This window comes from Callithrix jacchus, chromosome 11 (assembly GCF_049354715.1).
Source record: "Callithrix jacchus isolate 240 chromosome 11, calJac240_pri, whole genome shotgun sequence".
Taxonomy (NCBI): domain Eukaryota; kingdom Metazoa; phylum Chordata; class Mammalia; order Primates; family Cebidae; genus Callithrix; species Callithrix jacchus.
This window is the reverse complement of record NC_133512.1, coordinates 46,251,504-46,323,592: the sequence shown is the minus strand read 5'-3', so window position 1 is coordinate 46,323,592 and position 72,089 is coordinate 46,251,504. Positions and strand designations below refer to the sequence as shown.

At 35.9% G+C, this 72,089-nt stretch overlaps 1 protein-coding gene across 1 annotated transcript; it reads left to right on the top strand.

The window, feature by feature from the left end:
• Positions 1-44,053: 44,053 nt before the first annotated feature.
• TMEM106B (transmembrane protein 106B) lies at positions 44,054-68,904 on the top strand. Its single transcript, XM_003733582.6, has 8 exons — positions 44,054-44,206; positions 47,616-47,834; positions 51,206-51,269; positions 57,043-57,202; positions 61,173-61,313; positions 61,867-61,916; positions 62,744-62,797; positions 63,523-68,904. The coding sequence occupies exons 2-8, from the start codon at positions 47,618-47,620 to the stop codon at positions 63,659-63,661; spliced, it is 825 nt and encodes a 274-aa protein (XP_003733630.1). The 5' UTR covers positions 44,054-44,206; positions 47,616-47,617; the 3' UTR covers positions 63,662-68,904.
• Positions 68,905-72,089: the final 3,185 nt, after the last annotated feature.

The following is a 72,089-nucleotide window of genomic DNA, read 5'->3' as shown; positions in this document are numbered from 1 at the left end:
TGAGAAACTTATTTATTTTTATGATACTTTAAGTTCTCGGATACATGTGCAGAATGTGCAGGTTTGTTGCATAGGTATACACATGCCATGGTGGTTTGCTACACCCATCAACCCATCATCTACATTAGATATTTCTCCTAAAGATGTCCCTGCCCTAGCCCTCCATCTGACAGGCCATGGTATGTGATGTTCCCTTCCTTGTGTCCATGTGTTCTCATTGTTCAACTCCCACTTATGAGTGAGAACATGTGGTGTTTGGTTTTCTGTTCCTATGTTAGTTTGCCGAGAATGATGGTTTCTGGCTTTATCCATGACCCTGCAAAGGACATGATCTCATCCTTTTTCATGGCTGAATAGCATTCCATGTTGTATATGTGCCACAGTTTCTTTTTCCAGTCTATCACTGATGGACATTTGAGCTGGTTCCAACTCTTTGCCATTGTGAAGAGTGCCACAATAAACATACATGTGCATTCATCTTTATAGAATGATTTATAATCCTTTCAATATATACCCAGTAATGGGATTGCTGGGTCAAATGGTATTCCTAGTTCTAGATCCTTGAGGGATCACCACATTGTCTTCCAAAATGGTTGAAGTATTCTACACTCCCACCAACAGTTTAAAAGCATTCCTATTTCTCCACATCCTCTCCAGCATCTGTTATTTCCTGACTCTTTAATGACTGCCATTCTAACTGGTGTGAGATGGTATCTCATTGTGTTTTTTTCCATAAGTAGTGCTTCCTTCAAGAGCTCTTGTAAGGCAGGCCTGGTGTTGACAAAATCCCTCCACATTTGCTTGTCTGAAAGGATTTAATTTTCCTTTGCTTATGAAGGTTTGGCTGTATATGAAATTCTGGGTTGAAAATTCTTTAAGTGTTGAATATTGGCCCCACTCTCTTCTGGCACTGTAGGGCTTCTGCAGAGAGATCTGCTGTTAGCCTGAGGGCGCTCCTGTTTGTAGGTAACCCGATCTTTCTCTCTGGCTGCCCTTAACATTATTTCCTTCATTTCAGCCTTGGTGAACCTGTCACTTATATGCCTGGGTGTTGCTCTTCTTGAGGAGTCTTTGTGGTGTTCTCTGTATTTCCTGAATTAGGATGTTGGCCTGCCTTTGCCTTGCTAGGTTGGGGAAGTTCTCCTGGAAAATATCCTGAAGAGTGTCTTCCAAGTGGTTCCATTCTCCTCGTCACTTTCAGGTATACCAAACAAATGTAGGTCTGGTCTTTTCACATAGTCAAATATTTCTTGGAGGCTTTGTTCATTCCTTTTCATTCTTTTCTCCTCTAATCTTATCTTCATTCTTTATTTTGTTATGGTGATCTTCAATCGCTGATATCCTTTCTCCTGCTTGATTGATTCAGCTGTTGATACTTGTGTATGCTTCACGAAGTTTTCATGGTATGTTTTTCAGCTCTATCAGGTCACTTACATTCTTCTCTAAATTGGTTGTTCGAGTTAGCAATTCCTGTAAACTTTTTCAAGGTTCTTAGCTTTCTTGCATTAGGTTAGAACATGCTCCTTTAACACAGAAGAGTCTGTTATTACCCACCTTTTGAAGCCTACTTCTGTCAATTTGTCAAACTCATTACCCATCCAGTTTTGTTCCCTTGCTGGGGAGGAGTTTGGATATTTTGCAGAATAGGCGTTCCAGTTCATGGAATTTTCAGGCTTTTTGCACTGTTTTTTTCTCATCTTCATGGATTTATCTATCTTTGGTCTTTGATGCTGGTGACCTTCGCATAGGGTTTCTGTATGAACGTCATCTTTGTTGATGTTGATGCTATCCCTTTCCTTTTGTTAATTTTCCTTTTCAGGCCCCTCTGCTGCAGGTCCACTTAAGACCCTGTTTCCCTGGGTATCACCAGTGGAGGCTGTAGAACAGCAAAAATCGCTGCCTGTTCCTTTTCTTAGAAGCTTTGTCCCAGAGGGGCAGCCGCCAGGTCCCAGCCAGAGATCTCCTGTATGAGTTGTCTGTCGACCCCTGCTGGGAGGTGTCTCCCAATGAGGAGGCACTGGGGTCAGCAACCCACTTGAGGAGGCAGTCTGTGCCTTATCAGAGCTCTAGTGCTGTGCTAGGAGATCTACTGCTTTCTTCAGAGCCAGCAGGTAGAAATGTTTAAGTCTGCTGAAGCTGTGCCCGGAGCCATCCCTTTCCCCAGGTGCTCTGTCACAGGGAGATGGGAGTTTAACATATAAGCCCCTTACTGGGGCTGCTGCCTTTCTTTCAGAGATGCCCTGCCCAGAAAGGAGGAACCTGGAGAGACAGTCTGGCTACAGAGGTTTTGCAGAGCTGCAGTGGCTTCCTCCTGGTTCAAAGTTCCCAGTGAGTTTGTTTACTCTGAGGGAAAAACCACCTACTCAAGTCTCAGTAATGGCAGACAACCCTCCTGCCACCAAGCTCAAGCATCCCAGGTCAACTTCAGACTGCTGTGATGGCAGTGGGAATCTCAAGCTAGTGGATCTTACCTTGCTGGGCTCCATGGGGGTGGGATCCACTGAGCTAGACCACTTGGTCCCCAGACTTCAGCCACCTTTCCAAGGGAGTGAACAGTTTTGTCTCATTGGCATTCCAGACACCATTGGGATTTGAAAAACACTCCTGCAGCTAGCCCAGTGTCTGCCCAAATGGCCACCCAGTTTTGTGCCTGAAACCCAGGGCCCTGGTGGTGTATGCACCCCAAGGGAATCTCCTGGTCTGCAGGTTGCAAAGCCCATGGGAAAAGCATAGTGTCTGGGACGGAATGCACTGTTTCTCATGGCACAGTCCCTCATTTCTTCCCAAGGCTAGGAGAGGGAGTTCCCCAACCCCTTGCACTTCCTGGATGAGGCAATGCCCCACCATGCTTTGGTTCGGCCTCCAATGACTACACTCACTGTCTAACCAGTCCTGATGAGATGAGCTGGGTATGGTAGTTGGAAATGCAGAAATCACCTGCTTTCTGAATTGATCTCCCTGGGAGCTGCAGACCAGAGCTGTTCCTATTCAGCCATCTTACCAGCCACTGATGTTATGATATTTTTAAGCTAATGTAATAATAAACTTAAAAGTAAACTTATAGGAGGATGTATTCTGAAGATGTTTCAAGGCAAGGGAAATTATATATTTTGTTCCACTGACACAAAAGATATCCAGTGGGCGAGTTAGTCACAAGTAAGGTACACTTATTGGGGCCCTCATAGCTTTTAAAAGCTATTAAAAGGTATGTAACAGAAGAAAAACATATTTTCACAGATAATTGAAAATACATGCTCTTCATAAATAGCCTTCTTTTTTTTCAGTGAGTCCCTGTACTGACTATCATGGTTAAGTTTATCATTAGAGGTATTCAAAAATATTATATTTATGCTTCCTCACGCAAATTAGTGTAACAGCTTTCTGCCCCCTATTAAAGCTAGGTGTCTATGTGTAACTTTATTCTAATAAAATGTGAGTAGAAATGACACATGTTTGTTGTCCTGCTGCTGCCACAATCATGGAAGCAAGAATCAAGCTCGTACAGGCCCCACCTACTGTCTTTCACTGGACCTGAATCATGAGCAAGAACTATTTACTTTATATTAAGTGCTTGATATTTAGGGGCTATTCATTATCAGGAAATAATCTAGCCTATCTTGACTGATTCACAGACATAACATCAATAGCAAAATTTGTTTCTGAGGATGCAATAATAGAGAAATCTGAGAAGAACTAAAATAGAAAAAAATCAGAAAAGGAAAGGTAAAACCAAGTGTAGAAGAATTACAAGATTTATATGCAGCGAACTACTTGAATTATTAGATAGGAGGAGAAATGGAGAGATCTTTGTGATCAGGCAACTAGAAAAGAGACATGGGAACAGATTTCTCCGGAAGGCTTTTAGAGAACAAAAAATGTTGTGTGGTATACAATAAATGACCCATGCCCCCTTTAAAGCTTCCTCTTTAAAGGAATTAAAGCAAAATTAAAGGAAAGGTAATTCTTTGGTAATTTTTGTTTGTTTGTTTTTGCTGACTGTTTCTCTCTGGACTATTTTCCTTTAGGGAACTGGGAAAAAATGTTTCAAGGTTACCACAGGGAAAAAACAAAATTGCCAATGGGGGAAAAATTATCACAATTTCTTCCACAGCAATTAAACCAAAGGTATATTTTACATGGCTAGAAAATCCTGAGCATTGGTTTTGAATAATATTTATATATTCACAAACACTGCCAACACTAAATAATGATTTAACAAACAGTTGTATGAGTATGGGAACTATAGTAAGAGGGAAAGTATGTTTGTCCCAAGGTGTGAGAGCCAAAGAGAAGAAATAAAATCTTAGCCTATCTTCCAAGAAATTAAATAGATAATATCTGTAAATGAAAATTTTAAAATATTCGTGTGTTTGTGTGTGTGTGTGTTATTTAGAAATGTGGACTAAAGTACTAGGAAAAGCAGTTAAGTGAATTAAAAGCTGTTGTTTCTGGGCAACAGAACTTGGGAATGGGAATCAATGTTTCAAAAAAGCATATTTAGTATTTGACAACAACCAAAGGTGTAAGTAAAATTAAGGAAACAAAAATATGTCACTTTCTCATTTTTATCATCTAAATATCTGTTTTGATGTCTTTATTTTTAAATGTTGAATATTATTGTGATCAAAGAAAATATGCATTTATACTATAATCCTTAGAAAATATGGAAAATAATAATTTTAATTGGCCACACTTCTCTAGCCAATGACCAGAGTTGTTGTATCTCGCCCAGAAAATGACACTATCAAATGAAGTCAAGAATCACTCAACCGACTGAGGGGACTCAAGATGGCGCTGTGAGAACAACCCAGGATTGGAGCCCGCGTTGAATTCGCAAACGGTGAGTCAGTGCTGCATTTCCAGACTGATCTTTGTTGCCCACAGAACGGGGAAACTCCCAAGTATAAAAAGACACAGGACGCCAGGCAGTAGGTCTGCCTGGCGAAGCCGGCAGCCGGGGCGGCGGCGGCCGGCCCTACCCAGCAATCCCCACAGGGCGCGCTTGTCCGGGTGCCTTGTTGAACCGGCAACCTGAGACTTGAGAGGGCTGGACTTGAGACTGAACGAGACTTGCACAGTAGCCCAGCCCAGGGGATTGCAGGGACAGATCGCTTGGGATACCCAGTGGGACGAACAAAACCGCGATTTCAAACTATCCCGGGCAGACGGTCCGAGACGCTCTGTGGGGGAGGGGCGTCCTCCACTATGGAGGCAACTGATATACACGCCCACTGCTGAGGCAGGCAGCCAGCCGTTGCCGAGGCAACCCGCCCCAACTGAGATACACGCCCACTGCTGACGCAACCAGCCGTTGCCGAGGCAACCCGTCCCTACTGAGATACACGCCCACTGCTGACGCAGCCTGCCGTTGCTGAGGCAACACGCTACAACGAAGAGACTCCGCCGCAGGGTGTGGCGGAGACCACAGCAGAGCCGGCAGGAACAGCGTGAATCACACAACAGCAGGGCGGAGCCTCCGCAGCCAAACAGTGGCTAGTCTGCCTTTGAGCTGGGCAGGACACCTGATCGGACATCCAAAAATAAAGCCCAAACCCCTCAACACAGAGCATTTGAGAAAAAAAAAAGGGTTGTTTAATGAGCTGTGTTGCAGCAGAATCAAACATAGCAGCCTAACAGCCCTGAATGAACAACAGAGTGCACAGCTCAGCAATTAAACCCCTATAAAGTACAAACTCTCTCCTCAAGCAGCTCCCTGACCCCTCTATATCCAAAAGACTGTCATTAGGCAGGCATCATCCTGGGACAAAGAGAGCAGAAAAAGAAACTGGTAGCATCCCTCGCTGTGCCACGGCTACTAGAGGTGCACCCCAGACAAGCAGGGTCTGGAGCAGACCTCAACAGTCGTACAGCGAAGGGGCTAGACTGGTAGAAGGAAAACCAAGCAACAGAAATACTTCATCATCAACATTCTGGGTGTCCACTCAGAGACCCAAACGAAAAGTCAGCAACTACGCAGACGACCAGCGGACAAATCCACAAAGATGGGAAGAAACCAGCGCAAAAAGGAGGAAAACACCCGAAACCAGAACACATCGCCTCCTAGAAAGGACCAAAACTCCTCACCAGCAAGGGAACAAAGCTGGACGGAGAATGACTGTGACGAAATGACGGAATTAGACTTCAGAAGATGGATAATGAGAAACTTTTGTGAGCTAAAAGATCATGTATTAAATCAATGCAAAGAAACTAAGAACCTTGAAAAAAGATTTGAAAAAAGATTCGAGGAAATGATAACAAGAATGGATACCTTAGAGAGGAATATGAATGAATTAAAGGAGCTGAAAAACACAATACGAGAACTTCGCGAAGCAAACGCAAGTTTCAATAGCCGAATTGACCAAGCAGAAGAAAGAATATCTGAAGTCGAAGACCAACTCAATGAAATAAAACGAGAAACCAAGATCAGAGAAAAAAGCGCAAAAAGGAATGAACAAAGTCTCCAAGAAATGTGGGACTATGTGAAAAGACCTAACCTACGTTTGATAGGTGTACCAGAATGTGACGAAGAGAATGAATCCCAGCTGGAAAATACTCTTCAGGACATCATCCAGGAAAATTTCCCCCACCTAGCAAGACAAGCCAACACTCAATTGCAGGAAATACAGAGAACACCACAAAGATATTCCGCAAGAAGAGCAACCCCAAGGCACATAATCGTCAGATTCAACAGGGTTGAAATAAAGGAGAGAATACTAAGGGCAGCCAGAGAGAAAGGTCGGGTCACCCACAAAGGGAAGCCCATCAGACTCACAGCAGATCTCTCGGCAGAAACACTACAAGCCAGAAGAGAGTGGGGGCCAATATTCAACATTCTTAAAGAAAAGAACTTTCAACCCAGAATTTCATATCCAGCCAAACTGAGCTTCAGAAGTGAAGGAAGAATAAAATCCTTTGCGAACAAGCAAGTACTCAGAGATTTTGTCACCACCAGGCCTGCTTTACAAGAGCTCCTAAAAGAGGCACTACACATAGAAAGGATCAATCAGTACCAGCCATTCCAAAATCACACTGAATGCTAAAGAGCTTCAACATAATGAAGAATCTACAACAACTAACAGGCAAAACAGCCACTTAGAATCAAAATGGCAGTATCAAATTCACACATAACAATATTAACCCTAAATGTAAATGGACTAAATGCACCAATCAAAAGACACAGACTGGCAAATTGGATAAAAATCCAAAACCCATCAGTGTGCTGTATCCAGGAAACCCATCTCACATGCAAGGACACACAAAGGCTCAAAATAAAGGGATGGAGGAAGATTTACCAAGCTAATGGAAAGCAAAAAAAAGCAGGAGTTGCAATTCTCATCTCTGATAAAATAGACTTTAAAGCAACAAAGATCAAAAGAGACAAAGAAGGCCATTACATAATGGTAAAAGGATCGATACAACAAGAAGAGCTAACGATCCTAAACATATATGGACACAATACAGGAGCACCCAGATACATAAGGCAAGTTCTTAATGACCTACAAAAGGACTTAGACTCCCACACAATAATAGTGGGAGACTTTAACACTCCACTGTCAATACTAGACAGATCAACCAGACAGAAAATCAACAAGGATACCCAGGGCTTGAACTCAGACCTGGAGCAAGCAAACCTGGTGGACATTTACAGAACTCTCCACCCCAAATCCACAGAATACACATTCTTCTCAGCACCACATCACACCTACTCTAAAATTGACCACATAATTGGAAGTAAAGCACTGCTCAACAAATGCAAAACAACTGAAATCATAACAAACAGCCTCTCAGACCATAGTGCAATCAAGTTAGAACTCAGAATTCAGAAACCGACCCAGAACCGCACAGCTTCATGGAAACTGAACAACTGGCTCTTGAATGTTGACTGGGTAAACAACGAAATGAAGGCAGAAATAAAGAAGTTCTTCGAAACCAATGAGAATGAAGACACAACGTGCCAGAACCTCTGGGACACATTTAAAGCAGTCTCTAGAGGAAAATATATAGCAATAAGTGCCCATATGAGGAGAATGGAGAGATCCAAAATTGACACCCTATCGTCAAAATTGAAAGAGCTAGAGGAGCAAGATCAAAAAAACTCAAAACCCAGCAGAAGACAAGAAATTACTAAGATCAGAGCTGAGCTGAAGGAGATTGAGACTCGAAAAACCCTTCAAAAAATCAATAAATCCAAGAGCTGGTTTTTTGAAAAGATCAACAAAATAGACAGACCACTAGCCAGATTGATTAAAAATAAAAGAGAGAACAATCAAATAGATGCAATAAAAAATGATAAAGGGGAAATCACCACAGATTCCACAGAAATTCAAACCATCATCAGAGAATATTACAAACAACTCTATGCACATAAACTAGTAAACCTGGAAGAAATGGATAAATTCCTGGACTCCTGTGTCCTCCCAAGCTTAAACCAGGAGGAAGCTGAAACTATGAATAGACCAATAACAAGGTCTGAAGTTGAGGCAGCAATTAAGAGCCTACCTCACAAAAAAAGCCCAGGTCCAGATGGGTTCACAGCCGAATTCTACCAGACACACAAGGAGGAGCTGGTACCATTCCTTCTAAAACTATTTCAAACAATCCAAAAAGAGGGAATCCTTCCCAAATCATTTTATGAGACCAACATCATCCTGATACCAAAACCCGGCAGAGACCCAACGAGAAAAGAAAACTTCAGGCCAATATCCATGATGAACATAGATGCAAAAATCTTCAATAAAATATTGGCAAGCCGATTGCAACAGCAAATCAAAAAACTTATTCATCATGATCAAGTAGGATTCATCCCAGGGATGCAAGGCTGGTTCAACATACGCAAGTCTATCAACGTAATTCACCACATAAACAGAACCAAAAACAAAAACCACATGATTATCTCAATTGACGCAGAGAAGGCATTTGACAAAATTCAACAGCCCTTTATGCTAAAAACCCTCAATAAACTCGGTATCGATGGAACGTATCTCAAAGTAATAAAAGCTATTTATGACAAACCAACAGCCAATATCATACTGAATGGGCAAAAACTTGAAGCATTCCCTTTGAAATCTGGTACTAGACAAGGATGCCCTCTCTCACCACTCCTATTCAATATAGTACTGGAAGTTCTAGCCAGAGCAATCAGGCAAGAAAAAGAAATAAAGGGTATTCAAATAGGAAAGGTGGAAGCCAAATTGTCTCTATTTGCAGACGACATGATAGTATACCTAGAAGACCCCATCGCCTCAGCCCAAAAACTCCTGAAACTGATAAACAACTTCAGCAAAGTCTCAGCATATAAAATCAATGTGCAAAAATCACAAGCATTCGTCTACAGCAATAACAGACTTAAAGAAAGCCAAATCAAGAGCGAACTGCCATTCGCAATTGCTACAAAAAGAATAAAATACCTTGGAATACAACTCACAAGGAACGTAAGGGACCTCTTCAAGGAGAACTACAAACCACTGCTCAACGAAATCAGAGAGGACACAAACAGATGGAGAAACATTCCATGTTCATGGTTAGGAAGAATTAATATCGTGAAAATGGCTATACTGCCCAAAGTAATTTACAGAATCAACGCTATCCCCATCAAGCTACCATTGACTTTCTTCACAGAACTGGAAAAAACCACCATGAACTTCATATGGAACCAAAAGAGAGCCCGCATAGCCAAGTCAATTCTAAGCAAAAAGAACACAGCGGGGGGCATCACACTACCGGATTTCAAACTATACTACAAGGCTACAGTAATCAAAACAGCATGGTACTGGTACCAAAACAGAGATATAGACCAATGGAACAAAACAGAGGCACCGGAGGCAACACAACATACATACAACTATACAATCTTTGATAAACCTGACAAAAACAAGCAATGGGGCAAGGATTCCATGTTTAACAAATGGTGTTGGGAAAACTGGCTAGCCATGTGCAGAAAGCAGAAACTGGACCCCTTCCTGACACCTTACACTAAAATTAACTCCAGATGGATTAAAGACTTAAACATAAGACCTGGCACCATAAAAACCCTAGAAGGAAATCTAGGCAAAACTATCCAGGACATAGGAGTAGGCAAGGACTTCATGAACAAAACACCAAGAGCATTGGCAACAAAAGCCAAAATAGACAAGTGGGACCTAATGAAACTCCACAGCTTCTGCACGGCAAAAGAAACAGTCACTAGAGTGGATCGGCAACCAACAGAATGGGAAAAAATTTTCGCAGTCTACCCATCTGACAAAGGGCTGATATCCAGAATTTACAAACAACTCAAGCAGATTTACAGGAAAAAAACAAACAAGCCCATTCAAAAGTGGGCAAAGGATATGAACAGACACTTTACGAAAGAAGACATATATGAGGCCAACAATCATATGAAAAAATGCTCATCGTCACTGGTCATCAGAGAGATGCAAATCAAAACCACATTGAGATACCATCTCACGCCAGTTAGAATGGCGATCATTAAAAAATCTGGAGACAACAGATGCTGGAGAGGATGTGGAGAAAAAGGAACACTTTTACACTGTTGGTGGGAGTGTAAATTAGTTCAACCATTGTGGAAGACAGTGTGGCGATTCCTCAAGGCCTTAGAAATAGAAATTCCATTTGACCCAGCAATCCCATTACTGGGTATATATCCAAAAGACTATAAATCGTTCTACTATAAGGACACATGTACACGAATGTTCATTGCAGCACTGTTTACAATAGCAAAGACCTGGAATCAACCCAAATGCCCATTGATAATAGACTGGATTGGAAAAATGTGGCACATATACACCATGGAATATTATGCAGCAATCAGAAATGATGAGTTCGTGTCGTTTGTAGGGACATGGATGAATCTGGAAAACATCATCCTCAGCAAACTGACACAAGAACAGAAAATGAAACACCGCATATTCTCACTCATAGGTGGGTGATGAAAAATGAGAACACATGGACACAGAAAGGGGAGTACTAAACACTGGGGTCTATTGGGGGGAAAAGGGGAGGGCCAGTGGGAGGGGGAGGTGGGGAGGGATAGCCTGGGGAGAAATGCCAAATGTGGGTGAAGGGGAGAAGAAAAGCAAAGCACACTGCCATGTGTGTACCTACGCAACTGTCTTGCATGCTCTGCTCATGTAACCCAAAACCTATAATCCAATAAAAAATTAAAAAAAAAAAAAAGAATCACTCAACCAGTCATCAGTGTTTTACTTGAGTACTGAGCCTATATTCCATCTCAGATCCATAGGTAGTAACAAAATACCAGCTCAATAAATAATTATGGATTGAACATATCAGGCTGATAGACGAACGTAAGAAGAAAATCAGTGCACATTGTCAGAGCACACAGCAATGTGTAATATTCAGAAAACACTTAAAGTGATCAAGAAAATCATTACTTGTGATGACTTACGAAGTTATATTGTTATGAGAAACACAAGAATGTTCAACTAATCTATTTCCTTCAAGGCTTTTCAATCAATTAGTCTAGTAAAGAAATAATCAAGGAGGAAATTAGTAGTAAAACTTTCTTTTTTCTCTTATTCTTTCCCTCCTTTCCTCCCTCCTTCTCTTCCTTCATTCCTTTCTTCTTTTTCTATAAAAAAGAATGTGAAAGAAAGGTAATTCTTTGTAAGTAAAAATGTTTCTCCTCTGCAAACAGTTGTTTCAGGCTTAGGATTCAGCATGAATCAATCTTAGCTGAGGAGCAAAAGGAGGAAAACAGGATTTCCCAGCCACGTTTTTGATGGTTGTGACCCCCAGGGCTTACGATTCCTGTTGATCTTGTTTTTCGACTTGTAGTTTTCTAATGTTTCTCACTAAATGGATTATTGCCTTTAGAAGTAATTTCATGGCTTTTGGAGTACTATAGCTTTATCTTTCTAACCTTCATGGTGCTGTGAAAGATTGGTCTCATTTCCTGTTAATTCTGATTCTTCTTCAAGGTTATTCTCTCTCTCTCTCCAAGGGAATTATCAGGTACAGTGTTTATTAGTCTTACACATCATGCCACCTCCAGAGAATTTATATGGACTAATTCATCTTTCCTGACAACTGCTGAAATAAATGGTGGCCTGAACAGTGGTGTTATTTCTGGGAACTTATGTTATTGTGTGCCGCTATTCATAGCAGTAGGCAGTCATAAAGACCAAACAGACAAAGATTTCCTATTTCCAATATTATATCTAATGATCAGGTTTAAATTATTTTAATTGCAAAACTATTTAAAGAATAGTTTAACCCTATTTTTAAATCTGAAATATTCACTTCTTCCTACACGTGGTAGCAAACGGTAATGGAAGAAATGATTCACTAGTATTATAGAGTCTTGTCCCAGCTGTACATATGACCTTGCACAATTTATTTAAGTTCTCCAACCCTCAGTTTTATTATATATAAAATGTAAGAGCCAACTTCCAAAGTTAGCTCAAATTTTAGGAGACTGTGTTTTCAATAAGAAACAGTATCTTCCAACTGTCAAATATTCAAATACCAGTAAGTTTACCCAAGAATATATTTTACCTTTCACTCATTAAAATATATTCAGAAAATAATGCTCAAATATCTCTCAATTTTTAAAAGATATATCTTATGAAGTGTTCTTTTACATATATTCAATTAACATTAGACTAATAGATGCTAAAATCACAAAAGTTTGGAACAAGATCTTACAGCAAGTTAGTAGAGTGGTAGGTGCTTCTGACATTTTCTCTAAAATGCAGCTCTTAGAGCCTGAAATATTTACTATCTGGCCCTTATCAGAAAAAAAAAATCAGTCCCTGAAATTAAATAAACAGAGGAGGAATGACAAACATTCCTTATAGAATAATTCCAAATATTAAATACAGAAGTGGGAAAAATACAAAATCAGCACTAGAACCCACTAATAAATTCATCAGGAGACAAGACTCATGATGAATGTTAAAATTAGTGGAAAAAACTTTAAGGAGAAACAGTATACTTGCATGCCCCAAGTTGTTCACCCTCCAAATATGTATTATTTATTATGATGATTTTGACATATGTGAACAAAATTTATAAAATCCCCCCTTCCAGAAGGTAGAGCTCAATTCTCCTTCTCTTGGATGTGACTTGGATGTAATTGCTAGTTACAAAGAATACAATGTGTACAGGGAAAAACTGACTTAGTGGAGAAAACTGGCAGACACAACCTTACACAAATGATTAAGGTTCAGCTCACCAGTGACAGTGCGTTTGGTATCATGTACCTCTAATTGATTGTCACGAGACGGGCATTTCATCTCTGTGGTATTTTTCCCCAGGAAGACCCATAAATCCAATATTATCATAAGAAAACATCAGATATGTCCAAATTGAGAGACATTCTACAAAACACTTGACCCATAGTCTTTATAACTCTCAAAGTCATGTGAAGCAAGAAACTACTCAGAAAATGTCATAAGCTAGAGGAAACTAAGGAGATACGATGTCTAAACTCACTGTGGTATTATGGATTGGATCCTAAAGCAGAAAAAGACACTGGTTTAAAAAAATTGTGTGGCTGATGAACGGCTGTTTTACAGAATATGTAGAGAATACTCACAGTTATACAACAGAAAGTCAAATGATCCCATAAAAAATGATTAGAACATTGTGGCAGGGCACAGTGGCTCATGCCTATAGTCCTCCCTTTGGGGGGGCTGAAGCAGGTGGATCACTTGAGGTCACGAGTTCCAGTCCAACCTGACCAACATGGTAGAACCCTGTCTCTACTAAAAATACAAAAATTAGCTGGGAATGCTGGCATACACCTGTAATCTGAGCTACTTGGGAGGCTGAAATAGGAGAATTGCTTGAACCCGGGAGGCAGAGGTTGCAGTGAGCAGAGATGGCACCACTGAACTCCAGCCTGGGTAATAAGAGCAAAACTCAGTATCAAAACAAAACAAAAGGATTAAAACATTGGAACACATATTTCACCAAAGGAAAAAACTATGAACAGCAAATAAGCATGGGAAAGTTGCTCAACATTATTAGTCAATAGAGAAACGCGAATTTTAACTATTATATAGCCTTGTACAACAACCAAAATGACTAATATTAAAAAGATTTGCAGTACCAACTACTGATGTGTGTAGCAAGTGGAATTCCTGAATACAGCCACTGGAAATATAAAATGATATTACCACTCTGGAAAAAGTATGGCAATTTCATATGTAAACACATGCTTACAATATGACCCACTAATCACATTACTAGGTAGTTACAGAAAAGAAATTAAAACTTATATTTATAAAAATAACATTCAAATATTAATCACAGCCTATTTAGTTCTAGCCAAAAATTGAAAACAACTCAAATGTTCATCAACTGGTAAATGGATAAACAAATTTTTGCATATTTATACAACATAATACATTGCAATTAAAAAAGACAATCACAGATAATGCAAAAGCATAGATGAGTTTCAAAAGCATTCTGCTAAATGAGGGAGGTCAAGAAGACTACACACTGTATTGTTCAATTTCTATTAAATGTCTAGAAAATGCAAGACTATAGTGAGAGAAAGGAGATCAGTAACTGCTAGCTAGGATTTGTAAGAGGATTGTTAAGAAGCTGATTGGTGCAAAGAAAAAGTTTTATGTCATAAATATTGTCACATTTATTAAATTGTACTCTTGTTAGTGAATTTTATCATATGTAACTTCTACCTCAAAAAAGCTGGTTAAATGCCGGGCACGGTGGCTCAAGTCTGTAATCCCAGCACTTTGGGAGGCTGAGGTGGGCGGATCACGAGGTCAAGAAGTCGAGGCTATCCTGGCCAACATGATGAAACCCCGTCTCTACTAAAAATATTAAAAAAAAAAAAAAAAATTAGCTGGGGTTGTGGCGTGTGCCTGTAGTCCCAGCTACCCAGGAGGGTAAGGCAGGAGAATTGCTTGAACCAGAGAGGCGGAGGTTGCAATGAGCCAAGATCACCACTGCACTCCAGCCTGGTGCCTGGTGACAGAGCAAGATTCTGTCTCAAAAAGAAAAAAAAAATGTTGAAGGTGGATCTCAGATAGGTTCCAAACACTTGATGGAATAAGAGTAGTATCCTTGGAACACCTGCCTAATTTATTGGGGCAATTCAAACATGTTTCCTGCAAGGCATCCACAGTGCACTTTAGACATTCATTGGCATATCATTGCTTGTGAAAATGGAAGAACTTATTTACTGGTTGAAGAGCACAGACATCTGTTTATGGCTTGATTATATTACAGGATTATGGAGGGGCTAGATTAATATGTGAGCCTGAGTTTAACATCATATGCAAAAGCTTTGAGACAAGTTTCAGGGTGCCCTTTGGGTAGCATACTATTGGCAAGGGGTAGTGCATGTATCAGACACCACAGCACCATTGAGAGGAGGAGGAAGGAACAATACTCCACATACACGTTCTGATGAAAATTAACCATTTGTTAAATGAGTAAACAGGAAGTTTTGAATAATATCCTGCTTTTCCCTGTCCCCTCTGCCTCTTGTTCCAGGGATCTCTGCAAAGGGCTAATCATAATACTAATCCTAATATGTAAACATGGATTCTTTTAATATTAAACACACAACAGTGGATGAAATCACCACAAGAACGGCTCTAAAAAATATTTAATCTTAACCAAAGATCTGTTGTACAAAAATGATAATGTATGATTAATATATATTAATATTTAAAAATATAGATGAGTGTTCCTTTTAAAATATAGCATAATTATGAGAATTTTTCAGATTTATAGAGGTATAATTAAAAAATAACGTTGGATACATTTAAAATGTACAACATGATGATTTCATATATTATACATTATGAAATTATTACCACAATCAAATTAATTAGTATATCTGGCACCTTATATAGTTACCTTTCTATATTTTGGTGAGAATGCTTGAGATCTACTCTCTCAGAAATTTTGAGTATGCAATACACTTTTATTAACAATAGTCACTCTGTGGTACATAAGGCCCTCAATATTTACTCATTTTCTAACTGAAAGTTCATAGTTTTTGACCAATCTCTCCCCATTTTTTCCACTCCCCAGATGTTTGCTACAAACACCACTATACCTCGTTATGGATATCAAAAGGGGGAAAAAAGCACACACTGAATTGAATTCCACATTATAAAGAAGAGAGAGTTATAAATATTAAAACTTCATTTCTAATTTTGCTGCTTTTTCTTTGAAAAACATATAAGAAAATGAATCTATGAATGAAATGTTGTATAATAAGCAGTTCTTATATGATAGTAATTCTTGATAATGTGCCCAAATGCTTAAAATCCTGTAAAGTTAAAAATAATCTAGAAATTTATGTTTCATTATAATTGCCTTTTACTGGTAAAATAATTTTTCAACTGTAGAATGAGAAGAGAGGTCCCTTACCTCTTTTAGTTCTGTTTTGAAAGAAAAGGAGCAATAAACACTTCTAAAACATTTGGATTTGCATTAATTTCTCATTACATTTCAGTTATACAAAAACAAAGGATACTTTATGCTCTGGAAAAGAAAAATTTTATATTGCAAATTGATATTGTAACAGATAAATGAAGCCTCTCTTTAGTAGGGCAAATTACGTCTATTTTAGGAAGTTAACTTCCAAAAGTACCTTCTTGAAAATCTTTAATGACCAGCTGACTACTCTCACCCCAGCATGCCTACTTTGTTTGTGGGATTAAATGTTTGTTAATAGTAACACTGACATTCAGTCAGAACCTGGCCCCAGACTAACTTGATATTCAAAATCACTCTGTGCTTCAAACACTGCTAACTGCTGCTCATCCTACATTGTGACCTTCCTGAAAACAGATAATTGAGTATAGAATCCCTCTTCTGCCAATATCTAGCATAATGCTGGGCTCATTTTTAATACTCAGCAGTAGGTTGCTAAGTATACTTGTATACTGTGTTTTTGTCTGCTCTTACATGCTACCATTATGCCTAAGTAAACTTCCTTCACTGTCCAAAATTATACTCAGTTTTCAAGACCAAAATGCATGCTGTACCATAGGAATTACAGATTTTAAAAGTTCAGATAGATCCAGTGCATATCCATTCTTTTAGAAATCACAGCTCCAGCTTCCAAAAAATAAAAATGCTAGTAAAAAACCTAGAAGTAAACTCTGCTGACACCAAAATGACAGAACAGATGAAAGACTGTTCTGCAAACATGAAAAGCCAAAAGTAGAACAGGTCAGAGACACAGCAAATAGCTGAGAAAGGATGTGCCGAGCTGTGTATCTCCGACACTGGTGGTAAAAGACATTTATCCAAGCACATGTCTCATTTTGAAGCACAACCCCAAAAATTTCTTGCCTACAATAAAAGATAAAGAGTAAGTGGGCAGGTTGTGACAATCTTCCTATAAGTCATTTTGTAGAAAGTCTAAAGAAATTGGAAAGGCAAACATGAATGAAGAAACATGGTTAAGTCATTTTTGAAAGGGAAAGCTTATTGGTGAGATGGTGAAAAAAATAAAGGACTATCTTCAAGGCAGTCCAGTTGTGCCACATTTCAGTACTTAAAGTACTCACTACAAGAAGAGTGTGCTAGTGCAATAGAGAACACAGCGATTAACAAAAATGGTTAATCCATTCTTGGATTAGTCCAAAAGAAAGAAGAAAGGAGGGAAGAGGATTCATAGAATAGGCAGGACAAACAAAAAGCAAATACTAAAATAGCAGATTTAAAACCAAAGATATTAGTAATAACATTCATTATAAATGGATTAAGTACTCAAATTAACTGATAATGATTGTCAGGCAAGATTCAAATTTTGCAAGCTACATCTAAAGTAAAAATATAGAAAAGAAATTGTTAACAAAAGTTTATCTCATTAGCAACAAATTAAATCTAAAGAAATTAGAAGAAGGGAAATAAACATAAAAGCATAAATTACGGAAATGGAAAGCAAATGTACACAAGAAAGAATGTATAAAGTCCAAAATTACTGTTTAAAACACTAATAAAATGTGTAAACTTCTCTCTGACCAGACTGAGCAAGGAAAAAATAGAGAAAGTACCAATATTAACAGTAAAAAAAGAGGAAAAGTATGGACCTATGTACTTTATAGTAATTAAAAGACCATGAAGATCTTTACAACTAGTATTATAAGGAAAGTGAAATGAAATCAACAAATTTCTAGGAAAAAATTAGAAGACTGAACAAAGTAAGAATACAAATTTTCAATTAAAGTATCAATTAAAGAACTACAAAGAATATCAAAAATAAATTTTAAAAAGGGGAAAACCTATCAAAAAGCATAATTAATGGTAAAATATTAAGATGTTTATCTCTAAGATTGGCAATAAACTATGAAAAAAAGTTTCAGAAAAGGTAACACAGATATAGAAGAATATCCAAGAAAATGAAATTATATGAAACTATCTTGCTAAATACAATTTAATGAAGGTGAGAATGTGAATAAAATGAATGATTATCTAGAAAAATATAGACTACCAAGGCAAACCCCAGAAGACAGAGAAAGGCTAACTAGAACAATGGCCCAAGAAGTAGTAAAGATGTTGAAGAATAATTTCCTCCCTCTGCCCCTCCAAATAAAGCACCGTATTCATATTCAGATTGTTTGTAAGAGGAATTCCAAAAAGTCTTTAAGAAACAGGTAAATCTAATGCTATTCTCTCCAACTATGCCCCTGCTTTATCAGCTAAGTTTATGTAATATTCTATGTTCTTTGTCATTTCATCAATATTTATAGCATCTTCACCAGGAATAGATTGCCTATAAAGAAACCACCTTCTTTGCTCATCCTTAAGAAGCAGCTACTCATCCATCATGGGATCACAGCAATTCAGTCACATCTTCAGGCCCATTTCTAATTCTAGATCTCTTGCAATTTCCCCTACAGTGTAGGTACCTCCTCTACTACCAATTTGAAGTCTTGAGCCTCTCAAAATCATCCATGAGGGCCAGAACCAACTTCTTCCAAACCCCTGTTAATGTAAATATTACTTTCCATAAATCACAAATGTTCTTAATGGCATCTAGAATAGTAAATTATTTTCAGAAGGTTTTCAATTTACATTGCCCAGATCTTTCAGGGAAATCTCTATCCAGGGCAGCCATAGGTTTACAAAATGTATTTCTTAAATAGCAAGACTTGAAAGTCAAAATTATTCCTTGATCTTTGGACTACCGAACGGATGTTGTGTCGGCAGGCATGAACACAGTATTAATCTCCTTACACATCTTCATCAGAGTTATCGGGTAAGCAGGTTCATTGTCAGTGAACACTAATATTTTGACAGAAATCTTTTTTCTTTTCTGAGTAAAAGGTCTCAACAGTAGACTTAGAATATTCAGTAAGCCATGCTTTAAACAGATGTGCTGTCATCCAGGCTTTGTTGCTCAATTTATAGAGCACAGGCAAAGTAGACTTAATAAATTCTTAAGGGACTTAGGACTTCTGGAATGGTAAAGGAGTCTTGGCTTCAACTTAGTTACCAGCTGCATCAGCCTCTAATGAGAGAGTCAGCCTATCCTTTGAAACTTTGAAGCAAGGTATTATCTTCTCCTTTCTAAGTATGAAAGCCCTAGGTGGCGTCTTCTTTCAATAGAAGACTACTTAGTCTACATTGAAAATCTGTTGTTTACTGTAGCCTCCTTCATCAATGATCTTAGCTAGATCTTCCAGACAACCTGCTGCAGCTTCCACATCAACACTTCCTGCTTTGCCTTGCACTTTTACGGAGATGGTTTCTTTTATTCAACCTCATGAACCAACCTCTGCTAACTTAAAACTTTTTGTCTGAGCTTTCTCACCTCTCTCTTTTTTTTTTTTTTTAATTTTTTATTGGATTTTAGGTTTTGGGGTACATGAGCAGAGCATGCAAGACAGTTGCGTAGGTACACTCATGGCAGTGTGCTTTGCTTTCCTTCTCCCCTTCACCCACATTTGGCATTTCTCCCCAGGCTATCCCTCCCCACCTCCCCCTCCCACTGGCCCTCCCCTCTCTTAGCCTTCACAGAACTGAATAGAGTTAGGGCCTTGCTCTGGACTAGGCTTTGGTTTAAGGAAATGTTGTGGCTGGTTTAGTCTTCTATCCAGACCATTTCAACATTCCTCATGTCAGTAATAAGACTGTTTATATGGCTGTTTCACTCTCTTATTCATGTGTTCACTGGAGTAATGCTTTTAATTCAATTGAAGAACATTTCCTTTGCATTCACAACCTCACTAACTAGTGCAAGACACCTAGTTTTCAGTCTACTTTGACTTTGAAATGCCTTCTCACTAAACTTTATCATTTCTAGCTTTTCACTGAAAGTGAGAGACTTATGTATCTTCCTTTCACTCAAACACATACAGACCACCGTATGATTATTAGTTGGGCTAATTTCAATACTGTTTTGTGTCAGGGATTAGGCAGGACTGAGGAGAGAGAGAGGGGGATGGGGCAACAGCATGTTGCACATATACAACATTTATCCATTAAGTTTGCCACCTTCCATGGGTGCACTTCATGGCATTGCAACACAATCACAATAGTGACATTGAAATCACAGATCACCGTAACAGATGTGATAACAATGCAAAAGTTTAAAATATTGGAAGAATTATCAAATTGTGACACCAAGACACAAAGTAAGCAGATGCACTTAGAAAAATGGTGCTGATAGACTTGCTTGATGCAAAGTTGTCAAAAATCTTTAATTTGAAAATTAACACAACTTTCTGTGAAAGGCAGTAAAGCAAAGTGCAATGAAAGAAAATACGCCTGTATTTACCTCAGCATCTCAGCATTGTTAGTAACAGGAAAAAAAATCTGGGATAAACTAAATGTTTACCAAAGGTATCTGGTTAACAACTTTTTATTTGGGAAAAGAAAGTGGTGATGAGAGTAACAAGAGAAAAAAGGAAAATATTTTTTCAATGATAACTCCTCTGTGTGTTTTTCATTTGTAACAATATGCAGGAATTTACTAAGAAAGTTAAAAAATACATATATAAGTGCTGTAGCCTTTCTAACACTTCTTAATCCCCAAGAAAATGTGAATTAGGCTTCATTGAACATTGGCTTATTGTTTGGTCTTTTTATGATATATCATCATCGTCATCATTATTTGGACTTTCAGCTCAGCTCATCTCTGAGACTGTACTGATCACCTGGCTTATTTTGTACCTGCTTTTAAGCATAGGAAGTGCTCAGCACATATTTGTATAAATAAGAGTTCCTAAACTTCAGCACTACTAATATTTAATCCAGATACTTTTTTGTTGTGGGGGACTGTCCTGTGCACTACACGATGTTTAGAAGCATTTTGGACCTCTTCCTACTAGATGCAAGTAGCACATTCTAAGTTATGACAAACAAAAATATCTTCAGATATTGACAAAAGTCCCCTGGATGGGAAGAATCATCCCCAAGTGAGAACCATTGGTTTAAAGTCTTGACACAGCTAATCTTGCAGAATTTTATATTAGATTTTTAAAAAAAGATTAAGTATACATTTTTTTCTACTGGAATATAATACTTTATATACATCTACTATAGACTATAAACTAAACAAAGACTAACCTTTAATACTTTCTTCATTATTCAATTATTCTTAATTGTTTTTGTTATTTTATATAGAGTTGACCTTGTGTAGAATGGTGAAGATGTTAGAAGTCCTTCTTTAGTGACACTGTATGATTTGCAAAATGATGAATGACGGCCTATATGTGAGATACATCATTTTCTTTCTTTTCTTCTAGATAACATTAATGATAGTAAAAGTTGATGATCAGAATGTCAGCAGTATGATTTAAAGTTAATATTCTATCTTTGATGCAGATAACCTCATCAAATAAGGATTCGACTATATAAACATTAATTATAGTAGCCAAAGGGTTAGTTCTAGATGATTTCTTTTAATTGATAACCAATGGTTTACAAACTTGACTGTTTATAAGCAATAAGAAGGTTTTATAGGATCATCCCATCAAGGTAGGCATAGGCTGCTTAGAGTTTACGGAGAATCCACAATTCAGTCATTTGCATGACTGGACATTCATCAGGCTTTAGAGACAAAATAATCAAGAAGAAATATGTTTTCTATGTTTTCATGTAAAACTATCACATCTTCTTTGTAAGATAAATGTTCCTTCACAGTAAATAAAGTCCACAACATGATTAACCTGATATAAATTGATCAGAGAATCTTGATGAAGCTAAACATAAGTTTACATTGATGAAGCGAAATCTAAAGTTTGTCTCGTAATTCCAATTTATCTTTTCTCCAAAAAAAAATTGCATATAGGATCATGCTTTGGAGGCTCAAATTTAAATACTCTAATTATCATAAACATCCATTTTCCACTGTAATTTCTTTCAAATTAATTTGAGCCAAATGTAACACATTGCAGTTTTATATGATTTTGCAGAAATTGCGGTTTTACATGCTTCAGCCTACTTGTATCATCAGAAACACTAAGGTACAAAGAAAATGTAAAGAAGAATGCTGGCTTTTTAAAGATAGACAAGCCTCTTTAATTGTGTTATAAGCAAATTATTTGAAACAGATATAGGAAAATCACAAAAAGTATTAACATCCAAATGGCTTTTACTTTGAAAAACTTATATAAAGCATTATGAGGCTGAAATAACCAATGGACATGCGACATGTAAATTTATACTTTAACTTGGTATTATAATCAGTGAGCTAATGAATGAGAGATTAATAAATTAAGACATTTCACTCTACACTGAATAGTTAAGCATGATTCATGCATAATTCTGGCTATAATTTAGAGATTAACAATGCTTTTGTAAAAGAAGAGCTCCTTTATTTTATTCAAAATTTGACAATGGAAGAGATTTGTTACCGTCTCATGACTTAACAAACATATTGTGATACTAATGAATAACCTGTGACAGCCGACACCTGATACTGCTGTAGCCGAAAACCTAGGAAGCAATCTGGCATAAATTTATTAAGAATGTGAATGTCTCTAATTAATTCTAATTCTGAACTAACTGCAAAATTGATACATTTTGGAGGTTATAAAGGTCAATTATCTATGGTGATTTAGGATATTGATACTGACCGGAGAGAAAACAAATGATGAATATACCACTAATTTCAATCAGTTTGTTATCTTATAACATTGACAAAATATTCAAACCAAATGAAATCAGACAATTTGAGAAATATTGTCTAGGGAAAGATAGTAACAGTACAGAACTTTAAAATACTCAAAATTTTCAGTGTAAGGTTGCTATAATTTGGATGTCCCCTTAAACCTCATGTTGAAAGCTGATCACCAACACTGGGAGATGGGCCCTAATGGGGAGAATCTGGGTCATGAGGCAGATTCCTCCCTCACAAAGCCTGTGGTGCTGTCCTTGTGGTAATGAGTGAGTTCTCACTCTATTAGTTCCTGGAAAAGCTGGTTGTTAAAAGAACCTAGTCCCTCCTGCTCTGTTTCTTGTTTCCTCTCTTGCCATGTGATCCCCTTTGCCGTCCACCATGAGTGGAGGCAGCCTCAAACCCTCACCAAGAGCAGATGCTGGTGCCATGCTTCATGCCCAGCCTGCAGAACTATCAGCCAAATAGACTCCCTTTTTTTAATAAATTGCCCAGTCTGGGATATTCCTTTATAGCAATGCTAAATGAACTGCACCAAAAATCGATACCTAGGAGTTGAGGGGTTGTCATTATAAAGGTATCTGAATATTTGAAAGAAGCTTTGAAACCAGGTAATAGATATAAGTTGGAAGAGTCTGGAGGGCTCAGAAGAAGAGAGGAAGATGAGGAAAAGTTTGGAACCTCTTAGAGATTGGTTAAATGGTTATGACCAAAATACTAATGGAAATACGGACAGTGACGCTCAGGCTGACGAGGCCATAGCGAAGAACTTGGCTGCACTGTTTCCGTGCTCTAGGTCTTTTGTGAAGGCCAAACTTAAGAGCAATGATATAGGTTATCCAGCATAAGAAATCTGTAAGCTGCAAAGCACTCAAGAATCGGCATGCCTACTTCTAGGAGCTTAGAATCAGACATGGAAGCAAACAACTTCAAGTTGGAATTTATAACTAAAAGGGAAGCAGAACAGAAAAATCTAGGTATGTTGCAGCTTGGTGATTTGATGGAGAAGAAAAGAGCATTCTTAGGACAGGAATCCCAGGCTGTTGCAAAACAACCACTTACTAGAGAGATTAGTACAGGTAAAAGAGAACTAGATGTTGATAACCACAACAATGGGAAATAAACTCCAAAAACATTTCATAATCTTTGAGTCCATCTTTCCCGTCACAGGTTCACAGGCCTAAAATAACAGAATGGTTTCAGGAGACAGGCCTGGGTCATGGCTACACTGTACCACCCTGGGATGCTACTCCTTACGTTTTGACCACTTCAACCCTAGCCATGGCTCAAAGAGCCCTAGGTATGACCTGGGCTGCTGCTCTGGAAGTTGTAAGCCATAAACCTTGGTGGCATTCACATGGTGCTAACTCTGTTGGTGCCCAGAATGCAAGTGCCATGGAGGCTTTCCAATTTCCACCTAGATTTCAGAGGATACATTGGAAAGCCTGGATGCCCAGGCAGAAGCCCGTCACAGGGGTAGAGCCACTAAGAGAGCCTCTCCTTGGGCAGTGCCTCATACAGCTGTGAAAATAAGAGCACTGCTCTCAGACCACAGAATTATAGAGCCACTGGTACCATATACTTTGTATTAATCCATTTCACACTGCTGATAAAGACAGTCCAGAGACTGAGCAATTTACAAAAGAAAGAAGTTTAATAGACTTAGTTCCATGTGACTGGGGAGGCCTCACAGTCATGGCAGAAGGTAAAAGGCCAGTCTCACATGGCAGCAGACAAGAGAATCGAGCCTGCGCAGGAAAACTCCCTTTATAAAACCATCAGATCTCATGAGAATTTACTATCACCAGAACAGCACAGAAAAGAGCTGCCCCTATGATTCAATAACCTCCCACCAGGTCCCTCCCACAACATGTGGAAATTCAAGATGATATTTGGATGGGGACCCACCCAAACCATATCATTCTGCCCCAGCCCCTTCCAAATCTCATGTCCTCATATTTCAGAACCAATCATGCCTTTCCAACAGTCCCCAAAAGTCTTAGCTCATTTCAGCATTAACTCAAAAGTCCACAGTCCAAAGTCTCATCCAAAACAAGGCAAGTCCTTTCCACCTATGAGCCTGTAAAATCAAAAGCAAGTTAGCTACTTCCTAGGTACAGGCATTGGGTCAATACAGCCATTTCTAATGGGAGAAATTGGCCAAAACAAAGGGGCTATAGACCCCATCCAAGTCCAAAATCCAACAGGGCAGTCAAATCTTAAAGCTCCAAAATGATTTCCTTTGACTCCAAGTCTCACATGCAGGTCATGCTGATACAAGAGTTGAATTCCCATGGCCTTTGGCAGCTCAGCCCCTGTGGCTTTGCAGGGAATAGCTACCTTTGGCTGCTTTCATGAGCTGGCATTAAGTTTCTGGCTTTTCCAGGTGCATGGTGCAAGCCGTTGGAGGATCTACCATTCTGGGGTCTGGAGGATGGTGGCCTTCTCCCCACAGCTCCAGTAATCAGTACCCCAACAGGGACTCTGTGGGGGCTCCAACTTCACACTTCCCTTGTGCACTGCTCTAGCAGATGTTCTCCATGAGGGCTCTTGCCACTAGAGCAAACTTCTGCCTGGGCTTCCAGGTGTTTCCATACATCCTCTGAAATCTAGGCAGAGGTTCCCAAACCTTGATTCTTGACTTCTGTGCACCCACAGGCTCAACACCACATGGAAACTGCCAAGGCTTCAGGCTTGTACCCTCTGAAGTAATGGCCCAAGCTGTACGTTGGCTCCTTTTAGTCATGGCTGGAGTGCCCGGGACAGGCACCAAGCCGCTAGGTGGCACACAGCACAGGGACCCTGGGCCTGGCCCACAAAAGCATTTTTTACTCCTCCTAAACCTCTGGGCTGTGATGAAAGGGGCTGCTGCAAAGGTCTCTGACATGCCCTGGAGACATTTTCTCCATTGTCTTGCTGATTAACACTTAGCTCATTACTTATGAAAATTTCTTCAGCCGGCTTGAATTTCTCCTCAGAAAATGGGATTATATTTTCTATCATGTTGTCGGGCTGCAAATTTTCTAAACTTTAATGTTCTGTTTTCCTTTTAAAATTGAATGCCTTTAACAGCACTCAAGTTACCTTTTGAATGCTTTGCAGCTTAGAAATTTCTGCCAGATACCCTAAATCATCTCTTTCAAGTTCAAAGTTCCACAAATCTCTAGGACAGGGGAAAAATGCCACCAGTCTCTTTGCTAAAACTTGTTATGAGTCACCTTTGCTCCAGTTCCCAACAAGTTCGTCTTCTCCATCTGAGACCACCTCAGCCTGGAATTGATTGTCCATATCATTATCAGCACTTTAATCAAAGCCATTCAACAAGTCTCTAGGGAGTTCCAAACTTTCCCACATTTTCCTGTGTTCTTCTGAGCCCTCCACTCTGTCCCATCCCCTGCCTGTTACCCATTTCCAAAGTCACTTACACATTTTCGGGTATCTTTTCAGCAGTGACCCACACTACTGGTACCGTTTTACTGTATTAGTCCATTTTCATGCTGCTGATAAAGATCTATCTGAGACTGGGCAACTTAAAAAAGAAAGAGGTTTAATGGACTTACCGATCCATGTGGCTGGAGAGGCTTCACAATCATGGTGGAAAGTGAAAGGCTTGTCTCACATGGTGGCGGAAAAAGGAAGAGAGCTTGTGCAGGGAAACTTCCCTGTATAAAACCATCAGATCTCATGAGACTTATTCACTATGCCAAGAACAGCACGGGAAAGACCTGTCCCCATGATTCAGTTACCTCTCCTTGGGTCCCTCCCACACCATGTGGGAATTCAAGATGAGATTTGAGTGGGGACACAGCCAAATCATATCACACCTTCAGCCTGAAAAAGCCATTGATGTTTCCTTCTAACCCATGAGAGCAGCTACATGGAGTACAGCTGGCAAAGCCACTGGGGTAGTGCTGCCTGAGGCCTTGAAACCCAGCCTTTGAACTAGTCCACAGAATGCAGGACATGAAGTCAAGAATGATTTGGGAGCTTTAAAATTTAGTGTTATCCATCCTAGGTTTTGGACTTTTGTGAGGCCTGTTACTCTTTTCTCTTGGCTGATTTCTGCTTTTTGGAATAGGAATCTTGTACCCAGTGCCTGTACAACCATGGTATCTCAGAAATAAGTAGCTTCTTTTTTGATTTTATAAGAACATAGCTGGAAAAGACTTGTCTCAGATGAAACTTTGGACTTTGCACTTTTGCTGGAACAAGTTAAGATTTGGGGGGATAGAAAAGGAATTATTCTATTTTGCAGTGTGAGGAGGACATTAGTTTTGGGGACAATGCTATAGTTTGCATATTTGTTCCCTCAAACCTCATGCTGAAATTTGATGTCCAATGTTGGAGATGGGTCTTAATGGGAGGCTTTGAAGTCACAGAGGTGGATCCTTCATGAATAGATTAATGCCCGCCCTGAGGCAAGAGGCAGAGATGTAAGTGAACTGCAGTGAGAACTAGTTGTTAAAAATAACTTGGCACTTCGCTCCCTTCTCTCTTGCTCTCTCCCTCACCATGCAAAAAGAGAATTTCTGTACATTCTGGCTGCCCTTAGTCTTTTGCCATGAGTGGAAGCAGCCTGAAGCTTTCATCAGATGCCCAATCTTTCAGCCAGCAGAGTGGTGAGACAAATAAACCTTTTTTCTTTATAAATTACTCAGCCTCGGGTATTCTTCACAGCAACACAAATGGACTAAGACAAAGGTTAAAGGCATTTTTAAAATTTAAAAACCACTGACAACTTTTTTTTTAATTTGAAACTAAATTTGAAGTATTTCTCTAGAGGGCAGAATTACCTGGTAATTATGGCTGAGGGAATGATTCAGTGCCTTCTTGCTTAGTCCAATACTATCACATTTTAGTTGCCACTGTTGATACCATGAGACAATAAAAAACAGAATGTGGAGAAATACTTTCTTAAAACTCCATCTTAAATTTCTTTCTCTAAAAGACACACTGAGGTCATCAATGACTCTTGTATTTCAATATTACCATCCAGCATCTAGAACATTAAATATATCACAACTTCTATCTAAAATAATAATTCTTGTATTTCAGGCAATATGGCTTAGAAGATAAGGAAGTGCATTAGATTTCAAAGTTATAATAATGTACAAGATATAGGTTCATACTACTAAAGTTATATCCTACAATGTAATTCATTATTTAGAACCACATAACATTTACTGTGAAATTTCCAAATTCTGTAATCATCAATTTATAAGATATTATCAGTGTTATTGCATTATAGTAGGTTATAAGCCTTAACTTTTATATTCCTAGAGAGCTGGCTATGTTGAGTTCATTATAAAGACACTGTTCCAACTCATACAAAGAAGAAATAGAGAAGACAAATCAACACACCACCCTCATATTTTGGAACATTTGATTCTTGGTCTATTCAATACAGTTGAGGTTCTGTATCCTCCATTTTCTCTTTACATTATTAGTATTTTCCATATTTCTTTAGAGTCCTTTTGGCAAGATTTTAATAGAACTATTAATACTAATGTAATTAGCTACTTCCTTATTTTTAAATTTAATTTTGTTAACTTTAACAGCAAAGATGAAAAATATTCAGAATACCTCAAACCGTTGGTTACTACATATTTCTGGTCATAAGACTTTTTTTCATAAAAAACGCCTGAAAGAAGATTACCCAAACATGGGTACACACACACACACACACACACACACAGAGAGAGAGAGAGAGAAAGAACTCCTCCACTGACCATTATACAGAGATCAAATTTATAACCTGTGCCTCTGAATTCTTATTTATCTTTTCAGAAAGAAACAATGTATAAACTACCCTTTCCTCTAGGAATGCTTCGACATTCTTGACCAGATTTCTATGACTTATCGCTTCAGTATACTGATCCAATTTTTGTGGTCATTAGTAAGTCATACTGTTATTATTTATAAGATAAATTTTATTAACATGATAAAAATTTAGTCTAAAGTGAGAATTAAAAATGAATAAAAGAAAAAAAGGATTAGGTAACAAATACTACTTAATTCAACATGAATATTCATATTCCATAAAATATGCTAAAATATTTGTGTTAAATAAAATATGCTAATATATTTATATTAAATCAAATATGCTAAAATGAGGTCAATTCAAAGACAGTAAAACAAATTGGCCTCCTGGAGTCATTCCAGACTGATGAGGAGAAGCTCACAGATCATTCACCATCCTTTGGTCAATGGTGTCTTTCATTGAAAGTGTAAGCTATCACCTTTGTATTTTATCTTATTTAAATCTAAAGTAATACATCATAATATATTTCTATGTTAGCCACTTAGTGTAAGGAAAATAATATAACACTTACGTTAGAGACTAAAAATTTATTATAACATTCCCCTAATAGTTATACAATCCTTAAAGTGTGGTATCAACCTTACAAAGGGGAAGGGTGATTACTTGAATACACACACTCAACAAACATACATACATCCCCAAATTTGGATTCAGACTCTTGTCTGAATTTTCAGCCTTGTGCTTTCCAGTCATTCTGTTTCTTCTCTATATGAGAAGGCATACGCATGAAAATAACCATTCTTCTTTTTTTGTTTTTGTTTGTAAACTCTTCTGCATCTAACCGGCAAAAACAGATTCTTTTAAAATTTTCCTGATTTATAATAGTAATAACCAAGGTATGTACCCATGTAAGAAACTTCAGAATAGTCTGAGGTAAACTTACAGTAACAACACCCATAAGCTAATGTGTTCTGTGACAACGTAGAAAGAAATTCTTTTTCTGTGTGACATTTCCTATAAACATGGTCCTTTAATCCAAGTTTTATAATTTACTGACAATTCAACAGATTTTTAAATAAATAGACCCTTTAATAACCATATTACAATATGAATAATATCTAGAACATAAAAATATTCTGACTTTGGAGTTCAAGACTATCCTGGCCAATATGATAAAACCCCATCTCTACTAAAAATACAAAAATTAGCTGGGCGTGGTGGTGGGCGCCTATGGTCTCAGCTACTTGGGAAGCTGTGGCAGGAGAATCATGTGAACCCGGGAGGTGGAGGTTCCAGTGAGCCAAGATCATGCCACTGCATTCCAGCCTGGGGACAGAGCAAGACTCCATCTCAAAAATACATATACATGTACACACACACATGTATATATATATGTATATATATATACGTGTGTGTATATATTCTGACTTTGAAATTTAATATTTTAGGTTTTTGAATAATGCAGGAAAGTATTTAGAGTATAGATGATGAATTAACTATTTGATAAGAGCAGCATACTAATTAGATTTTGGTTCCATTATACATCAGCTAGTTTTGCATATCTTTTGCATATCTCAAAAATATTCCCTTAAATCTTAAGACTGTGTCTTGGATTTGTATGTGTAATGTGTGTGTATGTCAGCATGAGAGAGGAGTAAGCACACTGATATTAGGGTAAATGATCCTTATATCAAGAGCTACGAATACATGTGTTCCCTTTCACTGGATTGATAGTACAGTTCATTTGAAAATGACACTTAACCATATGGCTTGTTAATGAAATTACAACATCTTTTAAATCTGAAGTCTACTATGGTCTCCATTATATCATATACAATTGTATAATTGATCAAATAACTTTGGTGAGTCTTTTTAGCAAATTTACCAGTGCTGATTCCAGGAATTAAACCTACCGCTTCAATTATTCTTAGTTGTCCTGCAGTCTCAAAAAGAAAAAAAAAAAAAACCAACAGTCATTAAATTGCAATACATCTAACTAACCTGATATAATAAAAGCATCATATGTGTATAATAGAGCAGCTTTAGTGAAACAAAACACTCTCTTCCCTTTTGGAGAGTCTTAGGAAGCCAAATTTGATAAGTAGAGTGAATCCACGGGGAAAGCTCAGATAGAACAGTAAAACAATATAGTTAGTGCTGCTCTGTAGAATTATGATCCTGTTAAGGGAAGTTTCTTTGCAGATTATTGCATAGCTATCATCAATGATTGCTACACTGTTCACATTACAATAACTACATTGTGTGGCAAATGGAGAATATATCTGTTTTGAGCATGCAATATCTTATTAAAAGACTGATACTTGGCCATTACTCAGGTATCTCATTTCTCTCCTCAAAGTTAAACGTGTCATATTATTAGTATTTCATGATTATACCACTTTGCACTTTCCTAATAAAATTATTTGGCATTGACTGTCTAATTTTTATTTACCACTGACACAAAATTTTATGTTGATGTTAATGTGATTGATCAAATACTATTTTGCTATGCCATCATTACTATTGATACCTGTATTTGCAAATGTCTAAGGTAAGTAATTGCAAGAGGCCATTTTCAGACATTTCTATTCTATTGAGATGGTGGTGGGTTTTTGCTAACATAAATTTTTAATTTGATACTCTAAATTAAAATGTTTTAAGAGAACACTTCAGTTCAATCTATATAAGCATGCTGATTTATAGTCAGTGAGCTATAGTAAAAAAAGAAGCTAAGAGGCTTTAGAGAGAAGAGACTGGTGAGGTGGAAGTACATGCATGAGAAGAGCAGTAGAAAACCAAAGAAGTTAAATCACAATTACGTGAACTTTTAATCTTAAAATGAGCATTCCTGAAACAGTATACTGTAGAAAAATTTCTCTTTTCTACTAGAAAGTGGAGAAAATGGAGGAGGAAAAATGTATACGAGTTGCTAAGCGTTCCAAATGAGGAGGAGAAAATAGTGCTCCTTTTTTTCTGCCTCTAGAGTAGAGGCACTACCCATCACTATTGTGGAACCCTGTGGTTCACATTTTAATGAGTGCTCTCCTGAGTGGCTTTGATTTGCAAGATACTATTTAAGTAAGTCTTACTTCCTTTGTTTCTAGAGTATGAGCTTTACAGCGAAGTTCAAATGCTTACAAGAATTTCATGTAGTGTGTGTGTGTGTGTGTGTGTGTGTGTGTGTGTGTGTGTAAAAGAACAAAGAATTAATGTTGCTGGGGATGAAGTTGACAAATGAACAAACACAAATAGAGATAATTAATAATAATGAAAGACCAAATAATGACTACAGGATGAGTAGAGTTAATTAATTTGTCCTATTTCAGGCTTTAGCACCATTTGGCTAGACAAAATATACACTGTTCAAATGACAGTAAATGATTTTTAGTCTCTTTAAGATTCATTTATTTATTCAACAACTATTTACTGTTCACCTATGATATTTTAGGCATTGTGATCTGGGATAAACTTACTTTTCAAACTTCCTGACAAACATGAATTTCAGGTCTTTCCAATTTCCTGAAAAACATGAATTTTAGGTCCTTTGCCTTTTCTTTTCCTTTTTGTTTTTCTAAAACAGGGTCTTACACCGTTGGCCAGCGAGTGCAATGCTGTGATTATAGCTTGCGGCAATCAGGAATCCCGCCCCCCCACCGCCCGCCACGCTGTTCTCCCACCAGCCTTCTTTGCTTTTGGTACTTAGTACCTTGTGAGTTCAACGTGTGAAAAATGTTTAAAAGGTGGATCGAACACTGTAATAAAAGAATATCCACCTAAAATACATGAAGAAACTTTCAATTCAAATGTTTTACTTTGGAAATCAGACAGAGAAACATTCCTACGAGGCTACATTTTCTCTTTGAAAGAACACGCTGTCCGCCCATTTGCCACACCTGAGAGATGCCTGGGCTGAACAATTTCAAAGATCTACAACCACCAGAGGGATCAAAAATTCCTGAGGCATTTTTTTCAAAACAAGATTTATATTTACTATTGGGTAAGAAAATCTTAATTGGGAAAATAGTTGGAAGTATTGTAATTTCTCGTCTAGTTTCTATTTGAGGTTCCAATGTGAAAAACACATCAGTGGACATTTGGAATGATTTGTGCCAAGAGGAAAAAAAATTCTTTACTGCTAAATAATATGAAAACAATTATTAGAACAATTATTACATATAATTTCATCTGTTGGCACCTAGGCCTTAATGCTTAAAAACAAACACTTCAGTACTTTTTGGTTGTTATTTTAATATTTTTAAACAACCTGCTTTCAGATACTGAGATTAACAATGATTTGGTTCAATAATCTTAATACTATGTTAAGAATTATTAGTTTAATATCTGCATAAATTAGTTTATAATAAATACTCACAGGGCAATTCTGTGGTGCTACACAAAAAGTAAGATGGTGAATGTATTTATTCTCTTTTCAACTTAGATTCTTTTTTTCCAAAATTAGAACTCTGTACTCTTCTTATTGCCTTAATTTGAGTAGACCACATGGCAGCTACCCAGAGAATACTAGAAAATCCACAGTAGATACAAATGATAGGTGCAGTACACTCTATCTTAAAAATATAAGCTATACCTGGAACTATAAAACTGGAACTAAATACTTTATAAGGAATATAAGAAAGACATCAACCTTTTTAGAAATATATCTAATAAAGAGAATGCTTAAAACAAACTTTGGAGAACTACAAAAAAACATGTAGACTAAGAATTACAAAAATTTTTAAAACCAATACAGGTCACAAACACAACAGAATAGCTAATGAATAATATTAACATTTATTTCAAAGCTAACATACCACTTCTCTATTTCTGAAATGGTATTGTGAAGATACTGCAAAGAATGATAAAGATACAAAGACACAAGGCGGGACTTTAAGATTCATCCAGATACTCAAGGTCAGAAGAGGCAATTGGCAGAAAATCCAGGAAAACAGTTTGGGCAGCGGAGATCAGAAAAGAGAAAGCAAAAAGCTGAGCCACAAAGGCCACACAAAGTCAAAGCTTGTATACAATTGAAATTTAGAGCCCAAGCCTGAATATTAGCGGGAATTATAGGATACCAACATCAAATAGGGCCCCAAACTAATGAATTGGATTTATAACATTATTGTTTGAGTAAAAGAAAGTAAAGAGTTTTTAGATTTATAAATGAAAAGCCAAGACAAAACAGAACCTATATGCTGAAAGACAATGTAAGATAAAGAGAAAATGATTCTAATATGTTCTTTATGAATGAACTTTTAATCATTATTGAAGTGTAATTTAGATATAACAAATCATGTATTTTAAGTGATCAGTTCAATGAGTTTGAGCAACTACCCACAACCCTGTAACCATCACCCAAAAACAAAATGAAGAATACTTACACAATCCCAGATATTTCCCTTATGCTCATGTTCCTGTCAATTTCTACCTCTACCTGAAGCAACCACTTTCTGCTTTCTATAACCAAGTATTTTTCTGGGAATTCATATAAATAGAATCACATAATATGAATTCTTTTAGCATCTAGATTTGTTTACAAAAAATAATGTTAAGATTTGTCCATGTTGCTTATACAAGTAGTTCCTTCTTATTGCTGAAGAGCATTCCATAATATGAATTATGAATGTAAAAATCTATGCCACTTTGTTTATCCCACTGATGGATATTTGGTGTCTTTTTTCCTCCAAGTTATAACTAAGTATAAGGCTGCTATGAATATTCATGTACAAGTCTTTTTGTGGACATGTTTGATGTCCTTGTTGATCTCTGGGTCTAGAATGCATGTGTTTATAACAAACTGCCAGTTCTTGGCTGGGCATGATGTCTCAGGCCTATAATCCCAGCACTTTGGGAGGCCAAGATGGGCAGATCACCTGAGGTCAGGAGTTCAAGACCAGCCTGGCCAACATGGTGAAACCAGGTCTCTACTAAAAAGGTACAACAAAATTACCCAGGAATGGTGGCAGGTGTCTGCAATCTCAGTTACTCAGGTAGCTGAGGCAGGAGAATCGCTGGAACCAGAAGGCGGACATTGCAGTGAGCTGAGATTGTGCCACTGCACTCCAGCCTGGGTGGTAACAGTGAAACTCCATCTCAAGAAACGAAAAAAAAAATGAAACTACCAGTTCTCTAAATAACTGATTTTTACATCCCACTAGCAATACATGAGAATTTTTAATTATTCTACATGTTCATCAATGACATTTCCATGTATCCCATCCACAGTTTCCCTGTAAAATATAGCTACAGTATTACAGTACAATTGTTAAAATTAATGAGCCAATACCAATACATTGCTCATACCTTATTCTGATTCCCTTAGTCTTTACTTAATATACTCTTCCTCTTTCAGGATTCCATCCAAGAAATATCATTACATTTAGTTGTCATATCTCCTTAGGCATGAAACTGTGACAGTTTCTCAGACTTCCACTCTTTTTGATGACCCTCACAGTTTTGAAGAGTACTAGTTAGGTATTTTATAAAATGTCCCTGACTTCGGATTTGTCTAATGTTTTTCTCATGAGTAGACTGGGTGTGATGGCTAATTTTTATGACAACTGGGGTGAGTCATCGTGCCCAAACATGTAATCAGACATTATTCTGGATGTTTCTGTGTGGTTTTGCTTGGATGAAGTTTACATTTAAATCAGTGGTCTTTGAGTAAAGCAGATTGCCCTCTAATAATGTGCATGGGCTTCATGCAATCAGTAGAAGACATGAATAGAACAGAAGTGTGACCACCCCACAGCAAGAGGGAATTCTCCTAGCAGATGGCCTTTGGACTTGAACTGCAACATTGGCTCTGAGTTTCTATCCTGACTGCCTTTGTACTGGACCTGCTACCCTTTTCTGAGTCTCCAGCCTACCAGCCTCCCTCTTCAGATTTTGGACTCACCAACCCTCCATAAACATGTGAGTCAATTTCTTAAGATAAACCTCCCCCCAACCACACAGGCACACTCTATTGGTCTATTTCTCTGGAGAACCCTAACCAATACACTGGGGTTATAGATTAAGGGAGGAAGACTCAGGAAGAAAAGTGCCATTCTTATCATACTACATCTAGGGTACATAATATAAACATGACTTACCCTTGTTGTCAATCTTGATTATCTGGCTGAGTAGCATGGGTTAACTTCTCAACTGCATTTACTGTTTGCCCGCTTCTACACTGTGCTCTTTGGAAGGAAATCACCATATGCAGCCTACCCTTAGGAAGTGGGGAGTTACGTCTGCCTCCTTGAGGGTGTTATATTTACATAAATTATTTGGAGCCATGTGCTGTGGCTTATACCTGTCCAGCAATTTGGGAGGATGAGGTGAGAGGATCACTTGAGACCAGTAGTTTGATACCGGCCTGTGCAACACAGTGAGACCTCAACTCCACCAAAACATTATTTAAAAAAAAAAAATCAGCCAGGTGTAGTGACACATACCTGTGGTCCTAGCTACCCAAGAAGCTCTACAGACTGAGTGACAGAGTGAGATCTTGTCTATATATATATATGCGTGTGTGTGTACACACATATTTCACATATTTATGTATGGAATTATTCTACATAGGGATATTTGTCTATTTCCCTCCATTTATTTCCACAGTCATTTATTCATATATGTAAGAACTCATGAATGTGTATTTTATAATTTGAGTTATCATCCAATACCACTTTACTTATATTAACCTTATTACTTAAAGTATATCAGCTTTGGCCATTGGAAATTCTTTCCATTGCCTCCTGTGTCCCTTTGACAGGCCCTTATTACTGCCAGTTTCTGTGAGTTACGTGTATGCATTGAATTTGCTAACATTTTATTAACATATATGCACCTCTCTTTTCTGACAATGTATTTTTCAGGTCATGATTTCACGGTTATGCTGCTTCATAGAGTAAGTTGGGAAATGTTCCTGCCTATGTTTTTAAAAGTAGTTATTCATTTATTTAGATTGGTTTTATTGTATTTGTTCACTTAATATTTGATATAATTCACTGGTAAAGCCATCTGAGATTTGAGTTTTGTGAGAAAGTTGCAATCACATATTTAATCCCCTATTAAGGATTAAATATAATATAATAGGGGATTAAATCTGTGATTGTAACTTTCTCTCAAAGAAAGTTGATTAATTAGAAAGTCTATTAATCCCTTAATAAAACCGGGGTTGTGCAGATTTTTCTATTCCTTTGTCATGGGTAAGCGGTATTTTTCAAGCTATTCATTCATTTTACCTAAGCTAATACATTTATTAACATAAACAGAGCTTCTCCACCTCAACATTACTGCCATTTGGGGCCAGGTAGGTCTTTGTTATGATTGGAAAGTATGTATCACAGAAGGTTTAGTAGCATCCTTGGCCTATGTCTGCAAGTTATGCAGAAAGTTTCTTCTCAGGTTGTGACCAGCCAATCATTTCTAGATACTGCCAGATTTTCCCAGTGGAAAAACTATCTTCACTTGAGAACCACTGTCATAAAGTAATTCATAATATCTCCTTATTATGTCTTTAATGTTTGTAAGATTTGTAATGATGTCTCCTCTTTTTAAAATGCTATTAATTTGTATTTTCTCCACTTTTTCCTTGATAGGGGTTTATTAATCTTTTCAAAGAACTGATTTTTAACTTTATTTTCTCTTTTATTTCATTAATTTCTGCTTTTACATCTATTATTTCATTTCTTCGAGTTGGATTTTATTTTGCCTTCTCTTTTGTTTCTTAATGTGGACACTTAACTAGTTCATTGTAAACTTTCACTTTTTATTCTAGGTATTTAATGTTATACATTTCCATTTTACTGGTAATTTGGGTGTATCCAACAAATTTTGATAGACTGTCCTTATTATCCAGGAGTCCAAAATATTTTTTATTTTACTTGTGATTGCAGCAACTCGTGAATTATTTAGAAGTGAACTACTTAGTTTCTATATATTTTGGTATTTTCTAGATAATTTTCTGCCACTGATTTTTATTTTTGGCCGTAGATTATATACACTATGATTCTAGTATTTTGAAAGGTATTTAGACTCCTTTTTTTAATGTGCTGTCAACTGATTAGTTCATTTTGCTGGGTGTTCTTTGTGCAGTTGAAAAAATTACACTTTTTAGTTGATGGATATCATGTTCTATTGACTCAATTATGTCATGTTAATACATAGTGTTAATGAAATATTCTATATTTCCCCTATTTTTATTCTATTAATTACTTATTATAGACTTCATTATTTCTCCCATTTAAATCTGTATTTCTTTGTGTTTTATAATTGTTACATATTCTTAAAGAATGAAGACTTTTATCATAATGACTGTGCTTCATACCCCTGGTAATAATATTTGTCTTAAGGTCTGACTTTTCTGATATTAACAAGTTCATATCTTTCCTGTGCTTATTGTTCACATGGTACACTTCCCCCGTCCTTTTATTTTACGTATTATTTTAAAAGTTTGCCTTCAATCAGCCTGGGCAAAATGATGAAATCCTGTTTCTACAAAAAATACAAAATTTAACTGGGCAGAGTGACATATGCATTAGTCCCAGGTACTTGAGAGGCTGAGATGGGAAAATCACCTGAGCCCAGGGAGGTGTAAGGTCCAGTGAGCCATGATTGTGCCACTGAGCTCCAGCCTGGATTACAGTGTGAAATCCCATCTGAGGGGAAAAAAAGAAGTTTGCCTTCAAAACAAACTACTACTTAAACATCTAAGAACACTGTAACACTATAATTCTATTTACATCTTCTCCTGTACAATATGGCTTCATTGGCATGTATTTTACTTCTACATATGTTATAAACCCAAAATATATGGTTATTACATTCACTTTAGTCAATAATCTTTTAAATATATATGTTGCTATAGACAAATATGTAGAGATATGATATATGGGATACATATAAAATAAGGACAATACAAAATATTTCTGTAGTTTATTTATATATCAGGACTTCCATCTGGTGTCATTTCACATTAGCGTAAAGAGCTTCTAGACATTCTGCTGGAGGTGTTCTGGAATAAATTTGCTCAGCTTCTGTGTGAAAATAGCTTTCTTTTGTTTTCAATTTTTTTTTGCTAGACAGTGGACTAAAATTGATATATTCTATGTTCTTAGAACACTTCAAATATGCTATTTCATTTTCTATGCCCTCCATCACTTTTGATGTAAAAATCAGTAGTGATTTTATCATTGTTCCCCAGTATGTAATGTGTATCTTTCTTACAATTAATTTTAAGATTTTTATTTTGTTGTTTCCCTAGGTTTATTGTTCTTTAAATTTGCTTTTTTTTTTTTTTAGTATGTTTGTTTTTAGGATTCACTGAGTTTCTGGAATATATGGATTTATATATTCAGTTTTAGAGATGTCTCAGTTTTAATCTTTTCAATATTTCTTCTATCCCCTTTCTTTCTGCTCCTTGGGTTTAAGTACATATATGCTAAATGACTTGATATTATCCTAAAGATATCAGATGTTCCCATCCATTTTTCCTTGATTTTGCTCTTTATATTCAGTTCATATAATTTCTACTGACCTATCTCAAGTTTGCAGGTTTTTTTTCTCTGTTACGTCCATTTTTTTTCTCTGTTATGTCCAATTTGCTCAAAATTCTAAAAACTTAACTTTCTACTTCTTATTTCTACTATTTTAACTTGATTTTTAAAAATAGATTCCACCTTTTTGCTAAAATTCCCTGTCTGCTCATCCACATTTTCCACTTTTTATACAGAATCTGTAACATATTTATCATAGTGATTTTATAGTCACTGCCAGATAATTCCAAATCTGGGTCATTTCTGTATTTTCTCCTATTAAGCATTTTCTCTCTTGACCATGGCTTACATTTTCTTGCCCCTTCATGTCTCATAATTTTTATTCTATGCTAGATATTGTATAAAAGAAAACAGTAAATAATACATACCACAAAAAACATTTTGCAATTTTTTCTATCGGTATTATCATTTGAAAGGCTGAATCAAATCTTTCGATATGCTGAGCCTGGGTTTTATTGAAGTTTCAATTCGGCTCAGTTTACTTTTGCTTTCAAGTATGCTTGAGTTGTCGGCACCAGCACAACTCTCAAGATTAATGTGCACATACGAGCTCATACCACCAAGCTATTCGATACTTTCTTAGCTGAAACACCTAGCCTCCAATATCTCTACAGGTTGTTTTCTTTACTCTCCAGTCTTGCCTCTCTTTCTGTGCCTCAGGAGAATTCTGGGCATCCTGCCACCCTGCCACCAGCCTTCACAGAGCTGCTGCAGTACACTGGATAAAGGCCTAGAATTTTCAAAGAAATTTCTCTCAGCAATCCTGCCCTACTCCATGCCTTTAACATACAACATTTGAGCACTTAATAAAGATCGTTGGGAGAGAACTGGAGAGTGAGTGTACACTCACTCTACCACTGGAACTGCATGAGATTGTAATTTATCATCCTGCCCCACACACAGACATAGAACATTTGGCAGATCTCCCTTTGCTCCTGTTTATGGTGCATTTCTCTTTCTCCCAGTTTTGTAGGAGATGAAAACAACGAAAATTCTATTCTCTCTTAGGAAGCCCTCCTTATCTTTTGGATTTAAGTTTACTTAAATTTGTATCCTCATTTCTTTGATAAGTTTTTTAAAACTTTTTTAAACATCTTCTCTAGCATGTGTTTGTTGTGAAGAAACAGTCTTTTATAACTTATAAATCCAGATTAGACTCCATTTTTTCCTTATTTTATATTTATTTCAGAACACCTCCTCAAGGACTTCTGGATCCAATTCTCCTCATTTCACCAGCAGTGATGAACACTTAGAAAAAGAATGAAAATACCCTCATTTTTTTCCTCCTAACCAGTTAACTATTCAATGTCATCACTGATATTTGTTTAGTAAAAGTTGCAGACAAAATTCCCTCTTCCAAATTTAATGCAGATATTCATGCCACAGGGGTTAACAGCTGTGGCTTTGCAACCAAAATATCCAAGTTCTAGTTGCTGGCTGTGTGACCATGTGCCAGTCATAATACCTTGGATCCTCTATTTCCACTGTTTGAATAAGATATTGGATAATAAGAGAACCTAATCCATAGCATTTCTATAAAAATTAAATGAGATGACATAAACTACTTTACACAATGCCTTCCACAATAAATTCATTCATTTATCAAGTTTTATTGAACTACTAAAATTATTCTCATTACAAATTATGATTATGACCAAAACCCTATAAAAGATGATTTATTATTTGGGAAAGAAAATTTTAACACATGGGGAGAGATTAGCTTCATGCAGGTGTGAAGCAAGACAAATGAGATTCAGGAAGTATAGAATATCCTGCCTAAAAAGGATTACAGAGACATAGGCAAGAGTTTCAGAAAGATAAATTATTTGCAGAATTTAATACAGACCTCTGCTTTTAAAATAAAGGGAATGACAAAGTTGTGTCAATAGAGTCAAGAGTTTACTGCCAGTGAATGTAGGTCAGATGGCACAGGGGGAAATGGTGGTTTTGCTAATGGTAGTTTTGCTATGTATCTGGGGCACCATCTCTGAAAATCAGCCAGAAAAACATCAATCTTTTCAATTCCAGGTTTCTAATGTAATCTAACCAGGTTTCTACTGTAATCTGACCAGCCTAACAGTGGAAGGTGGTGAGCTGTGAGAGACTTATATATTAACATTTGATAAATTATGTGCTTTAAAGTAATTATGTTACTTATCAGCTTATAATTTTTAATAGGCAATTTCTAGAAAAGTATTTTTTGCAAAATTTTTACTTATGGCTAACTGGTATTAGGATTTGGGTGATTTACCATTAAAGCAGATAAAAGGCAGATGAAATGAGAGAGAAGGCTGTTTTCAAGATTTAGTACAACTTAGAGAAATCCCTTAGCTTCAGCCAGTATCATATATAACCGGAAGTCATTAGGGAAGTATATTCTTCTATTGAAACTTAACCCAGACTGTTAAAATCATTGGCCTTTATATCTGTTAGCACCTAGACCAGTACTGAATTTAGAACTCAGGAAATCATTGTTAATTAAATAAATGGAAGCTTTTCAGAAAATGTTCCTTTCAAAATGTGCTTTGATGATGAAAAATAAGGGCACAGGAACAAATGTACCAAACATTCAATATTTGTCTTTCAAGTACTTCCGTTATATGGATGATAAATTTTTCATAATAGTATCTAACATTTACTGAGTGCCCTACAGGTATCATCTCCCATCTACAACTTTTTGAGATAGATATTATTACTATATTCATTTTGCAGATAATACAAATTGGATATAAAGAAGGCTAAGTATTTTGCCCACTCACAGAGATTTTGTTACCTCTGTCAGGCTGGGCTCATTTTCAGGCCATGTGGCTTCTAAGGCTGTGTTCCTAACCCAACCACTACACTGCTTCTTACAGCAATATTCTCCTAGGAGGACTTATTCCTATGTGAATTCCAGGAATTTTGATAAGAAACTGTGCTATATGGCCATATGTTTTAAGTTAAATAAGGTTAAGTGAGAGAATACTAAGTACTCCCTTAAGAATTAAAGAAATATAAAAGTAACTTTTTTACTTAAAAGTAATACACCTTACATTATAGAGCCATTTGCTAATTTAACAAAAATAAAGAAAAAACATATACTTTCAAAATACAGGCAACTATATTTCGTATATTTCTTTCAATTCCAAGGCAGGTATGTAATATACATTTATATAAATGTTCTATATGTGAATATACTTTGCATCCTATTATAATACCTTGTATCCTATATTTTGCATCCTGATTTTACTTAATTTTATTTATTACTTCTCGGATGACAGCTTTATAACATGATTTCTACTGGCTTTATAAAAACTCAATAAATGGCTATTCTATAATTTCAGTAACTCAATAATTCTAAGACGAACATCATATCCCCACAGGTGGACTGTCAATTTTGAGAAAAATGTTTGCCCACAATTCTGATTCGTTTTAACCAACCTATTAATTTTGAAATTTCAAACAATGTTAATGGAAGAAACCCTGACCCTCCCCTTTGGAAAATATGGGCTAAATAAAAGGGGTTGAAAAATAATGATTTTATCAGTGTCTCTTATTGGACATTCAGTTGATTTAAATAGATACCCCTTATTCCCAAATCTTTTTAGAGTTCTCATCAGGCTTAGGATACTTCTGAAAGAGTGGAATTGCTGGGCCAAACGATGTGAACATTTTAATAATCTTGATACATTATTAACTGTCTGGCAGAAAACTTAGGAGTTTTAAATATCCGACAACATTGTATGAGAAAGCCCATTATATCACATGTGGATCTACAGTAATCGTTTTAATCTTTAAATTGTCTGTTGTTCTGACTTGCATTTCCTACTTTTACATAGTTTCATATCCCAATTGGCTGAAACACAATGATCCTGTGGAAGAGAGAAATAAATCACTCTCACTTCCTTGCTCCTGTTTGTGACTGTCTAACAATGGCTACTATTCAATAAACATTAAACTCTCTGCAGGCAATGAGACTAGTCTGCCCTTAATATTATTACCGGCATTTCACTGAACCCTCAACATGACTTTGTCGTTGTTCTTGTCTTCTAAGTGAAATAACCTAGACGTGGGGAAGAGCAGCCCTAACCCACAGCAAAGAGCTGATGTACCAGGATCCCAGGCGGGGCCTCACACACCTGTAATGAGCAAGAGTTAAGGGGTGGGGAGGGGCACCATGGGCAAAGCAAAACAAAACCAAACAAAAACAAAATACGCCCTTGCAGTCTGCTGTTTCCTTCTAGTTGGCAAGAGTTTCTAAATTAAAACAGACATAGCTTTGCTGCTGTCAGAGGCGAGCGTACTGACCAATTTATCCCATTCCTAGAGCGTCAGCAATGACTAGCATTGCGTGAGCGACGAGACTGCTCAGCAGAGAGCTGAAGAAGATGGTACATATTTTTCTTCTTTCCAAAAGGAAATGGTCTAATGCGGGAAAAAGGAGAAGGGACTATTCATAGGAAATTCGTGGCTAGAGTGGACACATTTTACTTTGAAGTCTGGGGGGACACAAAGGAAATGAAACCTTAGAGAGCGTACAATCACAAGACCTGCGCCTCCCGGCTCAAGCTGGAGGATGAAGGGCGCATGCGTCCCACTCAGGCCGGGGACTCTCGTCTCTCCGTGAGCGCTATGCGCAGGCGCCAGCGCAGGTTGCAGCAGCAGCGCATTGCCTCTGCCGATGCCGTAGTCGTCCTGCCCCTCCCCCGTCCTAGCTCTGCGGCCGCGCTCCAGGCCGGTTGCTCCACCCCCCACCCCAACTCCCAGGAGTGTGGACTCCACGACCCTGTCCTCGGTCCTGTCCGCGCGGAAGCAGCCCGGGACTGCGCAGTGCCCCACGTGCCGGTGAGCGACCCCGGACATGCAGTCCCCAGGTCCCCTTCCGGAGCGGGGCTGAGCGGTGGCGCCATAGCTTGAGCCCGGCCTGACAGGGAGGGGAGGCCGCCGGAATGCCGGGCCGCAGCAGGAACTGGCGGCGCTCGGGGCTTGTAATCTAGGTGTTGTGTCACCTCTTACGAGGCCCAGCCAAGGAGCTCCGGGCTGCGGCCCGAGCCCAGCCTCTGGGTTGCCTCTAGGCCCTCACACTTTGAGCACCAGGTGGCCCCCTTGGTTTTGCTGTTGAAGAATTTTCTTGCTGTGTTGCTGGGATCTTATTTTTCAGCTTTACAGAGTAGGCTTTGTGCTAGGTGTTGGTTATGGAGCTTTTTAAAGGCGCTGGTTTCCCTCGTTCTCAAGCCCTTTCAGAACTAAAACCAGTGTCTACACAGAAGATCAGGAGCCATTTAAATTGGATGGAGTGCTGTGATCTATTTTTTTCTCTCCAAACTGAATCTGATATCCATGTTGGCTTTCAGTAAAGTAAGGAACCGCTGTTATAACAGAGAGATGGAGAAAAAGGGTCTAGCACTCATTTTTTAAACCACTGAGTCTCCAAGAATAAATAAAAGTGGTTAAACTTGTGAGTTTGCTAAGGAAAAATCTAGCAGAGAAAGCAGGGGATTCCTGGTTTCTGACAAAGTCTGTTATGTTTGTCCAAACATCTACCTAAAGCAGAATCAATCAGGTCAGCTGTTAGATTAGGACAGAAAACAGGCCCAAACGGAGAGCTACCTGAGTTTGTCTTTCTGTGTTTTTTCTCCCAACGCGCTCCAGTAAGGTATATCTTAAAGCCTGTCTATATTGACTGAGATCCCAGACAGTGTATCTCTGAGGCTGAAAGGTTCCCTTAAAGCCTTGCTGGTAAGGCCCAATGATCCCAGTATATCTGGTGTTCTGCATAGACCCCAAGGTCACAGTGTGTGTGGACAGTGATGTTAATTCTTCCCTGATCTACCTGTGGCTGGCAGGTGTTGATTTGACTGGAGTATTGTGTCACTGAGCCAAATTAAGACAGTGATTAAGTCGCAAATCATTTGTGGTTTTGCATTTAAATGAGTAGTGATTTTTATACATACATAGATTGTTTTTTGAAATAGTGAAAATCTCATTTTACAGTTTTGTTTGTATACTGTTTGTATAGATTTTTTATTCTCTTTGAGTACAACAAGTAGATGGAATGGAATTTTTTTAATCTTTGTATTTGTTTTGGATATATTCATGGGGTACACGTGCAATTTGCTACATTGATACACGACATCCTGGTGAAGTCAGAGCCCTCAGTGCATCCATCACTGGAGCAACACACATTGTACCCACCAAGCAACCTCCCATCAGCCATGTCAAGTTTAGAAAGTAAAATTTTCTTCATACTATAGGATGAATTGACTTATTTGAAATATCTGTTTTGTTAAGTGAGAATTTTTGAAAGAAATACTATCTGTATGATGTTTGTAAACGATTTTTAGGAACTGAGAAAAGATACCAAATTGAGAAAGAGTACAATTATGTTATTGTTAAGTTTTGCTTTTTATTAACTGTTTCTCGGAATATAAGCAGGAAAGTATCAGCAGGGTGTATCATATGACTATTAAGTTCTTTTCAGCTTTAAAATTGTATGACCTTAAGTATAATGTTACTTCATTATCTACCTGCAGAAGTTCTTTTTGTGTAGGCACTAGTACTAATTATTTATTTCTACTTAGATTTTACATCTGTATTTAAATTTCCCCATGTTATTTTGCTACTTTTATCCTGAAATTTTAAAGTTAGTGTTCTAAATTTTGCTGCTTTGTAGTGGTAAATTATATGTAACATTGTGGAATGTTGGCTTTATAACTTTAACTCTGTCAACTGTTGAATGAAAAAAACCTGCATGATTTTGAATTTTTAGGGCTTTTTATTGTTGTTGCAAGTTTAAATGTTTAAAGCAAGAAATCTAAGGATGAAAAGGAGTGTTGATCGTATTTATCACTAAGGTGCATGAATTTTCAGAGGCTGAAACACACAACTTTGAAGTTACCTGGTGATATACATTAAATACCTAGTTATTGTCTACACAAAGCAATTTTTGCCTTTAGTGCCAACTAGTTAAAAGGTAGAATGTATTTTTATTTTACTCTAAGAAAAATGAAACCTGCATGTTTCTTTTCAGAGAACCTGCAGAGGCAGACTTCTGTCAAATGTTAATATTTTGAAAGCCCATTCTCATTATAAGCATGATAGGATATCATTTCATATTATTTGGTTTACAAAAAACACTTCTGGACTCTGGTAAATGGATTTCTTGTTTCAGACATTATTTTGATTAGATATAATCTTAATCCAAAAGACAGTTTGAATATTCTCTTAAAGTTTGTTCTGTAAACCAAAAATAAAATTCTGAGCCCCCCAACTGACTGAATGGACCCCCACTTCTCTGTCAAGGGCATTCCAAAGTAAACCTAAAAAAGTAGTTTGGGCCATGATGAAAAGGCAGGGGAGGGGATTAAACATGCCTCATTATACCTTTCTCCCTTTGGAATTCAAACACAACAGAGCAGCATTAATCAAAACAAGAGATCTTAAGACTAACAAAACAGTATCTTTGTAGCAATAAGACATCAAATCTCAACCTGACTCCAATATACATCACTTGACAGATAGCAGGTCTTGAAAGAAATCAAAATATCTTACCCCAAAAACATATTTCTTTGAAATGGCCTTGCAAAGCTGTCTCTTGTGGGGAAGATCCACATTCTCTACAGAATACCCTTTCCTTTCCAGATCTTTTCCTAATCCAGCAGAGATTTAACTAAGAGCCTGGAATACTTGAGGGTGTTAAAAGAGATACTTAGAATCTGTTCTCTCTGAAGCCAGCTACCTGGAAGCATCCTCTACATAAAAAGAATGATGGCTTCCACAACCTCCTCCCTTTGTCTTAATTTCAAACATTTCTTTCTGCTGACTTCAGCTCCTCAGGTAGAGTTTCACCCTTTTCAAACAATTGCCATTAGGAAATCTTTAAATCCACCTATGTACCTATGACCTGGACACCCCCTAGCCTCCCACACCCACTTCAAAATGTCCTGCCTTTCTGTGCTGAACCAATGTATACCTTACATGTATTGATTTATACCTCTGCCTGTAATTTCTGTCTCTCTAAAATGTATAAATCAAGCTGTAACCCAACTACATTGAGGTCATTTTTCTAGGACCTCTTGAGACTGTGCCTCAGGCCTTGGTCACTCATATTTGGCTCAGAATAAATCCCTTCAGATATTTTACAGAGTTTGACTCTTGCTTGATTGTTCTAAGTTAATTAGTATAAATATCTCATAGGGTTCTTGAATATATTCTTTTCCCTGAAGTTTACTGTAAGATATTTATTTTTCTGTAGACATGGGAAAGTCTCTTTCTCATTTGCCTTTGCATTCAAGCAAAGAAGATGCTTATGATGGAGTCACATCTGAAAATATGAGGAATGGATTGGTTAATAGTGAAGTCCATAATGAAGACGGAAGAAATGGAGATGTCTCTCAGTTTCCATATGTGGAATTTACAGGAAGAGATAGTGTCACCTGCCCTACTTGTCAGGGAACAGGAAGAATTCCTAGGGGTATGTGTTATTGCGTTGTTTTCCCTTTAAACAATGATTTCAGGTATTTGCTCAAATATTATAAAAACTATGGGTCTAAGCAACCACCTGTTTTAGAAGACTTAGAATTAAAGTTGAAACATCAGTTGTCTTCGAGTAAAAAGATGCAAAAGAAACAAACAAAAAATATTAATTAAGGTTCCTAAAGTATTAAGGAAAACAACCTTACTACCTCCAGTATTTTTTCTTTCCCACCTACTATTATAGCAGATATTCACTGTCTGGCAAATGAAAACTTTTAGTCCTATTTGGCATTTATAGGGATGACATCATAGTTACTTTGCTACTTTGCTATATCAGATGTTAGAAGCAATTTAAGTAATTCGTTGACCTAATTTTAGTTTTTTTCAGAGATGAGGTCTCACTATTGTTGGCCAGGTTGGTATTGAACTCCTGGCCTCAAGCAGTTCTCCCATCTCAGCCTCCCAGGGTGCTGGAATTATACCAGTAAGCCACCATGTCCAGCCAGAATATGTAAGGAAGCTTATTCTTTCATGTTATTTTAAAAACTTTATTTTTAATAGTAAAGATGGAGTTGGAGTTCCCCATGTTTACCAGGATGGTGTCAAATTCTTGCACTCAAGGGATCATCCAGCCTTGGCCTCCCAAAGTATCAGAACTATAGCTGTGAACCACCACGCCTGGCTAACCTAATATTTTTAATTCATTCTCTAAGAAGAAGAATAAGATGGCTATGCCCTAATCAGTCATTTCTAAAAGAAACTCTATGAAGAGGATGGTATGTAAAAATGAGCCAAATTGGAAAAAAAAAATTATTTGTGATATATCACAGGGGAAGGCAGAAGGAAATAATCCCTATGTGGTGCTTACAAGTTATTTTAGGCGCAGTGGCAATAAGCAGAAAAAATAAAGATACCTTATCCTGTTCTCATTATATTCTTGGTGAAATTCGATATGTGACCTTGGAGACACCTTAGGGAAGGAGGACAAAATGCAAGTATGCAGTATACCAGATTTTCAGAAATGCTTTTGGTTGGAATTGAAGTTTACATTTGTGTTAGCCTTTGAGTATGATGGTTTTATCTTCAGAGGATAGTAGCTGTTTGAGAATAAAATAATTACTGTAGTTGAAGGGATTAATGCACCAGGCTCGGAGATGGAGGAATACTGGTTTAACAGTCTGGTTACATTTTTGAGTTATAACCAGTAAACTTTTTTGGCCACCTTGATACAGAGTATGGAAAGTAGGAAATCAAGGTTGATTCCAAAGTTTTTTTGTTTTTCGTCTGAGCAACTTAGAGAATGTAGTAGCAGTTTATTAAAATGGAAAACAAGGATTTGAGTGTATATGTCACAGGAGAGTTCAGGAGCTCCAGTTTAGACATATGTATTTGGAGATGCTTATTTGACGTGCAAGTGGATATGTTCAGTAGGCTGTTAGTTATCATAAGGGTTAGGAATTCAAGGGCAAGGCCCAGCCTCAAGTTATCAATTTATAGATGACACTTAGAGCTCACCTGAATGACAGTCCCAAGCTAGTTGGTGCAGATAGCAAGATGAGACCCTGGCACTGAATCCTGATACACTGTAGCATATCAAGGTCAGTGAAAGAATTAACAAAGGATCCTGAGAAAGAACAGCCAGAATGAGAGGAGGAAATCACTTTGTCTGGTATCATGGAAGGTAAGTGAAGAAGGTGTACCAAGGAGGAAAGAGTGACCAACGTCAGTTGCTACTGATAGATTGCGTAATGTGAAGACTGAGAGCTGGCCAATTGGGTTTGCTGATACGGAGGTCACAGGAGAGTTTTAAAGAGCAGTTTTGGTAAATGCATGTGTAGCATGTATAGAGTAGGCTCAAGCGTGCATAGATGTTATATATAGAGAAAACAGATTTTCTGAGGAGTTTAACTCCATAGAATAGAAAGAGCGGTGGTAGTTGGAAGGGGCTCTGAGGTCAGGAGAGGGATTTTTTTTTATAAGATGGAGTGAATAATAGATGTTTGTATGCTGATGAGAATTATCTGCAGAGAAAACATTGGTAATTCCGGAGATAAGAGATTTATGAAAGCAATGTCCTTGAATAGATAAAAGGGCAGATCTAGTACACAAATCTAAGCAAACAGCTGCTCTTTTTTCTATAAAAGTTAAGTTGTAAGCATGGGTAGTTTATTCTTGGTAATAAGAGAGAAGATAAAGTATGGACAGAGAAGCAGAAAGGTGGACAGACCTGATAATAGAAGCTTGTGGAAATTCTCTTCTGTTTATCACGTAATGAACTAAGAATTAGGATAATGAAGGAGATACTGAAGATTTGAAGAGAGGGTTGAAGTTATAAAATTGTGGTCTTAAAGAGGCAGATTCAGAGTATGAATGTGGGAAATGTAGTATGATTGTTGACATCCTTAAGTGCTATTTGAGATGAGTCATCAAAAATGAAACCAGTGAGTATAGTTGTGTGTTTCTGCCTGTCTATGTTTAGCTGCGCTGATACATGCATAGGAGCAGAGGGTTGGTTTTAAGTAGGGTTGTAGTTTTAGCCAAATGAATACCACTAAACAAGGCGATATATATAAACACACAAAGATACAAATATTTATATTATATGTATTTGTATAATTATATATGTGTGTGATGGGGGAGCACAGATGATAGGAAGAGTATAGAAGTGTCAGGGGGAAGAGCATTTTAGAAGGCTTTTGAAGAGAATTTGACTATCTGGTACCTTAATAGTTAATATGATTAGCCAACTTCTATTAAGATTATAAAATTGGCATTTAAAGGTCCATTTATCCATTAAAGCTTATGCATATAGCTCAACCCAAGAAAGAAAGAAATGGATTTTGAAGTGACTTTAATGTGGATTGGGGTGAGACCTGAAAGGGCCCTGAAAGGCTCATTATGTAGGGGGCTCTTAAAACTTGAGACTTCTACTTCAAAAGCTGGTTTTGGTTTTGAAGTGGGACAATGTAAGAACCTCTGCAATGATAGAGGTTCCGGGAATGGGAGATAACAGTATGTTTCTCATTCTATCATCTGGACAACCAAATAGCAGTCTTAATGGACAACAGTGAAGCTGAAGGAGGGCATGGTAAATTCAGCTCTCTGAAAGCTGGGACTTGTTAGACTTTTTTCAGTGGAAGAAAGTAATAGAGCTCTCATTTGTCATACCTTTTTTTTATAGTAGATATGACAAAATACACTGTCTTCTCTAGAACTTCTGCTGGGTAATTTCTGAAGACTTAGAGAGCAGTTTACTAAAGAGATGAGCACCAGATGATATTCTGGTCTTTCCAAACCAGATTATGATAGGGAGCTATTATATTTTTAATTAATCGTAGTAATTTCTAAACCTACTTCTTTCACATTTAGGGCAAGAAAACCAACTGGTGGCATTGATTCCATATAGTGATCAGAGATTAAGGCCAAGAAGAACGTAAGTGATTCTAAGAATATGTCAGTGTTTTATGTTTTATTTTTGTATTTTTTCAAATTACATATAAATAATTTGAAACTATTAAAAGGAAAAATGCTGTCACGCTGTTAACGTATGCCATCATATGCTTCGTATCCTTAATCAGACAAGCAAAAAAGGAATTTCTGGTTGGGGTCAAGTCTTGAAAGCAGTGTGGTATCTTTATCTTCTCAAATCTATTGAAGTAGATCTAGAATAGCAGTAGGAAACACACACACACATGCAATTTTCATTAAAAATTGGATGATAAGGTGTCCTTCACAACCCCAGAATAAAAACTGGTTTTTAAACAAGATGATAGAAGGAACCCAAACTGACTTAGCAGCTGCGTGGAGGTGGTGAAGGAAAGCAAAAAGAGAGCTCCTAAGCATCCTATGAGTCCGGATCCACAAAGCAAATACTCTGTCCCAAAAGAAGAGAACCCTCAGCAAATACTTCCAAGAACTATCTGTTAAAATGAGAAGATTCTGCATGCTCTAGCTTGGACAAAGTGCAAAAAGACCACAGAGGTCTATTAAGCATCTTTGAGAAGAAGAAACTGGACCACCCTACATCTTTAGACCTTAGGAAATATCAAAACAAAAAATCTTGCAAAAGGATACAGATACATATTCTCAAGAAAAATGTTGTTGAGTAGAATCCAATTTATATAGGACAAGAGTTAGGAATAAAGGAGAGAACAGATTATTCAGATATTATGGAGATCATCTCAAAACTGTGGAGATAAATATACATGGAGGCCATGTTTTCAGATACTTTGTTTATCAACAGAGGATGGAACCCTTCAACAGTAAAACTAGCAAAGCAACACTGGCATAGTCCATCACCAAAAATGGAACATTTTCTTAAAAATACAAAAGCTCTTCTCATTTAAACATGAGTAACTGGAAAGGATTGCAATAAAGCATTACACAAATATACTTTTTAAGAAGTTGAAGAAAGTAAGTGGAACAAAATGCTGATGATAAAGGCTCATGAGAAGAGCAGATGAACACTTTAATACTGTAGAAGCCAGAACAGGACAGCATAAGGCAGAGATTGAGAAGCTCAGAAATGAGATAACTAAACAATGAGAGTATGTGAAATCAATTTACAGACCTCTGGAAAGAATTAGGAAAAAAAAAACATTTCCACAACTGGAAGAACACAAATACAAATACATTGGAAATGCAGTAAGAGAAGTAGAGCACAAACAGAAAGAATGAAAACATACACAACAAATTAATGTAAAGGATTTGAGAGAAAACGTGTAAGAGTCAAAGAAAACTGAGTATGTATGTAATTGGAGTGTGTGAAGAAGCCAACCATAGGAACAGAACTGAAGAAATAAATGCAAAACATTAAATCAAAAACAGAGACCTACATATTGAAACACACCACAATCCTGAAAATCATCAACTCATTTTAGTGAAATTCTTCAACTTTAAGGTTAAGGAAACAACAACAACAAAACTCCTAAATACCCAGGCAAAAGGATCAATTAATTTAAAAAGGTCAGAAAATTGGATTAACATACTACTACTTATTGACCACAGTGCCTCAAACAAAAAAGCAGTGGAGTGACGTATTTAATAATCAGGAAAATAAAATGAACCAAGGATTTTATAAACAGTCATTCTGACTCTTTATTACAAAATGTATAGACAGATATGAGTATGAAGGAAATTAGGATATCCCTTTATAACCTAAAAGTGGGAGAAGTTTTTCATCTATGATTTTGAATGCAGAAAAGGTAAATTGGATGAGATAAACTTAGAGGATGAAGACAAAACCTTAACTGAAATCAAAATACAAATAGCAAACTGGGAAGTAATGTTTACAAATCATATCACAGACAGAGGGACAGTACTCTATAAAGAGCCTCAGAATTTGAGAAGGAAAAGGCCAACCTCCACAGCAAAGCAGAAGCTATGAATAGCTAGTTCACAAAAAAGAAATGCAAATGACCTTTAAACATCTGAAAAGATGTTCAATCTTGCTTGTAATATAAATGCAAATTAACACTACATGTAGATGCCAATTCCATTAGATTGGCAAAAATCCAAAATGTTGACAACATACTTTGTTGGCAGTACTGACTGAAAACAAGTATATTCACTCCTTATTAGTGAATGGGAATTTGTAATTATTTGCCAAATTACATCTGCATTTACTTTTTGGTTCAGGAATCCTACTTTGAAAAAATTTATTCTAAAAATAGTTGTCAAGTATAGTAAAGGGTATTTGCACAAATTATTTATTGTGCCAATGTTTGCAGAAGCAAACACTGGAAACAATGTAAATACCAATAATAGACGACTGATAGAATAAGATACTACATGTACACAATAGTCCAATGGAATGAGAACTGTATTTTACTGCAGTATGATATTGTGAAAACACAACACTCACACTTACACACATATACACACAAACAGACAAACAATAGGATAAACAAAAAACTAATAAAATTGATTCCCCTCTGACTTGGGGAAGAAATTTGGAAGAGGGAGTGGATATGTATGTATATGTGTGTTTCTATCTATGTACATATATTTTACATCACATAAAAAGTGAAAATTTAAAGTAACTGCCAAAAATTGAGACAAAAAACCAGTATTCTAACTGTAGATCAAGTTTGTGACACTAAGGAAACTGAAATAATTATTTTAAGTGACTTGAAAATATTACGTTATGACTGTAAATGTCTAGTAAGTTGTGTTCCAGATGGCAAAGAGAACCACAACAAATTTTAAACTGAACTTAGTAGTTGCAGTGTTAGGAGTACCTTTGGTGTAGTTTGCAAATTTTATATGTAAAGTAAATAAGAAATTATGTAAATGTCTTTAGGGAACAAGATTTTTAGCAGTAAGTGCAAAGAGATACAAAATCAAAGAAACTGGATTTTCCACTTTCGACCAAAATGGAATAATGCCTGAAATACTCCCACCTGAAATCACTAAAAAACTGGACATATATAGTAAACAGTATTTTCAGACAGTGGACATCAGCCAGCATAGTTCAGTGATTCCTGAGAAAACAAAAACAAAGCAGATAAGCCCTATGATTGCACCAGCAAGCTTTATGATTGTACTTGCTTACTGTCTGAGAATGTTCCAGGCTGCAGTACAAGGTAAGGAGCCAACCCAGACAGAGCTCAGTGGTCTCCCTGAATTGAGGAGATGGAGCTGGGAGTCCAGAAAGCCAAGATGACTAGAGTTTGCAGGGCTGAGTACCAGATGGTAGAGAGCTGCAGAGGGTGCTCTTAAGTCTGCAGCTGTTTCCTGATCAACATATATGTGTGAGGAACATATATGAGGCTGAGGAAAGACCACTCAGTAGAAACAGGGAATAGTCCTCAGAGCTCACACAAGGCCAGAAACAGTTGTTTCTCAATTTGTAATAAAATTATAATATTTTGAGAACAACTTTGGGTCTTTATTTCTTCAAAAATTGTGTGAGTTGTGGTGAGATTATCAGAAAATTATAGTTATCAGTTGCTTTTGTCTGTATACTTTAGCTGTATCATTTAATCCTCAAACATGAATTGTAAAGAGGAAGAAGAAGAAACTGTGTTAAATACTGAGGGCAGGAAATGGCAAAAATGGAATTCTAACTTAATTGCCAATATACCACACAACTTTCATAACCATCAGCACCTTAAACTCCCAGGATTTGGTTGCTATCGCCAGAGCCCTAAGAAAAATCATTATTCATGAACTTTGTAATGAAGATATATATTGTCAGTCAACCAGCCAGTTTTTCAATTTGGAATGAAATACTACATGGAATGTTGTTTTATTGTCCCACCAGGTTCAACAGTACTTGCTTGTTATGGCTACAAACATGGTAGAGTAATTTAGAACCTGATTTATTTATTCACAACTAGGGCTGATTTAGGTCAAAAGCACTAAATAGATTACGATGAGTTCACACACCAATAATTAAAACACGAAAGTGTAGAAAAATCCAACAAAGTTCAGATTTTTATTATGATGATTTTAAACTCTTATACCTTTTTATGGTATATTGGAGGTACCAAAATTTTGGCATATTGTAGGTACTGAAACATGTTTAATGCCTTTTTATGGCATATTATAGGTATTAAAGACATGTTTAAATTTCCTATTAGGTAATCCAGTGGGGAGCACTACCCTACTCAGTTTGAGAGAGTCCAAAATAAGTGAGTGGGAACTGCTTTGTTTGCTCAGGACAACAGTAAGGACTTAGTAGCAGTGACTTAGCAAATTTGTGTTTGCTTGTTTTGTTAATAAACCAGTTTGCTTTCTTTTTACATTGGGCAACTTAAAATACACAGAAATATTTATATAATATCTGCAGGAGGCACATTCATAGCTGTTGTAATGCATACAAAGATTAAATCCATCAAAGCATTTAGAAAGGACTTGGTGGTGAAGAGAGAATGGAAGAAACAATAAAATGAAAAATTTTTGTATGACAAGTATGTAAGGAAAATAGGAAGTAATTGGCATGCAAGACTCAGAAACCAAAAAGGACATTGTGGCCATCCGTTAGAGGGCTTGTATATTAGGGAGAAGAGGAAGTCGTTATTTGAAACTGGTTTTGAGGTTAACCTTGAACAGAGGAAATTTTTATCTACAAAGATGAGAAAGAGCAAGAAATAGAAGAAATGCATTTCAGGAGAGTTAGAAGAATGGCAAAGGCATGTAAGGTTTAGTTTTTTTCCTTGTCTTAAACCTGCATACTATCTCTTTTCTTGATTTAAAAAAAATCTAACACCTTCAAAGCAGAGTTGATCAATGTAAAGTCAGTATTTTTAAAACTGAGTACATAAGTATTTTGAGGTGAGGATACTCAAAAAAAGACTGATCACAGTAAGAATCATTGATGAGGCATGTGGTTATGTCATTATTTTTTTATATTTTAAAAATATCCAGGATGTGCAAGTTTGTTACATAGGTAAACGTGTGCCATGGTGGTTTGCTGTACCTATCAATCCATCCCCTAGGTACTAAGCCCAGCATACATTAGCTATTTTTCCTAATGTTCTCTCTCCCTCATCATTATTATTTTTAATGATGAGCAGTTGCTTTAGGGGATCATGTAATGGCAAAACTCACATGTGAAAATTCTGCTTCAGTGAATTCAGAGGGAGTTTTGCAATGTTTATTTGTATGAAGCTCCTGAGCTTGATTCTAATGTCAAAACCGCTCTGGCAGTCACTAGAGTAAATATTCTGTTGATTTTAAGCCCAAAATCTCAGTCTCCAAAAATGTTATTTCTTTTTTTTTTTTTTTCCATGGAGCCTTGCTCTGTCACCCAACCTGGAGTGCAGTCGGGTCACTGCAACCTCCAACTCCTGGATTCAAGCATTGCTCCTGCCTCAGCCTTCTGAATAGCTGGGATTAAAGACGCACACCCCCACACCCAGCTCATTTTTGTATTTTTAGTAGAGATGGAGTTTCACCATGTTGGTCAGGCTGGTCTTGAACTCCTGACCTTGTGATCCGCCTGCCTCAGCCTCCCAAAGTGCTGGGATTATAGGTATGAGCCACCGTGCCGATCCAGTCTCATCTTTTAAGGAGAACATCTTAGCACTCAATAGATTGAGACACAACTATACCCAATACTTTCAGATGTGAAAATTTGGTAACGTTTAGTGTCTTACACATGTTGCTGTTGATATATGGGGGAAATTGAACATATCTTCTCTAATTTTTCATTATATAATTTTTGATGCACATGTAATTAAATACTCTCTTTTCCTTTTCAGAAAGCTGTATGTGATGGCTTCTGTGTTTGTCTGTCTGCTCCTTTCCGGATTGGCTGTGTTTTTCCTTTTCCCTCGCTCCATCGACGTAAAATACATTGGTGTAAAATCAGCATATGTTAGTTATGATGTTCAGAAACGTACAATATATTTAAATATCACAGTAAGTATAAATTTATATGAAAAATGTTTAACTTCATTCTTTTGTCCTACTAAGAAGCACCTTTGTCCCTATTGAGAAGGTATTTGTTAAATGTGACACTGGTCAGTGTGCTTTCTGTAAGCCTTTGCTGTATTGACTTTCTCTACCATTTCTGGTTGTGCTAAAAATAGCAATAATAAATACTGGCAATTCTCTATATACAGAATCATTTAGCATTTGAAATTAAAGAAAAAAGGTACCACATTTTAGTTTTCAACATTTGACTCGGAATAACTTCTAGCAAAGTGTTGACATAGTTGATTTGATAGGTTTTATAAAGGTAACATTTTCATTTCATTGTATTTGGCGAAATACATTTTTTGCCATCTTTCACAGAGCATTCCTTTATCAGGTTTAAAGATGAAATACAAATGACTAGTTTCTCTTTTGTAAATTAGCGTATGTGAAAATGCCCTGTGTGTTTCTCAGGATATTGTTTTTGAAAGGTCTGTCTAGCTTTGCCACTCATGAAAACAAAACAAAAACCTCAAAGAGGTCTTCCACCTGTTTTACATGTTAACGTTTGTTTGAGCATGGTTTGCTAACTATTGAATTAGGAAAAGGGATGATATATACTGGCCAGCCAAGAGATCTATCTGTGTGACAGTGATCTGCCGGGACGAGTGACAGTTGTTTTTTCTTGCAAAGGTGCGCGGTATGGCTAAGGGTGAGGTAGAGATGTCTGTGGTGGTGGCTGGGAATAGGGAGGTTTGTTGGGACAGCGAGTGAAACAGAATGGTATGTTAAAGTGGAACTGCTACTTAATTACAGAGAAAAAATAACTTTCATGGATCCATGTATCCTTATTGCTTCCTATCAAAAGTTGCCAGTTTAAGGTCTTTTTCTTTAAAAACAACAATACGGGGGAAAAAATATGTACGTGTATATATGTATATACATATGAATATATATGTATATACATACATACACGTACATATTTTTTTTATTCATATATATATATGAATAAAACATTTATGACATTGCTAATTGTAAATTGTTTCATACCACTGGGGAATTATTGGGTATTTTCTCACTTAGCCCGTTGGAACATGGAACATATTTTCTTTTTCGTACAATGTTTAAAACATAGGCCAGGCTTTTTTTTTAGCCTATCTCCAAAGCCTTTTTTAGTGTCAAATACCATAAATATGTACTAATAAATAATAAAAAACCATGTGACATTTTCTTTTAAATACCAGAAAGTATAATTAAATGTGATTATACTCTTTGTTTTAAATAATTATGCAGAAATCCTGACATCTTAGAATACTGCCACGTAATTAAACTGAAACAGACTGAACATGAAATGAAAAATAGGATTATTATTTGGATGAAGATTAACTTTAACTAGACAGATAAGAGGCTGAATTTTCTGTACATTGTCTTTCAGTATTTTGAAAATGGGACTGTTTTGCTTTCTTAAAATGAGTAGTATAATTAGTTGTACTACTTTTTAGTAACATTTGTCTTTCTACTTATGAAAATATTTAATTTTCATTATATGACATTTGAAAACTCCCATTATGTATAAAGATTTTTATGTCTACCTGGTTCAAACTATTAGCGTATACCTTTATTTATGAACAATGGACATACATTTACAAATATAATCAAACATTCTCACATGTTAAAGGATGCACACACACACCCATTCACATATACACAAATGCACATTTCACCTGAGATCACAGTACATTTTCCTATGTTACATGGTCTTGTGTTGTCTTTTACATGATCGCATTATAATTTATTCACCATTTTCTTAATGGATGTTTAATTTTGCTGTTACAAATATTCAGAAAACATCTTGTGCTTAAATTTTGTTTCCATTTCTGTTTATTTCTTTCGGATAAATTTCTGAAAGTACATTTGCCAATTAAAGATCATAGGTAGTTTAGGGCCATTGTTAGTAATTGTTGTGTTCTGTTTTCATCTTTTAAATTAAATGTTTTCTCACTACTCTGGGCAACAAAATGTCTGACCTTTATTACTGCATTTTTATTTATTCTGTCTTATTTTTTATTCGTCTTAATTCTCATAGGTATTTTTATTCTCCACTGTTTTACATCATCAGTCCCTTAAATATTCTAATGAAACTTAGTACAGAAAAAGACATTTATCAGCATAATTTTGCATGTACAGAGACTTCCAAGATTCTTCTAAATCAATCCTTGGTCTTATTTGAAGATCCACTGACCTCAAATTAACAGTCTCTTTCCTATCTTGTCTAGAAATGAAATTAACATGGGAATTAAGAACCAAGTAGAGGAAATATTTATATATTTAGATAAGGGTACTATGTTTGAGACCTTTTTTGAAATTTCTTTACATTTGTGACTATACCAGTGTAAAGGACTGCATAAATGGAATCATGTATTTGCTGACTCTAGCATACTCTTTTTATCCTTTTTACTAAAACTGCTTTCTCTCCTTCAACTCATCCCATATTGCATCTTTGTATATCTTTCTCCATATTCATATTAATATATTAACATTTACATATACACTCACATATTCAGCTTAATAAAAATCATTATTTTTAAAAATATAATTTAGTATTTATGTGCATCTTGGTTTTCACATTTGTTAACACCTTGTAAAAATCTTTTCTAATTATCTGGCTTAATTGATTCTCTTTGATGTCTTCATAATATTACATATAAGGACTTAATATAATTTATTCGTTCCGTTTATGAAACAGAATTCGTTTTATTGTCAGGTTTTTTTTTCCAATTGCAAATAACACTGTCATTAGCATTCTAATGTTTTTATTTCTGTGGAATAGTTGCTTAGAGATAGGATTGCTACATCAAAGTCTATGCTTATTTTAATCTATATTACTAAATTACTCATCAAAATGGCTGTAACACTTCACATATTTGCTAGCAATATAAAAATATACCTTTTATCCATATTCCTGCCAAGAATAGAATTTGTTGCTTTCTAGAAATTCTATTAGTTTTAGAAATTTAAAGCAGTATTGCATTTTTATTTAAATTACCTTTTTTCTGACTATAAATGAATTTGAGCACTGTAAAATATTTCTCAGTCATTTAGCTTTTTACTTTTTTATGTATATCCTTTGTTCTTTTTTTGTTTCCTCTTAGAGTTTTGTCTTTTTCAATTTCTAAGGGCTCTATTCATATTATAGATTATAAACCGATGCTTACAAATATTCTAATTTAGTGTCTACTGATATTATTTATGATACCTTTTGATATGACTGTTTTAGATCATTTCTATATCTGTCATTTTTTGATTAAACATTTTAAAATTTTTTAATGACTGTTTTCTAAATTACTTTGAGGCAGTAGTTGTAAATTAGAAAACTAGAAGGTTATCCTAGATATTAGTTGTTACTTAAGCATAGGAATGATGCAACCACATTTCTCTCAAACCAACAAGACTTGAATCTACCCCATTTCTTTTTCATAGAGAGCTAATGTAAATCTCTACTACTGTATAAGTTTAAATAGCAGTTTGTTTTAAACAAAAAAGATTATTTTAGGTACTATTGAACATTTTAAATGATTATTTTTGTATTTAACAGAATAGGAAATAGCTTATTAATGTAGTTTGTGGAGACATGTATATATACTTTTAAAAATGTAGATTAAATCTTAAAATTATTTGTATCGAACATTCACTAAGGCCATACATACATTTGCTACCATTCATTCGTCCATATTCTGAAACTACATTTTTCTGTTGTTTTTTTTAATGCTGAGTCATATGTTTATTCTAGGCCTATTACATACGTAGTAGTCATGCATAAAAGTAAATAATTGGTTTAATTTTCTTTCACATTTTGTTAATACTATCTTTTCCTTAATAATGAAGCATAGCCACAGTTGAAGTTACTTCCTTTAAATACATATTTATATGTTTGTTTTTAGCTAATTTGTACATTTTCTGTCTTCTTTTTTTGTAGAACACACTAAACATAACGAACAATAACTATTATTCTGTCGAAGTTGAAAACATCACTGCCCAAGTTCAATTTTCAAAAACAGTTATTGGAAAGGCACGCTTAAACAACATAACCACTATTGGTCCACTTGATATGAAACAAGTAAGTATCATGAAATATTTTGGAGGAGTTAAATGAATCTCAACTTTGTATATCATATAACTTGAAGAAGCTGGGGGATTTCCCCAAAAAACTTGATTTAGAAATGTGTCTGCTGGGCACAGTGGTTCATGTACCATGGGAGGCTGAGCCAGGTGGACTACTTGAGCCCAGGAATTTGAGACCAGTTTGGGCAACGTGGTGAAATCTCGTCTCTACAAAAAATACAAAAATAGGCTGAATGTGGTAGTGTGCACCTGCCGTCTCACCTACTGGGGAGGCTGAGGTAGGAGGATTACTTGAGCCCAGTAGATCTAGGCTTGCAGGCCATGATTGCACCACTGCACTCAAAACTGGGTGACACAGTGAGATCCTGTCTCAAAAAAAAAAGGAAGAAAAGAAATGTGTCTTATAAACATATAAGATGATATCTTTGAGAATCAAGCTTGTAAAGGGAAAAATTTCTAATTCTTTGAAGTTATTAAGTATATCTGAAATATTTGATGTTTTCATCCTTATCTCTATTGATTTTTTTTCTCCTTTTTTTGCCTTTCAGATTGATTACACAGTACCTACTGTTATAGCAGAGGAAATGAGTTATATGTAGTAAGTTCTGATTTGTATTCACTTTTTATTATCAAATAATGAAGTGTGTAGAATAAAGTATAAAGACTACACATATTTTTAAATTTCCACAGTCAGAAAGAGTACATTATGGAGTATTTTTTCTAGCTTCTGGTCCTCTCTGTTCTCTCTTTTTCAACATATATAATATTTATGTGTGTGTGTGTGCGTGTGTGTGTGTGTGTGTGTGTATGAATATATATATATATATACATACACACATACTTTTTAAATTTATGTTTCAGGATTAGGGTCATATATACTTTGTTACTTTATTTTTAGTTACTATGTTATAAAAAGCATATTCTTAAACAGTCTTGTGTTTGTTGCTATTTTAGTATGGGGACTGAAAATGCTAATGATTATTGGTTTGCTTATTGGTTTGAAGTTCTGAAGTTTTTACAATGGGTCTAAATGATTATTTACTCTTTTTAGGTAAAAATAATCATCGTTAATTAATTTTATCAATTATTTAAGAATTATAATTATAAATTTTATCATCTTTTGAATAAGCTTATTTATAGAATTTTAGGATACATAACCTGTTTATAAAAATTCAGAAAAGCAAAATATTTAAGTAATTTATAGCCTGCATTTAAACAACTCTGCAATTGCAGTGATATGAGTACATACATGTTTTTCAAATAGGAAGTCATGAATATATCATTGTTCGAAGTATACAAAATGTTCAACCAACAAATGCTTACTATATAATCTTAGATAGCATCCTTGTTAGCTTTAATCTAAGGAAAATTTTAAATTTATAATGTATTAACTTGTATTTTTTCACAATTTAATTTCTTTAACAGTGATTTCTGTACTCTGATATCCATCAAAGTGCATAATATAGTACTCATGATGCAGTAAGTATCAATTTGTTTTGAAAGAGATATTTCTTATTAAAATTTTAGATTGATGACACTGACTTATAATATACACAATATCTTTATAAATGCCACCTCAGTTGGGTTTTAAGCCTTACAAGAGTACTATGAGGTCAAGTAATTTTCACCCACTTTAAAAATTAGGAAATGGTTGCTCAGAGAAGTAGCGAAAGGCTACATGACTTCTAAATAGTGAATCTGGTTATCACAAGAGTTCCGAAAAATGAAAAGAAAAGAGCGAACTGAGTCTCACATCCAATTCCTTACTCCCTTAATAAATAGTCATTAACTGTAATAAGGAGATATTAGTGGTTTGTATAAATTGGGTGTTATCTAAGCCGATAAAACACTGTTGGTTACAGGTTTGGTATTTTGACCATTAGCTGATGTTTGATTAACCTTTTTTCTACAGTGAGAGAACCATGGTCACTTTTAAGCATACAATGAACTTTTTTATTTTTAACAGAAGATAATTGTTTTAAAATATTACACTTATTACGTGTAATTATATCGATAGGGCTCGCTCAGCTATCATTTTTGTTGTCTATTGGGGAATATTCCTTAAGAGGTCTCTGTGCACAACATTCAGTTATCATTAATCAGATCTCTTCTGGGAGAGAATTTTTATGTGTAAAAGTAGTCTCACTATGGAAAAACTTCTAATATAACTGTTAAATGTTTCTCCCCACTTACTTTATTTTTAGAGTTACTGTGACAACAACATACTTTGGCCACTCTGAACAGATATCCCAGGAGAGGTATCAGTATGTCGACTGTGGAAGAAACACAACTTATCAGTTGGGGCAGTCTGAGTATTTAAATGTACTTCAGCCACAACAGTAAAAACTGTAAGAGATGGATTTAAAGAAGAAATATCTATTGATATTTCCTATACTCTCAATGAAGAGATATTTCCTAATAGGAGATCTTAAATTGAACAAACCTAAAGTTTACACTTCTATTTTAAGAGTACAGTTAAAAATATGTGGACCTTCAGTTCTTGTAACTCTCCACTCTGTGTTAATGATGTATTTGTACAAGGATCTTTTACTTGAATCTGAAGTTACTGGTTGATTTCCTTCTGCAGCCTATCCCCTACAGGGAAAAGCTGAGACTTCTCCTATAGGACAATAGTTATTTAAAAGTCATAGCTGAAGTCACTACTGAAAACATAATTTTGGTGATGAACATAATTTGAGAAACTTAATTTCTGAATGTTTTTATAGAAAATTATTAAAAGTCTATTATTCATGGAAGACTTTTAAAGAATAACCTTTTTTCCTGTTTTATAAATTCCCATTGTTATATGGTAGTATTTCAGCTACAAAATATTTTAGCTTTTAGCTAAAGATTTATAGCTTTTCATTTGTTGAAGCTAATCATCTGCATGTTTTGTGACTTATTTCAAGTTAGTGATTGCCTAACACTTATAAGCCAAAATAATTTTTGCAAAATTCCACACCTAAAATTTTTCACACATTTTTCTGTATTACAGTGTTGTGAAATCTGTATGTGATCTTCAGACATTATCATTTAATGTACAATACTGTAAATAAACTGTGCATGGCTTTCGTACAGCTTTAGTAAATGTCAAATAAAGTGGTACAGATTTATTAAAACAAGTTTCTCATAAAAATATAATAAATAGGAAAATAAAATTCAGAAACCCACAGAATGGGAATAGGTTCCAATTACATGTTGGATCTGGCATGTAAAATAAATTTGAAATCAAATGTTTTGATGCTCCATTTTTTTATGTTGCTTTTCATACTAAAGAATGGTGTAGACATGTTTTACAACTGTTAGGTACCCAGTTATCAATTTTATGACTGTTTCAGATGAGGAAATTATTTCTTTTGACAGAAATTGTTCAAGAAATCCTGTCATTAAATGATGCTGGCTATATCAAAATAAAGCCTATTTAGAAACCTAATCACTTTCCACATCATTTGGAATATGATGCCTCTAGTAGTTACTTTTTTATAGTTTTCTACTTTTGGTTTTGATTTTATTTAAAATTGTTTTCAAATATAGATTATTGACTTCAGCGTTTTATATTTTCAGTATCATTTTTCTTTCTTTTTTTTTTTTGTCTTTTTACTTACCAAGTTCTAGGGACATTTAAAATATATATCACTAAGTGTAAGAGTGATTATGATACCAAAAATGTAGGTGGGTGTAGATTAATTTCTTTCTATTTTCTAGTAATAGAAATCAGGTTTCCCTTTCCCCATCCCTAAGTGCCTAACTTAGGTCTGAAACAGCCTGTTTATCAGTCTGACTCTCTCAACCATAAAACGTAGCTGCATTTGTTTAATTCTGCCTTTAAACACATTCGTGTTTCCCCTTATTTGTCATATTATTTTCTCCAACTTTTCCTGAGTGAATCTTAAATGAGTCAAATGTGTGTGTGGGTGTGTTTTTTTAACTAATCTTTCCTTAATTCATTGCTACCTCAAACCATTCTTACTATTAAACCCAAATCAATTATTTAAGTTCATTATGACCTTTCTAGTAAAAGAAAAAAAATCGTTTTCATTTTTCTTCTATGTTTTCTGACTACAATTTTCATTAATACTGCATACTTCTCTGATACATTGATTGTATTTTTTATATCTTTCTCATTTTCTCATTTTGACATGATCTATGTCTATGTATAATGTAGGTCCCATTTTGTCTCAAAATTTTTTATTATGTGACTTCAAAAATCACCTGTATCCATAGTAGGGCTTCCAAATTTGCTTTCCTATATGTGAACAGTCATCTGTCTGCTTTCACATTTATCTAGTTAACTACAATTTTACTAAAATGAGTAAATTTACACATTTAGTGACTGGGTAAATTAAAAAAAAATGTTAAAGACATTTTATCATATCCTTTCTATTAGGTGCCCACCCTGTCCTCATGTCCCATTTACTTCATTATCACCATTCATTTCTCCAGAATTATCTTTTAGATATGCTCATATATAAATCACTCCTTGTTTTCTTGCTTGTGTCTTTTAACCTTGGAAAACTACATTGTGTAAATTAAACAGATTTTTCTCATGATCTGAGCTTCTTAGATCTTATTAGAATACATACTCAGTTATCTCCTGAAAAGGATGGAAAGTAGAAGAAACATTTGCTTTTAGTCACTTAGGTTTGAATCTTTTTTCTTCATCTTTTGAGTTAAAATTTTTAAACTGCATCTAGTTTCAGTGGAGTTTGAGTCAAAAAAAAAAAGAATTTGAAACAAGTAAAAAGGTAGAAGAGAAATATAAGATGGCATGTGACTACTTTCAGAGAGAGTTAAGTAACTGTCAGAATAAGTCTGGAACAAAACAGGTTGTAAATTAATAGAACTATAAATACACATTCAGGTGAAGCATACGTATAGCCATAAAAAATCTAGAAAGAGTGAGTAAGGCTTTTAGCTTTTCGTTGGTCAATGTCCAATGTGCTTTCTTCCAAGGGAATAGGATAGGTATCAGTAAACTTTCTAACCTGCTCTCAGACCTTATTTAGAGGACACAACAAAGGTATGTTACAGAAATTTTTCTGATACTTCCTGGACCAACTTTTTTTTAAACTATACCCTAGTAGACTAGTCATTCTAATAAAATTGAATACTCTGGCAAACATCTGTATGTTGATAGCATGTTGGCCCTTTTTAGAGTCCTTTCCTATGTTTTTATGATTTTCCACAGTCCCATGAGTCAAACAAAGTAGGGTGATTGGCTTCTTATTTTTTATAAAAGGAAGTAAAGGCATGAAGAATTTGAAGGACTGGCGGAAGATCACATACTTAGTAAGTAGTATAATTGGAGCCAGACCTAGTTTCTCTGTCTCCCATATCTGTGTTCTATCATTTAAAATATATATTGGAAATCCCTGCTGACTCAGATTGTTATGATTAAAAATTAGAGGAAAAGTTCAAATACTATTGACAATAATACTGATACTGCTGGGCTAAGATTTTGGTAGCATTAAGTTACTTTCTAAAATATTTTAAATGGAGAAAGAACACTTGTAAAATGCTTTGGAATATAATCTGTAGCTTAATTTTCTGTTAAAATTTAGTGCCTCTTCATCATTCCAATAAAGACTGATCCATTGTCTGAGGAAATTATTTGTGAATAATAGAGATTAATGTATTTGAGATATGAAATAAGAATAGTATAAAAATGTTAGATACCACATAAATTGCTTGAAATTACTAAACCATCTTTATTATGGAACATGTAAATGACTGTATTTATTTGTGTACAGTTTTTCTGTGCCTTTTTTGTTTAGACCAATGAAGCAATTATTTTCTCTGAAAGTATCATGACAGTAAAATATAGCACACTTCAGATTGTCTGATTTACAGTTTGGAAAGAACATTGCAATGTTCAAACTGGTAAGGGATGACCATCAAAAACACAATTAAAGTAACATATAGGAGACTTGAAACTTTTGCCTAATCCTTTATGGTTCTTAGCCTTATTAGTGTGATATAATTCTAGATATTTTCTTGCAGGACATTTGCCCAACTCTCCCCAACTCCATTTTGTTTGTCTTTTAAAGCTCTTAGAATAAACAGTTCTTTATATAATAGTTATATTTTAAGAAAATAGGTACTTTTTAAAAGATGTAAAATTTTAAATTTACAAATACATATGCGTCTTTGACAAGCAATATGAATTGAATTTCAAGTTATTAGGGTTGTAAGCAAGATTTTTAGCTCACATCTGGAAGCAGCAACTACTTGGTTCAAGTACATATAACAGTAATTAGTTTTATTTCTTCTCCCTTTTTTATAAAATCAGGTTTCAGGTGAGATGCTTATCTTAGACTACTTTGTTTTAGGAAAAATTTTACATATTTGAGATGGTGGAGTAAAAAGACTGCTAAACATTTCTTTTAAAAAATTATTTTTACATTACAACAATATATTTATGGTGAATTTACATCAAAAATTTAACTTCTGTATCTCAGATCTACTTATTTTAAAGTGAAAATTTCATTTGTCAGCTGAAATTTGTAACTAGAACTAACATTTGTGTATTTTTGTGCTGAGTCAGAATACAGATTTCACAGTGGATTTTTGAAGTTTGACCTTAAATTGGATAAAATCAAGTGATCAGTTACTAAAGAGATAAAAATGGTAATTTCCATTTTTAAAACTAATTTGTGTTTGTAATTCTTTATCAAGTGTTTATCACAGACTCTAAATTGAAAAATATCGTATGATCTATATTTGACCATAAAAGTGTTCCATAAATTAATTTAACAAATATATGGCAAATCTTTCATAACTAACTCTAAGTCTTCTAAAAGGGAGCCATTACCTTCTGTTTAATTACATTAATTGAAATGTGTTTAAGTGATATGATTTCAGCATACTTTGTATATTAAAAAAAAAGGATTCGTATTGGGCCAATGGCCAAAAGGTAATATTACTACCATGTAGACTGTTATAGTTCAAATTGTCCCACTTCCCCCAGAATTTTAGAAACTAGAAGTCTGGGAGATACTATATCAGCTGTAGTTGGATAATTCCAAGTGCTGATCGTACTATTCCTCTTTTTTATTATTGTGTCAGATGAAACAAATGCCAGGTTCCAAAAGATGCAGATTTTTATCATATAATGATTTTAGGCATAAATTATCAACAAGCCATGCCTTGTATGTTTTGTCTTGTATTTATCTTTAGAACTAAACTATGAACGAGTTTCGAAAATGATTTGACATGCTTGCACACTTGATCTACTTGGTCAGATATTTGAATGATGGTATTACCTAGATTTTAATCTTTGATTCTAATTATATAATAAATATAACACAGAATGTGAAAATAGGTTTGGGCACTTACTGTTTATACTATATAGTGGCCTCCATCATGACACACTTACTACATTTATGAATTGAGCAGTTCTGTAATTGTAATTATTTTGCTGTTCATGTAACAAAACATGCTTATGATAGTAGCAAACAAATAGAAATGTCCCCAAAATGCTATTTTTTTAATTGAGTTGTAACTGTTACTCTTGTAATTGTGTATGACACAATAAAATTTGTAAAAAAAAATTTAGCATGAAAAATAAAATTTGTATCACTCATGTATTTTGGCTACACTTTTGAAATTTCCTTGACATAAACAAATCAGTGTATATATTGAAAATCTTTTAGCTTTAATCTCTTCAATCCGTATAGTCCTTATCTGAACTCCACTTTAGCATTATTTTTGATTTATTTTTTTCTACCAACTTAACTTCCAATCAGTGCTCAAGTTTCATTCATTTTACCTCTGTAATGTCTCTGGAATTTATCTCATAGGTGAAATTTCTCTTTCTATTATAGACATACCTTGGAGATATTGCAGGTTGGTTCCACACCATGTCAATGAAGTGATAACATAATAAAGCAAGTCACACACATTTTTTTGGTTTCCCAGTACATATGAAAGTTATGTTTACATCATACTATAGTCTATTAGTGTGCAATGGCATTATGTCAAAAAACACAATGTATATGTAGGTTGGGTGCAGTGGCTCACTCCTGTAATCCCTGCACTTTCAGAGGCCAAGGTGGGAGGAATGTCTGAGCCCAGAACTTCAAGACCAAACTGTTCAACATGGCGAGACCCCATATAAAACACACACACACACACACACACACACACACAATTGCTTAAAAAATGTTAATGATCATCTACGTGTTCAGAAGTTTGTACTCCTTTTGCTGGTAGAGGATCTTGCCTGGATGTTGTTTGCTGACAGATTCATGCAGTGGTTCCTGAAGTTGGGGTGGCTATGGCAATTTCTTAAGATAACAATGAAATGTATCACATCTATTACCTTGTCCTTTCATGAAAGATTTCTCTAGCATGTGATGCAGCTTGATAACATTTTACCAATGGTGGGGCTTTTTTCAAAATTGGAGCCAGTCCTCTCAAACCCTGCCTTTGCTTTATCAACAGTGTTTAAATAATTTTCTAAATTATTTATTGTCATTTCAGCAATGGTCTCAGCATCTTCACCAAGAGTAGATTCCATCTCAAGAAACCACTTTCTTTGCTCATTTTTAAGAAACAATTCCTCATCTGTTCAAGTTTTGTCATGAAGTTGTAACAATTCAGTCATATCTACAGATTCTGTTACTAAATTTTAGTTCCCTTGGTATTTCCACATCTGCTGTGACTTCCTTCACTGAAGTCATGAACCCCTCAAAGTTATCCATGAGAGCTGAAATCAACCTCTTTCAAATTCCTGTTAATGTTTATATTTAGACCACCTCCCCATATCACAAATATTCTTTAATGGCATCCAGAATGGCAAATCTTTTCCAGAAGGTTTCTATTTACTTTGCCCAGATTTGTCAGAGGAATCACCACCTATGAGAGCTATGGTCTTACAAAATGTATTTCTTATACAGTAAAATTCAAAAGTCAAATTTACACCCTGATCGATGGCTGCAGAATGTATGTTAAGAGGCATGAAAACATTAATCTCCTTGTACATCATCAGCTGTTGGGTAACCAGGTACGTGGTCAATAAGCCCTGATATTTTGAAAGGAATTTTTTTTTCTAAGCAACAGGTCTCAACAGTGGGCTTAAAATATTCAGTGAAACATGCTGTAAACAGATGTACTGTCACCCAGACTGTTCCATTTACTGAGCACATGCAGAGTAGGTAAAGTTTTAAGGGCCCAAGGATTTTCCGGATGGCAAATGAGCATTGGCTTCAACTTAAAATTACCAGCTACATTCACTACTAAAAAGAGTCAGCTTGTCCTTTAAAGATTTAAAGGTAAGCAATGACTTCTCTTTAGCTATGAAAGTCCTAGATGGCACCTTTTTGTAAAAGAAGGTTTTTGTATCTACATTGAAAATATGTTGTTTAGTGTAACCACTTTCATCAGGGATTTTAACTGGATATTCTGGATAATTTACTGCAGTTTCTCCATCAGCACTTGTTGCTTCACCTTGTAGTTCCCTCATCTCTCTCAGCCTTCATAGAATTGAAGTTTTAGGGCCTTGCTCAGGATTAGGCTCTCACTTAGGGAGTGTTCTGGCTGGTTTGATCTTCTATCCAGACCACTAAAATGTTCCCCTATCAGCAATAAGGTTGTTTCATTTTCTTATCATTCATGTGTTTTCAGTTACTTATAGTACACTTTTCAATTACTTATAGTAAGGAAACAGCACTTTTAATTTCCTTCAAGAACTTTTCCTTTGCATTCACAACTTGTCCAAGAGACCTAGCTGTCAGCCTATCTTGGCTTTCCAAGATAGTCCTTAGTGAGAAACACTTGATCACAAAGTATAATTATTTCTAGCTTTTGATTGAAAGTGCGAGATACATGATATTCCTTTTACTTTAACACTTAGAGGCCATTGCAGGATTATTAATTGGCCTAATTTCAATGTTATTTTGTCTCAAGGAGAGGGAGGTATGGAACAGCTGGTTGGTAGAGCAGTCCAAACCTATAGTTTTTTCAATTACATTCACTGCCCTACATGGGTATGATTCATATAAAAACATTAAAGATCACTGATTAAAGATTATTATAACAGAATTAATAATAATGGAAAAGTTTGAAATACTGCAAAATTTACCAAAATGCAAGAGACATGAAATGAGAACATGCTGTTGGAAAAATGGCATTCATAGACTTGGCACAGGATCGCAAGAAACCAATTTATCAAAACTACAATATCTGCAAAGCACAGTAAAAGGAGGTATGTCTTAACTTCTTTTTTTTTTTTTTTAACTGAAAAAAGCCCAAGTTCTTACTCTGGTTTTGAGAACCTTTCATTACCTGGCTATAATCTCAATTCACAATCATTGCTTATTGCCCTTTACCTATGTCCCAACCAAATAGAGATATTTCTCATTGGAAACAGTTCATTCCTTTATCCCTTTGCTGATTCTGTTCCTTTTCTTCAGAAAAGTATTTGTCCCTGTTTTTTATCCCACAGTCCTATCTTTTCCAATGCCTACTTCATGCCCAACGTGTCTCTACTTGTCTCCCTCTAAACTTCCTCAAACACTTGGTGAATTTTTTGTTTTTTTCTGAATGTTTACTTTTATGGGAATTGCCCAGTCATAAAGTTAGAACACAAGTTTTTAACTCAACTTTGTTTTGAACTCAAAACCTGTGTTACTTTGTTTTGTCAACTTTTTTATTCAAACAATTTTTGTCAGCTTAAAGTTTGTGTTTTAATCACCATTTAAAAAATCTTGAATCAGGTAGTATCATTAGAAATAGATGGAATGTGCCCAAAATTATCTCTGTGGAAAAATAC

Excerpts from the sequence above, each read along its gene's own strand:
- TMEM106B (XM_003733582.6), top strand. The coding sequence starts at position 47,618 with ATGGGAAAGTCTCTTTCTCATTTGCCTTTGCATTCAAGCAAAGAAGAT. Across the intron at positions 47,835-51,205 it reads AACAGGAAGAATTCCTAGGG|GGCAAGAAAACCAACTGGTG; the intron begins GTATGTGTTATT and ends TTTCACATTTAG. Across the intron at positions 57,203-61,172 it reads CAATATATTTAAATATCACA|AACACACTAAACATAACGAA; the intron begins GTAAGTATAAAT and ends CTTTTTTTGTAG.